This window comes from Erythrolamprus reginae, chromosome 10 (assembly GCF_031021105.1).
Source record: "Erythrolamprus reginae isolate rEryReg1 chromosome 10, rEryReg1.hap1, whole genome shotgun sequence".
NCBI lineage: Eukaryota > Metazoa > Chordata > Lepidosauria > Squamata > Dipsadidae > Erythrolamprus > Erythrolamprus reginae.
Window position 1 is genome coordinate 1,400,681 of NC_091959.1, and position 72,089 is coordinate 1,472,769.

At 44.1% G+C, this 72,089-nt stretch overlaps 1 protein-coding gene across 1 annotated transcript; it reads right to left on the reverse strand.

Moving 5' to 3' along the window:
- Positions 1 to 18,836: 18,836 nt before the first annotated feature.
- On the reverse strand, positions 18,837 to 51,879 carry KLF13 (KLF transcription factor 13). Its single transcript, XM_070761976.1, has 2 exons — positions 50,915 to 51,879; positions 18,837 to 26,188 (listed from the first exon to the last, which is right to left on the reverse strand). Exons 1-2 carry the CDS (start codon positions 51,453 to 51,455, stop codon positions 25,896 to 25,898), a joined length of 834 nt encoding a protein of 277 aa, XP_070618077.1. The 5' UTR covers positions 51,456 to 51,879; the 3' UTR covers positions 18,837 to 25,895.
- Positions 51,880 to 72,089: the final 20,210 nt, after the last annotated feature.

Sequence of the window (72,089 nt, forward strand, 5' to 3'; positions counted from 1 at the left end):
GTGTTTACAGACAAGTTGTGTTGTGTGTGTGGTAGATGTCTTTAGCACATCTACGGAAGGTTCTGCTGCAGGTCACTAGAAGCAAAAGTTGTACTAAGGCTGGTGCCCTTCCTCACCTTCACAATTATTTTTACTCATTGTTCTCCTTGCAAAACAAATAACAACAGCAACAATAATGCCCAGGCTATTGGACAGCACATCATGCTTCTCACTTTCAATGCTCCTGCAATTCCCTCTATTGTTCCTAACTAAAGCCAGGAAAAGCATATAGAGGATTTGCAAGCTGACCAATGGGAGATGATGTGTTTGGACCTCCCCATAGTATGTGTTGTGTAGCAATAGCTCTGGTAACCCTTGTGTGCAAATTCTCCTAACTCCATATGGATTCTTGTAACTCAGTGTGTTTTAACCTCAACAACTTGAAGATGTGTGAACTTCAATTGGGCAAAGTGGGGGAAACTCAGTTCTAACTCAACCTGCAATCTCATTCTCCAGATTAAATCCTGGCCTTGACCCAGGATCAGCTCGGTGTGTGAACAGTGTCCGTCTTGTTTCCTGGGAAGCGAGTGAAGGTTAAGCACTTTGGTGCTGTTGATTTGAAATAACCATACGACCCTCCTCCTATTTACAAGAGGCATGGAAGCTCCTCTATCCTTTGAAAGCAGGGCAGATAGGAGGGAGGGAGAATTCAAATTCTACAGCAAAATATTGTACAGTTACCGTACATGCACATTCCAATTAAAATGAAAGTTACTCTCTCCCTTTGGGGGAAAAACAACAACTTGATGTTAAATATAATATGAGGGATGTAGCCCCTTCCCATTTTGAAAAGCACCGTAAACAGTAATGAGTAGATTCCAGAATGTCTTATTGTATGTTAAGAAGGGAGAGAAAGTGTACATGACAGTTTGGGGAAAATGCAGAGTGAGATCTTGGCTATAAGCTCAGTTTCCAAAGAGTCTGGTTTAATTGTTGAGCTGAAAGCAAGAAGTTATGTCCCAAATGCTGTATATTGCTGGTTAAAAATCTTATGTGCAAATGCACACAGTTGCAAAATATTCAACAAGGGCCAGAATATATCGGTGGAAATAAATCTAAACGTAGTCTAAAAGGAATCCAAAATTGTATTACCGTGTTCCCTCGATTTTCGCGGGTTCGAACTTCGCGAAACGTCTATACCACAGTTTTTCAAAAATATTACTGGTAATTAAAAAATACTTCACGGTTTTCCCCCCTATACCACGGTTTTTCCCACCCGATGATGTCATATGTCATTGCCAAACTTTTGCCTGCCTTTAAAAAACATTTTTTAAAATAAACTTTAATAAATAAACATGGTGAGTAATAATCTAAATGGTTGCTAAGGGAATGGGAAATTGTAATTTAGGGGTTTAAAGTGTTAAGGGAAGGCTTGGGATACTGTTCATAGCCAAAAATAGTGTATTTACTTCCGCATCTCTACTTTGCGGAAATTCGACTTTCGCGGGCGGTCTCGGAACGCATCCCCCGTGAAAATCGAGGGAACCCTGTATTTAGAATGTCAGTTCCAAATTAGGAGTGTCGTGTCTTCATAAAAATGGCAGTGGAAGAATATGCCTCTTTTTATTTACCTGTATCCATTCTGTTGATCTCTTAAGGGTTTATTGTGAAGTTGTAAAGAAATAAGTTGTCATAGTGATGGATTGGTGATATTCTCCTTCATTCTGAGGGAAAATGCTTGATCTTGGGGTAAAGAACCAGCAATGAAAAAATTATAGTTGTCCATCATTCCAAATGGCCTTTCAACCCTGGTGATGTTTGAATCTCTGATAATTGTAGGGCCTTCTAGCTTTGAAGGTCTGGCAAAATTTACAGAGTTCTTGCAGAATAGAAGATGGCCTGGAATTCAAATCACTTTGGTCAATGGTTTGCACACTTACTTTTTCTGTACACACGGTGGTTCTATTTTTAAAAACAAAAGGAAAAAAAAGTAATGATAATATACTGTGGGTTTTTTTTAACAAGAATCCCTTAAAGGAAGGTGTTTGTAAATATTTTGTTTGTAGACGGAAAAGGCTGTATTGCGTTGGAATTTTACAAGCCAAGTTTAAATTATAATATAGAAAATTATTTTTATATTATTTTCAAAATATGCTACGAAGCAATATTTTGCGCCTTTATTATTATAGAGTCGTCGTCAATTTAGTAAGTTGGTGTGGGAGCTGTGGTAGTAATAAGCTTGTGAAGGAAGCTTTGTAAGTGTTATGAAACAACCTGAATGCGTTTTGTCTGTGTTTGCCTACCGGAGGTTGCAATACAGAACGATTTTTATTGAAAAGCTTCGCCTGGTGGTTTATATCCTTCTTTTCCATTTATCTTTTTAGAAATCTCATTTTCAAACTCTTAGCCATTCAAAGTGACGGGCAATTCTGAACATAGCTTTGGCAGGATGCAACAAAGGAAAATACAGTGGTACCTCTACCAAAATATGCCTCTACTTACGAACTTTTCTAGATAAGAACTGGATGTTCAAGATTTTTTTTTGCCTCTTCTCAAGAACCATTTTCCACTTACAAACCCGAGCTTCTGAAACTGTAATCGGAAAAGGCAGGGAGAAGCCTCTGTGGGGCCTCTCTAAGAATCTCCTGGGAGGAAACAGGGCCGGAAGAGGCAGGGAGAAGCCTCCATGGGGCCTCTCTAGGAATCTCCTGGGAGGAAACAGGGCCGGAAGAGGAGGGGAGAAGCCTCCGTGGGGCCTCTCTAGGATTCACCTGGGAGGAAACAGGGCCGGAAAAGGCAGGGAGAAGCCTCCGTGGGGCCTCTCTAAGAATCTCCTGGGAGGAAACAGGGCCGGAAGAGGCAGGGAGAAGCCTCCGTGGGGCCTCTCTAGGAATCTCCTGGGAGGAAACAGGGCCGGTAAAGGCGGGGAGAAGCCTCCATGGGGCCTCTCCAGGAATCTCCTGGGAGGAAACGGGAACGAATTAAGTTCATAAGTAGAGGAACCACTGTAGGACCTTTTTTGCGATGAGAATTATCCATGAAACCTATCACACGACGTCTTGTTCCAATATTTGAGGGAGTTAACCTGTTCTCCAAAGCACCAGAAGGCAGGCCAAAAAGCAATGGATGGAAATTAATCAAGGGGAGAAGCAACCTGGAAAGAAGGAAGAAGATAAAAGAGGATAATAGAGGGCTTTCCTCCAAAGGTTGTGGGGTCTTCATCGCTGGAGGTTTTAAAGAAAAGATTGGACAGTCCCTTGTATACAATAGGATCAGGTGTCCTGAATGATCAGGGGGTTGGACTAGATGACCTCTAAGTTCCCTTCCAACTCTATTATTGTGCTCCATTCGGTACTATTGAACAAAAAGCAGGTCTGTGGAAGAACAACAGAATTGCTTCCCCAAAGAAGCTGCTTTCTCTAGGGTGGAGGTACAATTCCAAGATAACATCTGGGGGTTTTTTTCCCCATGGGTAAAAGTCATAATTGGGACCTCTGATGGATTGGAAGATACAGGACGCCAAAATAACTCGCAGCGGCCTCGAGGCTCCTGTGCACTGACTCAGTAGTGAATCAAGGAAACCACAACTCTCTCTCTCTCACACACACACACACATTCACTATCTATACACCGAGTAACTGTGCTTGCAATATCTAGGGCAGTGTTTCCCAACCTTGGCCACTTGAACATATTTGGACTTCAACTCCCAGAATTCCCCAGCCAGCGAATGCTGGCTGGGGAATTCTGGGAGTTGAAGTCCAGGTATCTTCAAGTGGCCAAGGTTGGGAAACACTGCTCTAGGGGATCTTTCAGGGCCTTTCCTTCTGCAGCCAGGAAAGGCACATCGAATCTGGCATAACTTCCCACAGATAATGGCCCTGTGTCTCCAGTGGAATTAAAAACCTTAGATCATGTCTTCTTGGGATGTACATTTTGCAAAGAGATTTGGTGTCCTTGATGCCCTCTGAGCTTGGTTTGGCTTTCTTGCAGATGTTATATGACCGCACAAGGGAACACGATCAGTTCTAGAAGGGAGTGGAGTTTGGTTTCACTCCTTTCTGCACTGATCAGGTTCCCGAGTTTGGTGATGAAACATTTGCAAGGAAAAATTTGCAAGGGGGCCTCGGAGACAGGCAGCATACATAAGAACCTAAGAAGAGCCCTTGCTGAATTAGGCCAAAGCCCATCGAGTCCAGCATTCTGTGTCCCACAGTGGCCCACCAATTGTACATGGGGATCTTGAACAGAAAGAGAAGGCAAGACCCTCCCTTTCCCTTGACCCCCAACAAATGTGACCCAAGGGAACCCTGCCTGCCTCAACCAACATAGAGGTGGCAAATGGACATCTGTTTCAATAACCACCTATGATACACTTGGCATCCTTGAATCTGTCTCATCCTGCCTTGAAGCTATCCAGGCTGACAGCTGTCACGACCTCTTCTGGAAGGGAATTCCATAAACCAAGGACCCTCTGGGTGAAGAGGAAATATTCCCCATTATTGGTCCTCACTTTCTTACCTGTGAGCTTTAGGGAGGGCCCCCTTGTCCTAGTATTGTGTGATAGAGAAAAGAATTTTTCTCTCTCCACCTTTTCTATCCCATGCAGGATTTTATACACTTTGATCAAGCCACCCCTTAAACGCTGTTTTTCAAGGCTGAAGAGACCAAGGGCTTGCAACCTGGTTTCATAAGGGAGGTTCTCCATTTCCTTGATCATTCTTGTTGCCCTTTTTGCACCATATAAATCCAATCAATCATTCAGTCGGTCAGTCAGTCCATCCATCCATCCAAGCAACCAACCAAACAACCAACATCAAGGGTACCAAAGTTCAACCCTACACTACAAATCTTCTCTTCCGTCAGTACAAAGAATTTTGCCACTCCTACGATAACCCTTCATAGATAACAATGGCAATAGGGCTTAGACTTATACTGCTTCACAACCCTCTCTAAGCGGTTTACAAAGTCAGTAGATGACTGCCTGGCTACACCAATCAATCATTAGAATAGCTAAATTGCGCACTGGAGACCTCACAACATTAAGGCCCAGCCCTACAATTAGGTGATTTATTTAATGAGATCCGATTGTCTTCTCAAGTTGCATTTCGTTGCTATAATTTTTAAAGGTCTGGTTTTGGATCCTAATGAAATTGTTTATTTGCCGCATCCTTTGAGCTTTTAAAAACAGAGTCCCACAATTATGACACAGCCAGGAAAGGTCCCCCGGGCCGGCCGGCCTTCATCGTGGACCTCTGATGCTTTGTGAAGATGCCAGAACTTGAGAGGTTTGAAAGGATCTTAAGTAACAGAGGTCTAAGCCAGGCCTATCTCCACCTGAGAACTTGGAGAGCTGCTGACGCTTCGTGCTGAACCAGGGTTTGTGTGTTGGAAGAAGAAGAATTAGAAACTCACTCTGGTCCTTCAACAACACCAGCTCTTGGCTTGTGAAAAGGGGAAGTGGGAGGCCTTCAAATTGCTTCTGTGCTTCCGTTCCCACAGTGTTTCGTCAGGCTGGCTGCAGAGAAACAGATCCTTTCCCAATCTCTGCTCGTGCTTAAAATTAAGAAAAGGATGGTGGAGAAGAGGTTGGGGGGTGTTGCTTAGTGCTAGTTTAATCTCCCCCCGATGAAACTTGTCTTGGTCCCCTTGTGATCTATGAACTTCAACCTCCACTCTCCTTTTGTGTGGCTTCCCATCCAGAGGTGGGAAATGATCTTCGAAAGTTCCACCTGAGTCAATAAAAGTCCCAGCTGTTATGAAAGAGACTTACGGAAAAGCTGTGATGCAACGAGGGATATTTTGGATGGCTTCATTCTCTTGGCCATGTGTTGGGTTGCCATGGCTACCTTTTGGAAGCCTCCCCATCCTTCTGGAGAGAGATCCACCCAGGATCTACGCCGAGGGCCCCATGGAAGAAGCAGGTTCCCTTATGATCTGCCTTTCTGTCTCAATCTTAGGGTTGCACCGAGCCATCTCACCTCCCAACTCCGTTCAGTGGGTGGAGAAACCACTTTTCTCAAACAGAGATAGAAGCACAGGAAGAGCCAACACTCCAGAAGTAGCTGGAACATGGCTAGTTTAATGAAAAGGACCAGGGGAGACATGATAGCGGTCTTCCAACATCTCAGGGATAGCCACAAAGAAGAGGGAGTCAAGCTATTCTCCAAAGCACCTGAGGGTAGAACAAGAATTCAATTCAATTCAATCTATCAGATTTGTATGCCGCCCCTCTCTGAAGACTCGGGGCGGCTCACAACAATAATAAAAACAATATTCCAGCGAAAACAAATCCAATATTAAAAAGCACATAAAACCCTATCATATTTTAAAAAGCAAACAACATATACATACCCAAACATAAATATAAAAAAGCCTGGGGGAAAGGTGTCTCAACTCCCCCATGCCTGGCGGTATAGATGGGTCTTGAGTAATTTATGAAAGACAAGGAGTGTAGGGGCAGTTCTAATCTCCGGGGGGAGTTGATTCCAGAAGGCCGGGGCTGCCACAGAGAAGGCTCTTCCCCTGGGGCCCACCAAATGACATTGTTTGGTCGACGGGACCCGGAGAAGGCCAACTCTGTGGGACCTTATCGGTCGCTGGGATTCATGCAGTAGCAGGCGGTTCCGGAGGTACTCTAGTCTAGTCCAATGCCATGCAGGACTTTAAAGGTCATAACCAACACTTTGAATTGTGACCAGAAACTGATCAGCAGCCAATGGGTGGAAACTAAGCAAGAAGAGAAGCAATTTAGAACTTAGGAGAAATTTCCTGAGAGAGTTAGAACAATCAGTGGAAGTTTGCCTCCAGAAGTTGTGAATGCTCCAACACTGGAAGTTTTTAAGAAGAAGTTGGATAACCATCTGTCCAAAGTAATTTAGGGTTTCCTGCCTAAGCAGGGGGTTGGACTAGAAGACCTCCAAGGTCCCCCCCAACTCTGTTATTCTGTTCTACACCTTTAATAGGGTGAAGCCAGAGCTACTGGTTGAAGGAGTTAACTGCCCGCTGCCTGGAATATCCCCTCCAGGGCTCTGAGCTAAGCTGTTATTAAAATGGTGCCAGGAGACTTTCCCAGATAAAGGCACCACGAATTAGCACTAAGCCTACAATCAAATGACTCACTCCGAGTGCTGGCAGCCAGGAACCTTGACAGGACTCCAGTGTTTCTCAACTTTGGCAATTTTTAAGGAATGTGAACTTCAATTTTAAACAGGGTGGACTCCAAACTCTCATAGTTCCCCACAGTTGAAGTCCACTCCAGTCGAGAAGAGCTGCCTTACTCTTCTTTTGGGCCGAATTCCTTCAACTCCTAAGAGCCTCGGTGGTGCAGTGGTTAGAGTGCAGCACTGCAAGCCCCTTCTGGTGATTACCAGCTGCCAGCAGTTTGGCAGATCGAATCTCAGTAGGCTCCAGGTTGACTCAGCCTTCCATCCTTTCATGGTGGGTAAATTGAGGACCCAGATTGTTGGGGGCAATAAGGCTGACTCTCTGTAAACTGCTTAGAGAGGGATGTAAAAGCACAATGAAGCAGTATATAAGTTTAAGTACTATATTGCCCTTCCTTCCTTCCTTCCTTCCTTCCTTCCTTCCTTCCTTCCTTCCTTCTTTCCCTTCCTTCCTTCCTTTTCCTTCCTTCCTTCCTTCCTTTTCCTTCCTTCCTTCTTTTCTTCCCTCCCTCCCTCCCTTCCTTCCTTTTCCTTCCTTCCTCCCTCCCTCCCTTCCTTTTCCTTCCTTCCTTCCTTCTTTTCTTCCCTTCCTCCCTCCCTTCCTTTTCCTTCCTTCCTTCCTTCCTTTTCCTTCCTTCCCTCTTTTCTTCCCTCCCTCCCTCCCTTCCTTTTCCTTCCTTCCTTCCCTCTTTTCTTCCCTTCCTCCCTCCCTTCCTTTTCCTTCCTTCCTTCCTTCCTTTTCCTTCCTTCCCTCTTTTCTTCCCTCCCTCCCTCCCTTCCTCCCTCCCTTCCTTCCTTTTCCTTCCTCCCTTCCTTCCTCCCTCCCTTCCTTTTCCTTCCTTCCTTCCTTCCCTAATGATTGTTCTGAATTTCTCTTAACATGGACTGGAATTGAAATCTTAACATGGCTGGAATTGAAATCCAACAGTTGAGAGATCTCTTGGGCTGTGCTAACACAGGATCCTTCGAGCAGGGAATGACACTGAAGTTTTGAGCTGGGAATACTTGCTCAGGACACTTGTGGAAAGCCAGCAGAGAGGATGGAGACCAAGATTTAACTGGGGAGGGGGGGGTCCTCAGCAGCCGCAGTTTCTGTCTCTCTGGCACAAAGCTTCTGATCTAACTCCTCAGATCTAAATGTGGTTTGCCACAGCTGGCTGATTGCTCAAGACCAACCTCTGACTCAAACAGATCCCCTGACCTATTTGTCCCACGAGGGAAGCCCCCACCGTGCTAGAAGTCTAGCCATTCTTGAAACCGGGAGCTGTATTGAGAGAGAGAAAAGGGGCAGAGAAGAGCCACAAAGACAATTAGGAGACTAGAGGCTAAAACACAGGAAGAACGGTTGCAGGAACTGGGCATGGCTACTCTAATGAGAAGTAGGACCAGAGGAGACATGATAGCATCCTTCCAATATCTCAGGGGTTGCCACAAAAAGGAGGGAGTCAACCTATTCTCCAAAGCACCTGAGGGTAGAATAAGAAGCAACAGGTGGAAACTAAACAAGAAGAGAAGCAACTTAGGACTAAGGAGAAATTTCCTGACAGTTACAACAATTATTCAGTGGAACAGAAGTGGCCTCCAGAAGCTGTGAATGCCCCAACACTGGAAGTTTTTAAGCAGATGTTGGATGACCATCTATCTGAAGTAGTGAAGGTTTTCCTGCCCAAGCAGGGGTTGGACTAGAAGACCTCCAAGATCCCTTCCAACTTGTTATTGTTATTGCTTTGTTTAAGCAGGATTTAAGACAGGTGGGGAGACTAAATGACCACTTGGGATCCCTGGTGCACCAGAATGAAAAGCAATCTCTCAACCTGCCACTTGAAGCTTGCATAATCCCATCTTTGGCTGCAGTACAAGTTCTCCAGCCTGCCACCGTCTTTCTAGCTGGCCTATAATCCATTTTATTTATCTATCTATCTATCTATCTATCTATCTATCTATCTATCTATCTATCTATCTATCTATCTATCTATCTATTGGATTTGTATGCCGCCCCTCTCCGCAGACTCTAGTTCATCGTTCTGCTGCCCAGCCAACTTTTCCCCCATAGCCCCATATATCCCATTTTATCCACAGCTACATTCAATTTATTTCCCCCTTTGGCTGTCAGGCTAAATTAGAAGGTTGTTGGGCTCCCCAGAGGTTTCCAGGCAAGGAGTCTTTCTGAAACTCCACTTCTGAGCCTCGGGTGATGACATAGCAAGTGGGTGTGTTCCAGTTGTCTCAAAGTACACAAGTGACTCAAGGAGGCTTCCTGCAGAGTTGGGAAACTTCCCCTAGACAGAAGCTTCCTTGACTCATTGTCATCCGAAGCAGGGGCCAAAGTCAAGGCTGAAAAGAAAGAGAAGGAGTTCTAGAAGCTGCATTTAACCCATGAATTGGATCCAACCTGGCTTGGGTTGAACCTTGGCTCAAACATGACTTTCTAAATCCATAGAGAATTTAAATAATTTAATTTAATTTATTAAATGTATAGGCCACCCAGCTCCTTGCAAAAGCAGGGACCAGGTCCCTTGTATTTGTAACTGAGGACATTTGGGGTGTCTGCTGATCAGAAGTTGCAAGAATAGAATAGAATAGAATAGAATAGAATAGAATAGAATAGAAATTTATTGGCCAAGTATGATTGGACACAGAAGGAATTTGTCTTGGTGCAGATGCTCTCAGTCTACATAAAAGAAAAAGATACATTTGTCAAGAATCATGTGGTACAACACTTAATGATTGTCATAGGGGTCAAATAAGCAATGAAGAAACAATCAAAATTAATAAAAATCTTAATGATACAAGCAACAAGTTACAGTCATAAGTGGGAGGAGATGGGTGATAGGAACGATGAGAAAAAATTAGTAGTAATAGTAGTTCAGACTTAGTAAAAAGTCTGACAGTGTTGAGGGAATTATTTGTTTAGCAGAGTGATGGTGTTTGAGGAAAAACTGTTCTTGTGTCTAGTTGTCTTGGTGTGCAGTGCTCTGTAGCGATGTTTTGAGGGTGGGAGTTGAAAGAGTTTATGTCCAGGATGTGAGGGGTCCGTCAATATTTTCCCCGCCCTCTTTTTGACTCGTGCAGTATGCAGGTCCTCAATGGAAGGCAGGTTGGCAGCAATTGTTGTATAATAATAGTAATAGTAATAGTAATAGTAATAGTAATAGTAATAGAAGGAGCTAGAGAAATTAGTGAAATACGAAGATCTAAAAATCGAGCTGCAACGACTCTGGCATAAGCCCGTGAAAGTGGTCCCAGTGGTCCTTGGCACCCTGGGCGCAGGGCCAAAGGATCACAGCGGACATTTGAAAACCATCTTAATTGACAAAAGTTCCACCTGTCAATTGCAAAAGGCCGCTTTACTGGGATCGGCACACATAATTCGCCGTTACATCACACAGCCCTAGGTGCTTGGGAAGCGCCCGACTGGTGATGAAATACAAAATCCAGCATAGTGATCTCGTTTGCTGAGTTGTATTGATAATAATAATAATAATAATAATAATAATAATAATAATAATACAGCAGATATAGAAGACTGAAGAAACCACATTCAGCTCAGCACACAACACTGAAAAGTGCCATCCGTATCAAAACTCGGGCCACACTAACATTAAACTTTGATATTGAGGTGGGGGCTGCAAACTATTGACCTGCGGGCCGTGGGTTTGAGACCCCTGATTTAGAGACTGGCTGAAAAATGTCCTCTTCTCCCCAAAGGAGGCTTTGCTACTTCTAGCTCAGCAGATGGCGATCTTAAGTCTGAATGCAGAGACGGGGAAATGAAAACCAGCCCCCTGGGTGTCTTCTACCACATAAGTCTGCGGCTGTTTTTTTAAAAATAGATTTCAGCCAGAAATAACATGGAGTAACTCCTCTGGATAATTTAGGCCGATGAGACTCAGCCTTCTGGGATGGACCTTGCTACCCTGTGTCCAAGTTAATGCTTCGTAACAAGTTTTTTTCTTACCCTTCGTATAAAACAGCCTCTGCGTTTTAAACTCTGTGATTTATAGCTCCTTATTGTTCTTCCAGGACAGCCTGAGAATGATTTCACTTTTGTAGCTCTTCTATCTATCTGGAGGATCTTCTCCTCTCAAGCAGTAGCTGAGCAGCTAATGATGTTGGGTCTGTTTTATTTATTTCATCATGTCTTGCTTTTATGGTTGTTGTTTTTTTAGCTATGGCTTCTGCACCACTGACGTCTACTAAACAAACAATTCCCTAAACACTGTCAGACTTTTTACTAAATCTTCACTTCTATTCTACTAGTTTTTCTCATCATTCCTATCACCCATTTCCTCCCACTTAGGACTGTATGATGGTAACTTGTTGCTTATATCCTAAGATTTTTATTAATATTGCTTCTTCATTGCTTATTTGACCCCTATGACAATCATTAAGTGTTGTACCACATGATTCTTGACAAATGTATATTTTATTTTATGTACGCTGAGAGCATCTGCACCAAGTCAAATTCCTTGTGTGTCCAATCACACTTGGCCAATAAAAATTCTATTCTATCTACCACTGACGTTAAAGCCAGAAATTATTCGGTCTCCTCAATTGCTAAGCAGGGGGTTCATAGAGACCCCTCCTCGATCATGTTTTCCAGTAGATCGCCTACACAAACTTCCAGGTGCATTTGGGGATTCTAGAAATCTGGGATCCACCCCATGAAGATATTCTTCTCCAGCGGAGATAGAAACATAGAAGATTGACGGCAGAAAAAGACCTCATGGTCCATTTAGTCTATTTCCTGTATTTTATCTTAGGATGGGATCTATATTTATCCCAGGCATGTTTACATTCAGTTCCCGTGGATTTACCCACCATGTCCACTGGAAGTTTGTTCCAAGGATCTACTACTCTTTCAGTCAAATAATATTTTCTCACGTTGCTTCTGATCTTTCCCCCAACTGACCTCAGATTGTGCCCCCTTGTTCTCGTGTTCACTTTCCTATTAAAAACTCTTCTCTCCTGAATCTTTAACTCTTCAACATATTTAAATGTTTCGATCATGTCCCCCCTTTTCCTTCTCTCCTCCAGACTCTACAGGTGGAGTTCATGAAGTCTTTCCTGATAGGTTTTATGCTTAAGACCTTCCACCATTTTTGTAGCTTGTCTTTGGATCCATATCTTTTTGTAGGTGAGTTCTCCAGAACTGGACACAGTAGTATTCCAAATGTGGTCTCACCAGTGCTCTATATAGCGGGATCACCATCTCCCTCTTCCTGCTTGTGATACCTCTAGCTATGCAGCCAAGCCTTCTTCTTGCTTTTCCTACTGCCTGACTGCACAGTTCACCCATTTGGAGACTGTCAGAAATCACGACCCTTCAATTCTTCTCTTCTGAAATTTTTGCTAACACAGAACTGCCAGTGCAATACTCAGATTGAGTCTTGTGTTCTGGAGATGTTCTGGATTCCACACCACAACCAAGTTCCACCAAAAAACCCCGGAGCCTTTTTGTCCTGGCAAAACAGGAGCCCAGAATGGTTCTTTCCTTCCCAACTTCTGCCTCTTTTGACACATATAATTAGAACGAGAGACATTGTGAGTTTTTTGTAAACACACACACACACACACCTATCCTCTTGAAAATCACTATGATTTCAGGTCCAAAAAGGGAAAGTTAGGTTTGAAAAATTATATAAACACCTTGAGAATTTACTGTGGAAAAAGGGAAAGGGATATGAAAGGTGGAGAAGTCAAGGAAAATTCCACCGTGCCCCAACTTCGCGATGATTAAACTGAGAATAGCAACCCTCTCGTTTCAAAACAACACCCGCCCTGGTTTCCTTGTAACAGGAGGCTGGCTGAAGGCAAAGACCGAGACAGATGTGCCAAAGCCAACCTCCTCCTCCTCCTTCCTGACTGGGCAGCTTCCCCCTTTGTGTTTTCCAAGTTAGACAAGGGAGGGTGGGAGGAAGAGCAGACAACAAGCAGCCTCTTCAACCAAAACCTTTTCTCTCCGAGGTGAAGCTCCTGGGAAAGATAAAAAGGAGCCTTCGGACCTTTCGCCCAAGTAAAAGTGTGTGGCACCTGCCCATCATTTTCTCCCTTGTGTTTCTCTGCTTATCTTATAGGGTTGATATTCCTGGAGGCGTCTGTAATATGGCAAATGATTTAGCGTTACTAGATAAATGGTCAAATCAATGGAAACTGCAGTTTAATGTTTCCAAATGTAAAATAATGCACTTGGGGAAAAGGAATCCTCAATCTGAGTATTGCATTGGCAGTTCTGTGTTAGCAAAAACTTCAGAAGAGAAGGATTTAGGGGTGGTGATTTCTGACAGTCTCATAATGGGTGAACAGTGTGGTCGGGCAGTAGGAAAAGCAAGTAGAATGCTTGGCTGCATAGCTGGAGGTATAACAAGCAGGAAGAGGGAGATTGTGATCCCCTTATATAGAGCGCTGGTGAGACCCCATTTGGAATAATACTGTGTTCAGTTCTGGAGACCTCACCTACAAAAAGATATTGACAAAATTGAACGGGTCCAAAGACGGGGTACAAGAATGGTGGAAGGTCTTAAGCATAAAACCTACCAGGAAAGACTTCATGAACTCAATCTGTATAGTCTGAAGGACAGAAGGAAAAGGGGGGACATGATCGAAACATTTAAATACGTTAAAGGGTTAAATAAGGTCCAGGAGGGAAGTGTTTTTAATAGGAAAGTGAACACAAGAACAAGGGGACACAATCTGAAGTTAGCTGGGGGAAAGATCAAAAGCAACATGAGAAAATATTATTTTACTGAAAGAGTAGTAGATGCTTGGAACAAACTTCCAGCAGACGTGGTAGATAAATCCACAGTAACTGAATTGAAACATGCCTGGGATAAACATATATCCATCCTAAGATAAAACACAGAAAACAGTATAAGGGCAGACTAGATGGACCATGAGGTCTTTTTCTGCCGTCAGACTTCTATGTTTCTATCTCCCCCTCCCAGTCGTCCTTTTCTGCCCCTCCTCAAAACACAACTTTGCAAGATGGGCTCCTTCTACGTCAAGGGAAGACAGGAACTGGGGCTACGTGCAAAGGTATGCTTCGTTCATTGGAGATGTGGATTATGAGTTATAGGTTTATATAGGGTTTTTTTAGGTAGATCCTAGCCATGACTCTTCCATAAATAAACTGCTGAGAAGAGAAGGGGCCATTGCGTTCACGTGACCAAGAAGAGGATTTTGGTTGCAAAAACCTGGACAAAAATGTCAAGAGGGTAGGAATTAGTCAGTTTTTGGAGAGGGGCGGCATATAAATCCAATAAACTTGAAACTTGGTCAACACGGAGAGATTACTTTGGGACGGAGTGGTCTCCCCTTGATAGAGGGGTTGAAGCAGGGGCGAGATGGCCATCTCCCAATCATGGTGGGTCCTTGCAAGGGGGCGGACGAGAAGATATCCAGTGCCCTTGACATTCTGATATTCTTCAATTACCTTTCAATCGAAAAGATGAAGTTGAGGGATGAGACTCACCGGATACTTTCACAAGTCAACCGAGCCCCACAGGAAACACTGAAGCTCTGACTCCCAACAATGCAAGTCTCAACGACCCAATGGAAAAGTCAATTTTGGACACCTTCCCAGTTTCTACGGAGGCAGCGGGGAAGGACTAGCTCCTGTTCCTACCCCTCCTTTCCCAGGGAGCATCGTGTGAAGACCACCCCAAAGAAGGACCACCAAGTGAGCCCTTTCATCTTTGATACAAGCAAGACTCACAGCCGCCGTTCTCCACTGAGCTAAATAGGGACAGGGGAGATGAACCAAGAGGATGAGAATGGGGGAGCTTTGAGATATGGGGGAAGGGGTGGTAGGACTCTCCCTTTGACCTGTGCAATTGATTGGAGTTCACTGTCCTCATGCTGTGTGGAACTCCTGGGATGTCCATCAGGTATGTTTTATTGCATTACCTAAGTCAGTGTTTCCCAACCTTGGCAACTTGAAGATATTTGGAGTTCAACTCCCAGAATTCCCCAGCCAGCAAATGCTGGCTGGGGATTTCTGGGAGTTGAAGTCCAGGTATCTTCAAGTTCTCAAGGTTGGGGAAACACTGACCTAGGTCAATCTCTCCAACCCACCTCTTTCTCTTTCTGAGAACCTTGCCTTGAAGACAAAGCTGTTCCATCTTCTTAGGTCTTCTGCAGTGTCATAAAGGGCATAAATATCTTTATGGAAAGGAGCCGGGATGGCGCAGTGGTTAGAGGGCAGCACTGGAGGCTCCTTCAGCTAACCACTAGCTGTAGTTCAGCAGTTCAAATCTCACCACCGGCTCAAGGTTGACTCAGCTTTCCATCCTTCCGAGTTGGGTCAAATGAGGACCCAGATTGTTGGGGGGCAACAGGCTGATTCTGTAACCCGCTTAGAGAGGGCTGTAAAAGTGGTATATAAGTCTAAATGCTATTGCTATTAGGAGTATGTCATTTCAGTGGTGGCGGTTGCATTCCTGCAGAATTGTCCCTGTGTGACGGCCCCTTTCAAACCTTGCATCCTTCTGCACAAAATCTTAAGGAAACGCTACACCCAGGTTGTGTTTTTAATTCCCCAAGAAACCAGGAATTGCAAATGTTGCGGCAGGAGAAAAAAGTGGGAAGGTCAAGATGGACTGACCCTGGTTCCTTGGATGGGAGTCCAGCTAGGGGGGAAAGTCACAGAAAGAGAATGAGAGAAATGTAACTCAAGCTGGCTCCTTCACTCCGCCTCCTTCTTGTTCCTGTTCCACTTGGATTCTTTCTGTATGTTCAGAGCATTTTCGTGCAAAATATATCTGTGGCGAGAGGGAAGGGGAGGAGTTTGAGAGTTCTGGTTGCTATTGTTCTGTTTTGTTCAGTGTCTCTGCAATTATGTCTCCAGGATCACACTGGAATGACTCATTTGGTGTGCTACCCACAACACAAAGCCTGGGAAAGTGTAAAGATTTACTCCTTAAAGACACACACACACACACACACACAGAGAGAGAGAGAGAGAGAGAGAGAGAGAGAGAGAGCGCCATTTACCGTGGAATAGAGCAGTGTTTCCCAACCTTGGAAACTTGAAGATATTTGGACTTCAACTCCCAGAATTCCCCAGGCAGCATTCAATTCAATTCAATTCAATTTATTAGATTTGTATGCCGCCCCTCTCCGAAGACTCGGGGCAGCTCACAACAATAATAAAAACAATATTCCAGCGAAAACAAATCCAATATTAAAAAGCACATAAAACCCTATCATATTTAAAAAAGCAAACAACATATACATACCCAAACATAAATATTAAAAAAAAGCCTTGGGAAAGGTGTCTCAACTCCCCCATGCCTGGCGGTATAGATGGGTCTTGAGTAATTTACGAAAGACAAGGAGTGTGGGGTCAGTTCTAATCTCCAGGGGGAGTTGATTCCAGAGGGCCGGGGCTGCCACAGAGAAGGCTCTTCCCATGGGGCCCGCCAAACGACATTGTTTAGTCGACAGGACCCGGAGAAGGCCAACTCTGTGGGACCTTATCGGTCACTGGGATTCGTGCAGTAGCAGGTGGTTCCAGAGGTACTCTGGTCCAATGCCACGCAGGGCTTTAAAGGTCATAACCAACACTTTGAATTGTGACCAGAAACTGATCGGCAGCCAATGCAAGTCAAGATTTAAACATCCTTGGAAATCAAGCAACAAGAGGCTCAGATCTGTGTGTTTCCTTTGCGGCCACAGAGAAAATCCAGACCCAACTGACTGTGGTATCTTATTTTGTTTTAATTTTTTATCGTTTGTGTTGGAAAGGACCCTAGTCTAAGTTATGGTGAAAGGACGAATGCTGGCTGGGGAATTCTGGGTGTTGAAGTCCAGATACCTTCAAGTTGCCAAGGTTGGGAAACACTGCCTTAGGGTCTACAAACAAAGCTAGTGCGGTTCACGCAGATATCTCATAGCATCGGTAGGAGATGACTATTCAAAAGCCAAATTCCATGGAAGTCTCTTTTTCTGCCGAGTTGTGGGGCAAGCGGGCCCTACTCCAACCCCTCCCGAGATGTTTCTATTGTGTTTGAGCCTCCAGTTTTCTGCGCCAGCTCTCTTCCTGCTGTGTTGCAGGAGCCTTAATTGGTCTCCTGTGATCGAAGGCCACCGTACTCTGGGGTAGTTTCCTTGCAAAGCAGTGGTTAGAGTATGTTCCATTGTCAACCCCACCCTCATTATTTCTAGCGGAGATGGAGTCTCCCTAGGGTTATTGGCAGTGTTGAGCAAGGGCAGTGAAGTCACTCCCGCGGAATCACCTGCTATTCAAATCAGCCTGGCCCTGTTGTTTGAAGGCCTTTGGGAAAACCCATTCTTAACACAACTTCTCGAGAGGGAAGATATTCCGTGGCTTTGTGTGGATGTCTTTCTTGGTTTGTCTGGCCAATGCCCAGACTGACCCACTCCAATGGGCCTGGAAGATAACTTCACAAGATAAAAAAGAAGAAGAAAGGAAATGTTATATCAACAAAAAAACGCACAACCATCCCAAGGGAATTGATAATGAAAGCTTCTCCTACATCACTCCCAAACTAATATCCAGAAGGCTCAATCTTGCTGGGGTTGAGATGATCCCCCTATTCTGATCTCTGCAGCCTGTAGGTTAGGGATTTTTTTCAACCTTGACCACTTTATGATGGATGAACTTCAATTCCCAGAATTCCCCAACCAGTTCTCCCAGAATTCCTTAGAAAAACACTTTCCCACTCCCTTTCTAAGGACTCTGTGAGAGGCATAAACGCACCATTGTGCCTACCATCCCTTTCCTACTGTTCTTTTATCTTCTAACATTACTTTTTTATCATTACTTATCTAATGTTTTATTTGTAAAAACTACCAACCTATAATTGTTTTACAAAATAAATAAATAAATAAATAAAATAAAATAAAAATAAATAAATAAAACACCACCACCAGGGTCAACCAACGACATGTCAGTTCTTTATTCATGAGAGTTGGAGCTAATTAATACCTAGATTAGAGACATTCCAAGTGGCTGCAGTAGATTAATCTCGGATGTTTGTTTGTTTGTTATAACTTGTGGGTGACACTAGCAAACCATTTGGCCATCGACTACATGGTTGTTTTCAGGTAGACACCAAGAGTTGAGCTTGACCTTTGAGGATCAAGGACTCTGGAAGGACTCAACCAGTTGGCTAATCAGATTGTGACCTGAGACTTGAAACATGCTTGATCAGTGAAGAACCTTCTTGAAATTAATTCCTTTCAATATAGAAACATAGGAGACTGACGGCAGAAAAAGACCTCATGGTCCATCTAGTCTGCCCTTATACTATTTTTGTATTTTATCTTAGGATGGATCTATGTTTATTCCAGGCATGTTTAAATTCAGTTACTGTGGATTTACCAACCACGTCTGCTGGAAGTTTGTTCCAAGGATCTACTACTCTTTCAGTAAAATAATATTTTCTCATGTTGCTTTTGATCTTTCCCCCAACTAACTTCAGATTGTGTCCCCTTGTTCTTGGGTTCACTTTCCTATTAAAAACACTTCCCTCCTGAACCTTATTTAACCCTTTGACATATTTAAATGTTTTGATCATGTCCCCCCTTTCCCTTCTGTCCTCCAGACTCTACAGATTGAGTTCATTAAGTCAATATCAGTTATGAATTATGGTATGGACAGTAGAGAGGGAAGAATCATTCAGATCTGTGGTGCAAATATACTCCAAAGACGATGTAAACGTGAAATGAACATTTTCTGAATCATTCATTGGTTTTATTTAAAATGCAAACATCACTAATCATGCATATACGTTGACGCTTGACATTTGTTAGTTCTGCCTTCTGTTTGTGGTTGCATAGAGACACTGTGACAATATATAAAACTATGAAATACAAAAAACAACAACAACCTGCGAACAAACATTTAAAAAAAAAAAGATTACAGCAGAGTGAACGGGAGTCGGACAGATGGCTCTTCGACTGCAATACTTGGGTGTAGTGACCAGTACAACATGAAACCATTGAAAGAAGTGAGCCATGAAAGCACAGAGGCGACGCTGGAGACAACGGATGAGGAGAAAACCATGTAAACTTGTATAATTTGCCCTTTGTTTTTCTTCCTGTACTGACACAGAGTATATATATATATATCTAGTTATCTATAGCACTCTATACATTAATGCACAAGTAATTCCATGCAGTATTTCATAACAATTTCACGAAGGATGAGATTTGGATGTGCATTTTCCATCCAGAAATCCTTCTCACCTCTATAATTTTATAACCGGCAGCTCCCAGGTGAAATCTTGAGCAGGTTTCAGCACATCCCAAAATAAAAAAAGACGGGAAGATTCCTTACTCCAGGCCAGGAGGTGAAATCTTGAACAGAAACAACCCTTCAGGGATTGAAATCTCATCAGAATATTTTTCCAGAATCTAAATCTGGGCAGGAGTAGTAGAGATTCCAGAAAGTAGGAGAGGAAGGGACAATAAATACTGAAAGCAAAGACATGGCAAATGAGGAGACAAGACGCAACTCTTAACCATCTCAAGATGCTGTCCTGCTCCATCCTTGTGGGGTGTTCCATGCCAAGGCTTCATCATTCTGGAGGGGGCTGAGACTGTGAGGTTAGGACCTCACGGGTGGCTTGGTGGGTCATGGATCTCACCTGGTGGAGCAGTAGATGTGCAGGTGAAGGATGCTTTGCCTTGGGACAACTTTCTCTAGTAGCCAATCTTTCTACAGCACAAGTCCCAGAATTTCTAGTCAATGTGTTTGGAAGAGTTTTGGATGATCTGCAATACAACATCTTGAGACACCCATCTAGAATATCTCCTTTACTAAAAGAACACACACACACATATATATATATTAGGCACTTCTCCAGGTTACACCTAGTATGACATTCCAGATCCAAGATCTAGAGCAGTGTTTCCCAACCTTGGCAACTTGAAGATATTTGGACTTCAACTCCCAGAATTCCCCTGACTGGGGAACTCTGGGAGTTGAAGTCCAGATATCTTCAAGTTGCCAAGGTTGGGAAACCCTGATCTAGAGAAATGTTTTACATCTCAAAGTTCAACCATGCCAGGCTGAATAATGCACTCAACAGACTTTCTTCCATATTCATGGAAAACACCAGAGGGGAAAAAATAAATTCAGCTAACCTTCATTTGCCACCTCTGTAGCTGAGAGTTATTACTAATGTTCCCATTGGGCCTTTTGCTACAGTACTCTGGAAACATGGAGGGTGCTGGGAATATGCCCCATCAAAGCTGTGCTTCTCAACTTGGTCTGGCTGGGCTACTCTGAGTCTTGAAGTCCACCTGCCTTACATCTGACCAGGTTGAGAAACACAGCATTCAAGTAAAAAAGAGCCACACAAAATCTTCTTATTTCAAAGCTGCTGCTCCAGACCAGCAGCTAAGTGAGGTGGTAAACACTATTTTTTTTTGCAACCTGCCCCCCCTCACTTGCTCAGTATCCAGTTTGCATTTTTGGAAGAAGGCACAACAATCTCATCCAGATGTGGAAGCTGCCTTGAGTCCTCCTGAACCCTCTTTTACAGCCTGAAGGAGTTCAATCCAGGGAGAACTTGGGTTCTTAATTTGGTGGATAATGGAGGCCGATATATTGTGGCCCATCCCACCGTCCTCGCCACCAAATGGTTCCCAGGTTCAAATTCTGGAATTCAAATTCAGGAAAACCAAGGCACAGGTGTATGCTGACTTCTTCATTAGAAGACGCCAAGCACTGCAGTTATATACACAGCAGGCTTTCTTTAGAATTTATATACATAAAACCCATTTGCAGAAGGACACAGCTCCAAGTTCCGGATCTCCTATTCAACGAGGAGTGAACTCCAATGGCCTGCAGCCCCCAAAGGCCTTTAATGAGTGACACCCTTATTTAGAGTGGCTTCATCTGCATAATTGAGTCAGACTAAGCCCTTCAGCTGCTTAAGGTAATGAGGTTTAATGCCCTGATGGAAAGCTGCACCCCTGGAATCGAGGGTCAGTTATACGCAGCAAGGAAAGTTCTCCGTTACAATAAATATGAAACCCTGTGACCGTAACGCATGGACAGATAGTTGGTACAAGTCTTCTTCTTGTTTTTATGACACAGTTGTAAACAGCTCCCAAAGGAAAAAAAAAGGAAGAAGCAAAAAAGATTGAGGTGGAAAAATGGGACCCTAACAGCAGTTTAAAGGTCTTCTGCCTAGTACAGTGGCACCTCTACTTATGAACTTCATTCGTTCCGTCACCAGGTTCTTAAGCAGAAAAGTTTGTAAGAAGAAGCAATTTTTCTCATAGGAATTAAGGTAAAAGCAAATAATGTGTGTGATTGGGGAAACCACAGGGATGGTGGAGGCCTTGTTTCCTCCCAGGAGATTCCTAGAGAGGCCCCACGGAGGCTTCTCCCCACCTTTTCCATCCTGTTTCCTCCCAGGAGATTCCTAGAGAGGCCCCACAGAGACTTCTACCTGCCTTTTCCAGTTACAGTTTCGGAGGCTCGGGTTTGTAAGTGGAAAATGGTTCTTGAGAAGAGACAAAAAAATCTTGAACACCCGGTTCTTATCTAGAAAAGTTCATAAGTAGAGGTGTTCTTAGGTAGAGGTACCATTGTATTGCCTAATTCCTGAACTCCACCACACTTTGATTAGATGAGATGGTGAGACCTCTCCAACGGAGACCCCCTGCTGCATTTCCAGGGGGTCGTTTGCAGACAGGTAAACGGGAGATCCAGTAAAAACGCCTGACTTGAAATGGAACTTGAGACAAGAGCATGAAAGTTATGGATGAGATCAGTTGCTGTGGAAGATCATATATAAAGCATTGAGGGTCCACTCTTGGCCCCTTTAAGACCCATGGACATCACCTCCCAGAACACCTGAAGTCCAGAAGGGTTAAAGTGGCCGAGGTTGGACAGCCCTGCTCGAGAGTGCAACAAGGAAAAACCTTTGATAGGAGAGATCTAAATAACTTGAGGGTCGACCCCTAAATTGAAGCTAACAAAGACCAGGAAACCCGAAGAGCAGGAACGAGATTGATCTCTTTCTTGCCTTGCTGACCCAGGCCCCTTCCCATGAAAAACCTAAAGCAGAATTTCCATCAAATTAGGACCCAGTTTAGCCTAATCAACATTAATCAAACCGCGGCCAGCAAAGCTAAAATGAGGTCCTGTCGCCAGACAGGAGACAATTATTAGCAAACCCTGAGTGTTTTGATTGCATTTACTGTTCGATATGAAATGGTAATGAGCACAAAAAGGATTTTGAAAAGCCTCGGGAGCACATGGTTCATGTTGCCACCAAACTCTAAATGCAAAGTCTGAAATAAATAGATACTTGGATGCTTTTCCCCTCTGTTGCCCCCCAACACAAAATATCTCAGAATGAGACCCTCTGTGGAGGAGAGGGGAAAGGGCCCCTGGCTGGCTTGGTGGTCAGGACCAAGTTTTGCCCAAAGAGAGACAGCTGGATTCAGTTAATGAAATGACAGCGGTAAAGCAGAACCAACATTTTAAATCTTGGAATAAGATCACACGAAGTACCCTGCTGATCCAAAGGAATACAGTAGTGGATTTAGTGGAAGGGCCCATTCCTTCTGGGTATGATCACTCCTTCTACTCCATACAACTCCAGTCATTTCAGCAAGGTCAGGAACATCACCAAGTTGGTTTATCTTCAGACTGCACCGTGGTTGTGTGTAGCTCTTTGGCCTAATCCTTGGGTGATTCAATGCCTGTTTCTTGAGCCACCAAAGGGGGGAAAAGAGCAACCTAAACAATGGCTAGTGTCTCTTGAAGATTAAGGCTAAGATCTTAATTGGACGGTTGAGTTTCCCCACCTTCCAAGGGTGTTGGGGTGGTGCTTCCTCACACCTCTGGCTGACCCACATCTGGAACCGTTTTAAGGCATGGAAGAATTTATTTCTGCAATTCTGTGTTCGGGAAATGGAAGAGCGATCTGGTGCTCTTGGAGAGCAAAACGTATTCTGCAGATAATTTAATAAAAGAAGTTTTTCGGGGTAGATGGGCTCAAATTGTTCTCAGTAGCCATCTCTCTGTTCCTGGTCATCCTCCATCTGAATCTTGGTTGCTAGCTATATTTTCATGAGGATCTCTTGCTATAGACCAGTGTTTCCCAACCTTGGCAACTCGAAGATATTTGGACTTCAACTCCCAGAATTCCCCAGCCAGTGAACGCTGGCTGAGGAATTCTGGGAGTTGAAGTCCAAATATCTTCAAGTTGCCATGGTTGGGAAACACTGCTATAGACAATAAATATTTCTTGCTATCTGTTACGAGTGTTTCCAAGTCCTGCCTTTGATAACTCCATCCTTAGCTATCAAAGAAGGTTGGAAAGTAAAGTTCTAATTTTTGGAGAGCCTTAAATGAATAAAGACAGAGGACAATTCTTCCTCTGAGCCTTTCATGATGCCAGCAAACATGATCTTGAGAACTTATTAATGGTGGCCTGATCGGCTTATGCCTGGTGTTGAACCCCCACAGAAAGCAGGGCTAACTTCAAATTGTGTTTTGAAATCAATACTGGAATATATCTAGATGCAGAGCCGTTTTTATACAGCAGATAGTAGCACAAGGGGAAGAGGACTTGATAAATAGCACCTACCAGCTATACTTCAATGGGTGGCATATTACTTTTTTTTTTTGCAAATCTATGTACAGTGCAGTTATGTCTATGTGCACACATGTGTCTTAGGTCATCTGGCAAAACGGAATTATTGCAAAGTTGGAAGAAAAAGTCTTGGTTAGAACACCTTTGGAATGTAGAGATGATTGCATCGATCGTAAACAGTAGTTTTGAGGAATGGAGTTTGCTTTTACTGTGCTACAGTCGGCTGCATTTATATGAAGAGTATTTTTTTTTAAAGGAACATGATCACAGAGAAAGTAACTCCACACATTGAAATATAATCTTGCGACAAGTTCAACAGCAACAAGGTTTCTAGGGAAGAAACCTCTCCCCCCAACCTTAGCTTGAAAAGTAGAGATGAGTCTTATCAAAACCTTCCATATCTGTTGAGAAAGCAATCTCCAGAGCTGGAATTTTGAAAGTTACATCTAGAAAACATCCACTTCAGGAGGGCTGCAGTATCAACCTTGGACACAGTCCGTCCATCCGTCTGTCCATCCATCCATCCATCCATCCATCCATCCCAAGCAAACATGGGGCCCATGTTTTAAAAAGACTCATCTCCCCACTCTTGAAAGGGGAGTTTTATACATCCATGCATCACTTCTGCTAAGTGAAGCTGTTTTACGTAATCACAAGACCTTTGAGAAACCTAACTCTTTTAAATTGTGATCCACGGTGACACCACACACACACACACCCCACTTCGGTTTCACTTGGATGTAGGAGAGCCTTCTGCTTGGTGGGACTTCTGGAAGGATAAGTGGTCCAAACTGTTAGATAAGACAATGGGGAATCTGTTGGAAGATCCTGGAGTTTTTGCTGAGAGAAGATTTAAGTCCGTCCTTCAAGACCCTGGCTAGACTGCTACACCGACAACGAGGGAAATTGTGGACTGCTGTTGAACTAAAACACCATCTTTTTTAACACTTTCTAGATGCAAATTTAGCTTCCACTGTCCCCCAAAATGTAGTATTTCCCGATCACCGTCGATTGCTTCCATCTAATTATGAACTGACCGCTTCGCCATTATGAAGAATTCCGTAGACTCTTCAGCTTTTAAGTCAAAAAGGGCTGGGAATCAGCACAAATACCTCAACGAAGTCTGGATGACTCGGAAACACCAGTTTCCAGAGGAGTTTTTGTTTTTAATAGAGAAGGATATGGAACATTATTGAAATTCATGTCCTCTTTGTGCTCAAGGCCTAAAGAGAAACAAATTAGTTCACCTCTGGAAGCTGCCACAAGCTGTCATCCCCACGGAGCACCAATCCGTTCCTTTGATGCTTGAATAAAATGTTCCCAAGTGTAAATATATTTTCCTATATTTAGAATAAAAAATGATTAAGGCACCTACTTCAATATTTTTTTTTAAAATTCATCTTCCATCTACCCCTTGTGATTTTTTTATGAGTATAAACTTCTTCTTGCAACAGGAAGTTGGTGGTGGCAGAATCGTATCGGGATGAAACGATCCGGGGGAAAAAAAAGAGGACTGGTTGATTGACATTGTGGAGGAGACGGTCCACTCTCTCCAAGTGTTTTTACCCCAACGGTGAAATCAAAATCGTTTTGAGTGCAAAGCTTTGGCCTGACTTTCTTGCTGTGTTGCAGGAAAGGACCGAAGGCCAAGATTTCTGAGTGCAAATGTGTTTATGAAACAAGGCTGCTGCTGGAGGTGTCTTCGTGGTACATAAATAGATATATCCCTGAGTAAGAGGAGAGTTTGATGGAGGAAAAATTAGAAATCAACCTGGCTGTAGAGACATTCCTGGTTTTTGCATTTTTGCAGTTCCCTTTGACACCTGAGCAAAAAAAACCCAAAAACTATACAAAAGAGCATCTTCTTAAGGCTTAAAAACACACCCACACCCACACAGAGCAAAACGAAATGCCCAGAAAGAAGTTCCTGGAAGGACCATGGAGAAAAATATATAAAACCCAAGTTCTACTGTGTCCCCCAATTATTTTTTTGCAGGAGAAAAGTCCTGCCCGCTCTCTCTCATTCCCACCAAAACAAGGCCAATGTTTTCTCTTGCTCTGTTTAAAGACGGGGGGGGGCAAGCGAAGCACAACGAGACAAAGGAGGACCCCCAAAACTGGGCGCCAAGGCGGAGAGCAGAGCGCAGGTTGGGGTGCGTGTGTGCAGATTTTAAGGGGAGCTTCCCGGACTGTCCCGGGGGCTGGAGCCATCGGACCGGCTATAGTCACTCAGAGACCCAGTCCGGGAGCTGCAGCCGCTTCGCCTCTTCAGCATGTTGGGGTGGAAGTTGGCGTGGCGGCGGGCGTGCTTGGTGAGGTGGTCGCTCCGCATGAAGCGCTTGTCGCAGAGCGGGCACAGGAACTTCTTCTCGCCCGTGTGGGTGCGGAAGTGCCGGGCCAGCTCGTCGGAACGGGCAAACTTCTTGTTACACTCTTCCCAACGGCATTCGAAGGGCCTCTCGCCTGCAGGGAGAGACAGAAAAGAGGGAGGGGTTTTCAGGTCGCCTCCTTGATTCGATTCCACCCCCTGTCTGTCTGTCTGTCTTTCTGTCTGTCTGTCTGTCTGTCTGTCTGTCTGTCTGTCTGTCTGTCTGTCTGCCTGCCTGCCTGCCTGCCTGCCTGCCTATCCATCCATCCATCCATCCATCCATCCATCCATCCATCCATCCATCCATCCATCCATCCATCCATCCATCCATCTTGTCTGTCTGTACATCTATCATCTATCTATCTATCTATCCATCCATCTTGTCTGTCCATCTATCATCTATCTATGTATCTATCTATTCATCCATCCATCCAGAATTCAAATATTAAAATAAAATTAAAACAGGAGACAAGATCTAATAGGGTGTTACAGTTGGCTGTGCATGATGATGGATAGATGGCCAAAGGCTGCCTAATTTTATAGCTATTGTCCACAATGCTATAAAACACTTCTATTGCTTTTTCCTCATCTTGGTTAGTCAGCTTATCTTCCTGGGCAGCTTAAAATTATTATTTTTCCCTTCCTGCGGACTAAGGAATAGTAAACACCGTGCAAAGTTTGCTTGAGGTTTGGTGGGCAAGCGAGGAAGGGGCAGTGATGAAATTGTCCATCTCTTTGTCCCTTGATTTATATCTGACATGCTCTTTTTAATATAGCAAACCCATAAATTTCAAGAACAAACAACTGGGGGGGGGGGGGAGATGTCACCATGCCTTCATAAAATGCAGAAGAAAAGATTATTGGTCAAGTTACTGGCAGTTTCTACAGCAAGGAAGATGAACAAACAGGCATAAATTGCAAAAGGTTGACAAAGCAGTTTGGCTGTTCCAGCTCAGCTAAAGGACTTTCCCCCCACAGTTCCCACCTAATTAAGGGACGGAATTGCATTTGCTTTGGATGCTCAGATCAGCTCTATCTACCCAAAAGACAGAAATAATTGCTACAACCTTGAGGATCCTACAGCCCTCCCCTCCCCTGTTCCTTGTGGGGTAAGATCCTATGGCTTTGTCTTCCTGTAGTGTTGGAGGTGGGTCTATTATGTTCCACACCCTGAGCCCTTAGGGTTTCTCAATTGGGCACATCAGCTTGGCCCCAATTGGCTCCTTTAGGCAAGAAAGACCATTGGCAGTAAAAGGTACACTTTACTAAAAGGATTACAGTATAATAATAATAATTAATAATAATAATAATAACAACAACAACAACAACAATTTATATTGGTCAACAGTGCTGCACTGTCTGCCAGAGTTCTTCTTTGAGGCTGGAAGTTAAGCAGAAATAAGGAAGAAGACAATAACATCTCCAGAGCACATTGATTTATTAATCAATCCTATGAGAAATATTTATAGAATTGAGTTTTCTAACAGATAGATCCAACGATCCAGGATGTCCATTGCTTCCTTCCCAAAATGAGGGTGATATTATTTATTTATTTATTCATTCATTCATTCATTCATTCATTCATTCATTCATTCTTTATTTCATTCATTTGACTTCTATGCATAGTTCCCTCTAAGCTGAGCAGTGAGCAATCGCTCACTTAAAAATCATCATCAACTCAGAGTTTTCCAAACCTGCCCAGAAGCCGAGAGGGAAAGAGTTAGAGGGAAGGAGAGAGAGAGGAAGAGAGGAAGAGAGAGAAACAGATAGAAAAAAGAGAGGAAGGAAAAGAGAAAGAAAAAGAATGGGAGTAAGGAAGAGAGAAAGAAAATCAAAATCTAGTTTGAAACTAGCTCAACTATATAAGTGGCATTTTGATATTGATAGAGTTGCCCTATTATGAGCTCACTGTTATAGACACACAGGACAGTATTTTATTTTGAAATTCTCTGAGGCAAAACAGGGTGGGTTTTTTGTTTGTTTATTTGTTTGTTTGTTTATTTATTTATTATTTCTGTGCCGCCCAGTCCCAAAGGGACTGCCGCTCAGACACTATACTTTTCCACCACCACCCCAAAAAAAAATTAGAGGGAACACTGCTTCTATGCCGCCCAATCCCAATGGGACTCACATCATTAGATGAAGATAACCAATGATATGGTTATTAAATGACCTTATCAATAAATATTCTGTTCTGTTCTGTTCTGTTCTACTCTACTCTACTCATCTAGTCTGTTCTGCTCTGTTCTGGTCTGGTCTACACTCTACACCAGGAGTCCTCAAGCTTGGCAACTTTAAGACTTGTGGACTTTAACTCCTAGAATTCTCCAGCCAGCTGTGGCAGTTAAAGTCCAGAAGTCTTAAAGTTGCCAAGTTTGAAGACCTCTGCTCTACACGCTACACTCCACTATTCTACCCTACGCTACCCTATCTTCCAAAAGGTTTCAGAGTTCATTTTGTATGGTTACATGATTCTGTGGCCTTCAGTTGAGGAGGCGTCAGAGAGAATAAATCCTCTCTATGTTCTCCCATGACCCCCAGCAGGATGTTTGATGGCCTGCAACTGCCCATTCTCTAGGGTATAGTATGCAGAAGGCCTATGGTGATGGATAGATATGAACTTTTCCACTGGCTCAGGCTTCCTAAGGCAGCCTCGGAAGCAGCCTTCTTTCTATTTTATTTAGTTATTTATTTATTTTATTTATTTATTTTGTCCAATACATAATACACATTGAAGAGAATAGATATGTAATAATATAAATAAAGAAAAGAATAGAAGAAAAGATATAAAAGTATAGGTGAACATATTTGAAAGGAAGAAAAGATAAATGAGATAAGGAGAGACAATTGGACAGGGGATGGAAGGCACACTGGTGCACTTATGCACGCCCCTTACTGACCTCTAAGGAACCTGGAGAGGTCAATCGTGGATAATCTAAGGGAAAAATGTTTGGGGTTAGGGGTTGACACTACTGAGTTGGGTAATGAGTTCCACGCTTCGACAACTCGATTGTTGAAATCATATTTTTTACAGTCAAGTTTGGAGCGGTTAATATTAAGTTTGCATCTGTTGCGTGCTCTTGTGTTGTTGCGGTTGAAGCTGAAGTAGTCATTGACCGGTAGGACATTGCAGCATATGATCTTGTGGGCAATGCTTAGATCGTGTTTTAGGCGACGGAGTTCTAAGCTTTCTAGACCTAGGATTGATAATCTGCTTTCGTAGGGTCTTGTTTCGAGTGGAGGAGTGAAGGGCTCTTCTGGTGAAGTATCTCTGGACATTTTCAAGGGTGTTGATGTCTGAGATGTGGTATGGGTTCCATACAGATGAACTGCATTCAAGGATATTTCTCTCCCTGACTGTAATCTTGCATCTATATTTATCCCTATATCCCTGGTTGCTTTCTGGCAGAGGTTTCATTATCCAGACTAGGTTGAAGGAAAAATGCATTGTGTATAAAATAATTTAAGTTTTATTTTAAGAATATCAGTATTTGCTGTCTGTAGTTTCTGTCTTTAACAAGATTAGGATATCCTGTTTTTCCTTATCTTGTGACTGTCATTTTGGGATCTGTGTTTAACAAGATAAATGTTTGCTGTTGACCCAATAAACCATATAACGTACTACTCATCTCCGGGAGAAAGAAACAGGATGTAGACCATATTTAGGCAAGGAATTCTGTCTACCCCTGTGATAAGTTGAGGAATTCTATGTACCTTTGTGATTTGTAAAACTTATATAACCTGCTCTTTAGCTTCGGTACAAGTGTCTCTTCCCTTATGAAGAGGACCCACTTTGCAAACCGTTTTTGGTACACGCAGAGAGAATAAACATTTCTGTTCTCTTTGTCCAAACGTCTCGTGTGAACTTTTTCATAAAATTTCAGCGCACAAGGTGACCAGGTAACTAGGACTCATGAGCAACAATACCCCACCACCACTGATGATGTTACCTAGTTCAGATAATGAACTACCTGCAAGAAAGCAACCCAGCTTAGAGGGCACCAAAGACCTTCCTCCACAGCGTCTCCTGAGCTGTCCTATTGTCCGTTTCTCTGCAACCAGGATGGAGGGGTGGGGAGGATGTGGTTATAAAGCACCAAGTGCTCTATTACTGGCAGGGAAGAAAGCAACCGAGGAAGAGGCAGCATTGGAACCCGTTGCCTCATATTTCTTCAGGAACAAGCAGTGTGGCAAAATGTCTTGCATCAGCCTCGGTTCTTCACCTGTGCAAAACAGTTGCTGGGCCCCTGGAAATGGCTGTTGGCTATTAGGACATGGGCTACTGCTCTTCACACACAGGATCCTCCTGTTGGTACAGCCAACACCCGCAAATCAACAAAGGCTCCATCCTACACATTGGCACAAATACAAGCTGAACACAATACAAATAGACAAAGACTTTGCAGGAAACCCTCAGTCCGTTCAAGACCTTGGAAGACTCCTATCGAATGACCCAAGTGCCAAAGCCCACTGCAGCGACATCGATGCAGTCTGCATTGGTTGCCGATCGGTTTCCGTTCACAATTCAAAGTGTTGGTTATGACCTATAAAGCCCTTCATGGCACCGGACCAGGATATCTCCGGGACCGCCTTCTGCCGCACGAATCCCAGCGACCAGTTAGATCCCACAGAGTTGGCCTTCTCCAGGTCCCGTCGATTAAACAATGCTGTTTGGCAGGACCCAGGGGAAGAGCCTTCTCTGTGGCGGCCCCGACCCTCTGGAACCATGTCCCCCCAGATATCAGAGTTGCCCCCACCCTCCTTGCCTTTCGTAAACTCTTTAAAACCCACCTCTGTCGTCAGGCATGGGGGAATTGAGATATTCCCTTCCCTCTAGGCTTATAAAATTTATGCATGGTATGTCTGTATGTATGATTGGTTCTTTAAATTGGGTTTTTTAAAATTACTTTTAATATTAGATTTGTTTATATTGTCTTTTTACTGTTGTTAGCAACCCCGAGTCTGCGGAGAGGGGCGGCATACAAATCTAATAAATAAATAAATAAATCGCCAAAAAGGCTTCAAGAGTTGTCAACCTAATCCTATGTAGCTTCTTCTCTGGTAATCTCACACTACTAACCAGAGCATACAAAACTTTCGCCAGACCAATCCTTGAATACAGCTCATCTGTCTGGAACCCACACCGCATTTCGGACATAGATACATTAGAAAGCGTCCAGAGATACTTTACGAGAAGAGCCCTCCACTCCTCTACTCACAACAGAATACCCTATGCAACCAGACATACAATCCTAGGTTTAGAAAGCTTAGAACTACGTCACTTTCGACATAAAATCATCTGCTACAATGTCCTTCCTGCCAACGACTACTTCGGCTTCAACCGCAACAATACACGAGCACACAACAGATACAAACTCAAAGTAAACCGCTCTAAACTCGACTGTAGAAAATACGACTTCAGCAACCAAGTAGTTGATGCCTGGAACTCACTACCTGATTCTGTAGTTTCATCACCAGACCCTCAAAACTTTACCCTTGGACTGTCCACTGTTGACCTCTCCCGATTCCTAAGAGGTCAGTAAGGGGCGTGCATAAGTGCACCAGCGTGCCTTCCGTCCCCTGTCCTAATGTTTCCCTTTTATTAGTACCCATATCATGAATTTAAACAGTGTTATATCTATGTATACTACCAATATGTACTGGACAAACAAAACTAAATAAAACTAAAGCCAACTAACTAACTAACTAACTAACTAACTAAATAAATAAACAAACAAACAAACAAACAAACCCCAAACCCAGCTTGAATATTCCTTGCTGTGGCAGGAAAAAGCCCTGGGAACCCCTCCAGCGATAGGCCAATCATGCAAGATTTGGGGGCCGGAATTGTGCCAACTAAGCAAACCAAGGAGTATTTTTAAACAAAGCATCCTTAAATAAGACTTGGCATCTTTGGGCAAATATATTTCCACTTCCTCCCTTTTTTGTACAGGCACTTCAAACTGACCAAGAGGCTGAACCTCAAACCACCCTCTGGGCAAATGAGACATTTGGGGTTTTCATAAAAGGTGCTTTCTTTCCAGGGTTGCATCAAAGGAAAAAGAGAGAGAGAAAAAATAGATCTTAACCATTGGCCTCTTCCTTTGAACCGAAGGCAGGGCTATTTTAAGCCTAGCCATTTATTTATTCCCCATGGAAGGTTTTCATTTATCTTTGGGGTTTCCCAGTTTGTAAAATCCCAAAGACTTTCAGCCTATACAAACTCCCGCCTGTGTGTCATCAGGGTTTGATTTTTCAGTCTGAACTTTGGAGTCAGCAAGGGCTATTTTTTCCTTCTCAGATCTCTGCCACCCTGGAGTTGGAAAGAACCGTCGGGAAAGAGGGCTTGGTTTTTTCCATGAAAAATGTGAAAACGAAACCTCACCCTTCCTTCCCTCGAGTTTGATCCTTGCTTTGGCAACCTTCTGCCTCCACTGTCCTTCAATGGGTCTCATCCTGACCTCCGTGAGCTTCACAAAGAATTTAATTTATTATTATTATTTTATCTTTATTTATTAGATTTGTATGCCGCCTCTCTCCGAAGACTCGGGGGCGGCTCACAAGATATAATATAAAACAGTGAATACAAAACAAATCTAATTAATTTAAAAACTACGTAAGCTAAAAACCCAATGTATATTAAAATCAATCAAACAAATTCAAATTCAATTTAATTTAACTTAATTGATGAACTTTTCATGCCACCCAATCCCAAAGGATTCTTGGTGACTCTAGAATATAGCTTGGTGCACCTAGAAGTTCAATTTTCCCCTGACCGAGGCCTGAGCTCAACTCTGCTGACCCGACTTAACCAAACGGACTTGGTCTCCTGGACCTTCTGAGGAAAACAGACACAAAAGCTCTCCTTTTCTGCAACTCTACAACGGGTCCCTTCCTCCCAAAGGCTTGGTCCTTCTTTTAGATCAGGGGTAGGCAAACCCGGCTCTTCTATGACTTGTGGACTTCAACTCCCAGAATTCTAATTCATGCCAATCATGCTAGGAATTCTGGGAGTTGTTGAAGTCCACATGTGGCTACATCTATTCCCTCCTGAAAATCCCCCCTCCCAAATTCCCATAAACATCAGGCCCTCTAATCCAGTGTTTCCCAACCTTGGCAACTTGAAGATATTTGGACTTCAATTCCCAGAATTCCCCAGCCACCGAATGCTGGCTGGGGAATTCTGGGAGTTGAAGTCCAAATATCTTCAAGTTGCCAAGGTTGGGAAACACTGCTCGAATCTATAGATAGTGGGGCAAGTTGTCAATTTTCCACCCACTTCTGCGCCAGATTGACCGATCTGGGAAGCGGCATAAACGAACCTCCATCGTGGAGTCCATCCTGGGAGAACTGAGCAGGCGGGCGGGTCTCTATAAAAAATGATGCGGATATCGGTGGGGGAAAAACCGTGGGACCTTTTGGAAGGGCATTCAAAAGGCTCCGAAGCGTGTGTACTCAAGGCTTAATTGCAGAGTTAATCTGGGCCGTTTCTGAATGTGGGCCACACCTGTGCCTGACTCATCCTAAGCCCACGTGGGTGGATTAGAAAGCCTTCTCGGGGGAACAGCTGTCAGGGCCGAGGAAAGAGGCTGCCCAGGAACGGTTGCATGCGAACAGAATTGCCCTGCAAACAATTGGGAGACCCTGAGAAAGCTGCCCGGGTGCCCAGGCTGTGCGTGGCATCTGCTCTTCTGGGTTAAGGGCATCTGAACGTTTGCACGCCCGATTTGACAGGTACAAATGACTGACAATAAATGGTCCTTCAAATAACCTAGTCGCCAAGCTATGGGAGGCTTTAAAGGGGACAAAGACGGGCTACAAAAATGGTGGGAGGTCTTAAACATAAATCTTATCAGGAAAGACTTCATGAACTCTTTGAGTGTTCTCTTTATTTTTTTGAGCAGTATATAATGTATTTCTATCTATATGAATGTAAATATAAGGATGTTGACCTATAATATTCTATATTTTAAAAACCCAATTAAAATAAGTAAAAAATAAAATAAAATGCACCAATAATACAGACCCTCCCAGCCTTGAAAAAGTTTAAAAACTTTACTTTAAGTTCCCCAGACTGAGCCAGCAGTGAACTGAGAAGAAGCAACTCATGTGGTCACCATTTCTGAAAATACTAGAAGGCCAAAATGAGGAAAGTACAGTAAACGGAGCCAGAGGCTATGTCTTGTTTTGTAAACCATCTCAGTTGACTCAGCCAACCAAGATAAATGACTGGTGGAGAGAACGGCCAGGCAATTTGGTCTTGAGTAACCATTATTTAGGTCAGAGGTAGAATCTGAAGCGTCATAAGCTGGTTGCATTAACAAAGAGGTCCTCGGTCTTTTCCAACCTGAAGAACCTCAAGTTCCCAGAATGCTCAACTATGATCTGTTGTCTGGGGAATTCTGGGAATTGAAGTCCCCAGTCTTCAGGGCTTGACCTAATTTTAAAAACTAGAAACTAGTTTTCTCTCATCATTCCTATCACCCAACTCCTCCAACTTATGACTGTATGACTGTAACTTGTTGTTCGTATCTTTAAGATTTATATTAATATTGTTTCCTGATTGCTTATTTGACCCCTGTGACAATCATTAAGAGTTGTACCACATGATTCTTGACAAATGCATCTTTTCTTTTATGTACACTGAGAGCCTCTGCACCAAAGACAAATTCCTTGTGTGTCCAATCAGACTTGGCCAATCAAGAATTCTATTCTATTCTGTTCTGTTCCGTTCCGTTCTATTCACCTCTTTCTGTATTTAACCCAGCAGTTCCTAACAGTTTTCCAATGCAAATTCCACATTCTGATTTGATTTTTAAAAATCATACTACGGTAGCTCAGGAAACTAGAAATCTCACAAAGTGTTTTCCTCTGTATGAATCACGAACTACATTTTAAAAAAAACAACAGTTGTATTATTTAGGATGGCTCTTTTGACCCTACCCTATGGATACCCTCCCCCGCCCCATCTTGATGGAGAAGTAGTGCGTTTTGCAAAGTACTGTAATTCATTTGTATTTCAATCTGTAGGTCTTCCTGAATTGTGGCCTATTCTTAAATCCCTCGCCTTAATTAAAATAAGGGTGGCCCCAGGGTGTCTTTTTCTGATGTTAGGAAGGGGGGGGGGAGAAGAAGACAACAAAATCCAGCAGACAAATGATCTCCTTTGTTCTTTGAAGGAAAAGTCATTGTCCACCATTTATTTTTATTTCCCTAGGGAAAGTAACAAACCAGAAATACATTGCTTGCTATAAGGAAGAATCTGGCATGCTATTAACTAATTGAAAGAGGTACTGCCCCAATTATTCCACTAAAGACCTGCTCGCTTAATCTACCAGTTAAGTGAGCCATATCTAAAGATGACCGCAACATTGGTCATCTGAGATTCATAACTGTCTTACTACTGCTCCCTCTTATAGGGAGACTCATTTCATACCAAGACAACTAGACACAAGAACGGTTTTTTCCTGAACACCATCACTCTACTAAACAAATAATTCCCTCAACACTGTCAAAATTTTACTAAACCTGCACTTCTATTTCTACTAGTGTTTTCTCATCATTCCTATCATCCTTTTCCTCCCACTTAGGACTGTGTGACTGTAACTTGTTGTTTGCATCCTAAAGTACAAAGAACTCTGAAATGGAAGGTGGTCCTCACTTAGACATCTGCTTGATCTTCTGACTTAGATGGGTTGAAACTTGGGAAGTTGTTTTCCATTGTTGTAGAGCAAACACAAAGGAATGGAACAGCTTTAGTGAGAGAAGGTTTCTGAGGGTTGCTTCAAGGACAGTAGCCCTCTGAAATGGACTGAGCCTTCTTCTTGTCCGTTTTGTTTTCTGGTGGCTTCATGGAGAGAAGTCTTGGCCCCGATAAGGAAGTGGTTTCCCATTGTCTTCTTTTGCTGTGTGGTTGTTTATCCGAGTTTAGCTTTCAGTTCTGAGACTTCCAGATGGTCCTCTAAACCAGAACTGACTCTATCCAAATTTGGTTCTCTTTTTCAGCCAAAAGATTGATTGAAATTTTGTTGAGGGCCAAAAGGATCGACTGGCCTCTTCTATGTCCTTCTAGTCATTTCATAACCCCAATGTGGAAAACTCCAATGTAACTTACAATTTGTGACTCTAGAAAGTGGTAGATGATCTTTTTTTTGAGAGAGAGAGAGAGATGGACTGGAGGCCAAAACATATGAAGAACGGTTGCAGGAACTGGGCATGTCCAGTTTAATAAAAAGAAGGATGAAGAGAGACATGATAGCCGTGTTTCAATATCTCAGGGGTTGCCACAAAGAAGAAGGAGTCAAGCTATTCTCCAAAGCACCTGAGGGTAGAACAAGAAGCTATGGGTGGAAACTAATGAAGGAGAGAAGCAACTTAGAACTAAGGAGAAATTTCCTGACAGTTAGAACAATTAATCCGTGGAACAAATTACTTCCAGAAGTTGTGAATGCTCCAACACTGGAAGTTTTAAGGAAGATGTTGGATAACCATTTGTCTGGAATAGTGTAGGGTCTCCTGCACAAAGTTGGACTAGAAGACCTCCATATTCCCTTCCAACTCTGTTGTTGTTGTTGTTGTTGTTGTTATTGTTATTATTATTATTACATAAGATGGGTACCGATAAAAGGGAACAATTGGAGAAGGAGAGTAGGCACACTGGTGCACTTATGCACACCCCTTACTGACCTCTTAGGAATCGTGTGAGTGTTGTTAAAATTATTATTAATGGTGATTGTGTGCACTGTCATTGTCCTTCAAATGTTTTGCCTCTCTCTGACCCTCAGGCAGGAAATGTAAGGCAACCATCACCCTCCAGCAAAAGGAAGCCATACTTTGTTTCTCAAGTCAAGTGTGCGAATACAGATAAGGTTGAAAGAGGCGTCCAGGCAATTGAGGCCGGTGGTTTTAAACTCTGTTCTGAAGAAGGAGATAAAAAGAGAACACAAAGTCTCCTTGTTGCTCCACTGACTGTGTACTTCGAGGTGGGACCTATGAAATGCCTGGAGCTCCAGGGTGCAAAATCTGTTCACTCTTGCAAAAATCGCTTTCACTTCAGAGTTCGGTTGTGCAAGAGAATTGACTTCCCTGCCTTGTTGTGCCCCACAGTGTTTTCTCCAGAACGATTTGAAATTTTCTCCCCCCTTTCAAGTGTTGAAATATCTTAGAAGAGCTTCTCCCAAGTTCAGCCAGATGCTAACGTGTCCAGTTTGACCCCGAAGCGCAAGTGAATCTCCTGGATGTGGACGGCTGAAACGACAAGCTTTGCAAAACACAGGCTGGATGGATTTGTCTGGCTGCTCAAGCTTGCACTTAAATAACCCTCACTGTCTGGCTGTTGTCTCACCAGCATAGAGTAAGATCGTGATCTCACTCCACCCCACGTGAGCTGCTCTCCAGCCAAAGCCAAAAAGGACGGCCAGCAAAGAACCAAAGCAGAGCCATCCAGGGGGCCTTTAAGCGCCTGCCCTCCGTTTCAATTCACATTACAAGCCATTGCGTTCTCTTGGCTGATGAGGTCAAACTTTTCAACACCACCAATAACACAGCTACTCTCCAAAAAGACCTTGACCTTGTGTCTTGAATGGTCAAGCATCTGACCACTCCAAATCTCAACCCACAAACGCTCTTTCCTGCAGAATCAGAACACCAAATACAAGCTGAGTAGACAAGACTTTGCACGCAAATGTTTCTCTCTTACTAGTATCATGTATATACATATTATTTCTTTGTATATCACCAATATAGAAACATAGAAGACTGACGGCAGAAAAAGACCTCATGGTCCATCTAGTCTGCCCTTATACTATTTCCTGTATTTTATCTTACAATGGATATATGTTTATCCCAGGCATGTTTAAATTCAGTTACTGTGGATTTACCAACCACGTCTGCTGGAAGTTTGTTCCAAGGATCTACCACTCTTTCAGTAAAATAATATTTTCTCACGTTGTTTCTGATCTTTCCCCCAACTAACTTCAGATTGTGTCCCCTTGTTCTTGTGTTCACTTTCCTATTAAAAACACTTCCCTCCTGGACCTTATTTAACCCTTTAACATATTTAAATGTTTCGATCATGTCCCCCCTTTTCCTTCTGTCCTCCAGACTATGCAGATTGAGTTCATGAAGTCTTTCCTGATACGTTTTATGCTTAAGACCTTCCACCATTGTTGTAGCCCATCTTTGGACCTGTTCAATTTTGTCAATATGTGGTCTCACCAGCACTCTATATAAGGGGATCACAATCTTCCTCTTCCTGCTTGTTATACCTCTAGCTATGCAGCCAAGCATCCTACTTGCTTTTCCTACTGCCCAACCACACTGCTCACCCATTTTGAGACTGTCAGAAATCACTACCCCTAAATCCTTCTCTTCTGAAGTTTTTGCTAACACAGAACTGCCAATGCAATACTCAGATTGAGGATTCCTTTTCCCCAAGTGCATTATTTTACATTTGGAAACATTAAACTGCAGTTTCCATTGCTTTGACCATTTATCTAGTAAAACTAATGTACGTGACAAACAAATAAATTAAAAAAAAATTCGGCTGTGGTTTTGCCTTCCTGCTTTGGCTCCATTTCAACAACATTTCAGATCCAAACAGTTTAATCCAGGATTACTCAGAGTGAAACCGAGGGAGGGAAACACAGAGGCCCCACTTGGAGTTATAAAACAGAAAAAGGAACCACGTGGTCACCTCTGACGCATTCTAAGACGTTCCAGGTTTGGACATGCCCCGGTTGCGCACAGCCAGACAAAACAGGACTTCAACCCATGTGCGCTGAGATGTAAAACAACAACAGAAAAAGTTGCTTTTCTCAAAGGGATCTAAGTGAAATGCTTTGTGTTCAGGTTTTGTCAAGGAAGAGAGGGCTCCGTCCCACCCCGTCTTGAAATGTAGGGCAGCCAGGACTCCACTCAATTGCAGGAGAATATTTGTAGCTTTGGGTTGAAGTGGAGCATCTTTAGTGCTTTCTGAGCTCGGTTGCTTTCTCACAGGTGTTTCATGGGCCAAACGAGGGGATAACGCTGACCCTGATGGTGTTATTTTGGGTTAGTTCAAAATGTTTGTTTGTTTATTTAGTTGAACAAGTATAGGATTGTAGTTTGTATAAACATAACATACAGGTAAGTAGTAAATAATGATAAAAGGAGACCATAGGACAGTAGGACAGGGACAGTAGGTACAATGGTGCGCTTATGCACGCCCCTTGCTGACCGCTTAGAAAAGGGGAGAGGTCAACAGTAGATAATTTAAGGTTGAAGATTTTGGGGTTTGGGGAAGAAACAACAGTCTGGTAGTGAGTTCCACGCTTCAACTACTCGGTTACTAAAGTCGTATTTCCTGCAGTCGAGTTTAGAGCGGTTTACTTTCAGTTTGTATCTGTTGTGTGCTCGAGTGTTGTTGCGGTTGAAGCTGAAGTAGTCATTGACAGGAAGGACGTTTATAGCAGATGATTTTACGGGCTCTGCTTAGGTCGTGTTTAAGGCGACATAGTTAAATGTTGAGCCTGCCCAAACAATTAGGAATTTGTCACTGTTTCCCTATCCTGCCTTCCTTGATGACCTAGGGAGAGTGTCCAAGGTCATTAACCCTCTGTCGCCTCCAAGACCACCTCTTCCCAAAGTCCAGCCCTCGATAACTTCTGAAGGACCCCAAGAAGATCTCCTTTCACCATATCCTCTGTTGCGTCAACTGGATAACACAAGAGTTAAAATCCTGTCTATTAGGAGCACCCCAGGCTGAAGAAGGCGAGGCGAGAGATTATTTTGGGAAACATATTCGATCGTGTGAACTCTCCAGAGGCTGCGAAGCAGAACAAGAGAAGATTTTTTACAGGCTGGCTCAAAAGGGAGCCATTAAATACACCGTTCCCTTCTCGGAGTCAAAAGCAATTGGACCCAGCAATAGAGACGGTGGTGAAATCCTACTGGTACGGCCCAGTTTGAGTGTACCAGTAGCAGCGGCTGCTTCTGGTTTGGAGAACTGGTATTGGCAGCAACGTGAGGCTCTGCCCACCCACCCATTTTCTTATTTTTAACCCTCTGTACATGCTCAAAGTCTTAATAGGAAAGTGAACCCAAGAACAGGGGGGCACAATCTGAGGTTAGTTGGGGGAAAGATCAGAATCAACGTAAGAAAATATTATTTTACTGAAAAAGTAGTAAAACTTCCAGCAGACGTGGTTGATAAATCCACAATCACTGAATGTAAACATGCCTGGGATAAACATAGATCCATCCTAAGATAAAATACAGGAAATAGTATAAGGGCAGAGTAGATGGACCAGGAGGTCTTTTTCTGCCGTCAGTCTTCTACGTTTCTATGTTAACTGCTTGTGTGCCAGCAGATATGGTGTCACCTGCGGCACCCACGCCATTGGTTTACCATCCCTGGTCTATCGCTATTATTTTTCCTTACCTAACGTAGGATTTAGAGAGAAGCTGTTGAGATTGACCAGTACCTTCAGAGAGCTGGGCAACTCTGCTTCAACTCTGCTGGGTCAAGGTCTATTGTGTGTTTGTTTGTTTGAAAAACGGATTTCAAATCTCCACGTCCGTTGTGCCTTCTCTTCCCTTTCTCTGTTTGAAAGAGCAGGACAAAAACCTCCTGCCTCCAACATGATCTGTTAACAAGGCTAATGAGTCCCTGGACACTCCTTTGCCATTATCTCCAGCAAATGTTGCCAAGGAACTCATACTGGGGGCTGTTGGCCTCCTCATTACAGTAAAGAGAGTGGAATTGAGGGGTTGGATAAAGAGCCGGCTGAGGACGCAAAAACCTTCCCAACGCTTCGTCTTTTGTCTCCGGCCAATTCATTACAATCAGAATTATAGCTCAAAGCAATTAACAAGACCAAGATCCACACCAGAAGCACACGCTGGGTGTTCGGATTCCAGCGGAAGGGATGTTTTATAAGCGCATGCCTCAAAATATATAGTGTGACTTCTGACCAACAGGTTTTGCAAAACAAAGTCGGCGAAAGGGCACGGATTAATGGCGAGCGCCAACTTGGAAGGTTTCTGGCCACCAACAGCCGGCCTCCTCCACGGGCATCCTGTTGACCTGCCTGATTTGGAATTGTGGGAATTGAAAAGTGTTTTGGCACATTTCTGGAATTAGAGCAGGGGTGTAAAAGTCAAGGTCTGGGGGCCAGTTTCGGCCTGCAGAGTGCATAATAATAATAATAATAATAATAATAATAATAATAATAATAATACGAAGCGTTAATTCAGACTGACCAAATTCTGAAGCATAACACACCAGACATCCTGATTGTGTAGAAAAAGAAAGTATGGATCATTGACATCACAATCCCAGGAGACAGCAGAATTGAGGAGAAGCAGCTAGAGAAATTAGTGAAATACGAAGATCTAAAAATCGAGCTGCAACGACTCTGGCATAAGCCCGTGAAAGTGGTCCCAGTGGTACTTGGCACGCTGGGCGAAGGGCCAAAGGATCTCAGCGGACATTTGAAAATCATTGGAATTGACAAAATCTCCATCTGTCAATTGCAAAAGGCCGCTTTACTGGGATGGGCAAACATAATTTGCCGCTACATCCCGCAGTCCTAGGTGCTTGGGAAGCGCCCGACTGGTGATGAAATACGAAATCCAGCATAGTGATTTCGTTTGCTGTGTTATATTGACATAATAATAATAATAATAATAATAATAATAATAATAATAATAATAATAATAATAACAACAACAACAACAACACATAATCGCCGCTACATGTTCTTAGGTTCACTCTCCTATTAAAAACACTTCCCTCTTGAACCCATCATCCATAGTCAAGGTCTTTCTGTGCCCCTCAGATGTCTGTCCAGGGAAGGCAAGGATTTATTCAGTCCAGGGTCCAATCTGGGCTCCTTGGAGTTATGGAAGGAATTCCCAAAATTATGGGATCCTTGGTATGCTCTGAGCTTACAGAAGTTTCGTTACCATATCTGGTAACACAATCTATGTCAAGCCGGTGCAGAGGTTGGTGATAAATTAATGGCTTGCCACACTATCTATAGGAGGCCTGGTGTTTATGTGAATTTGGGAGCACAAAGCATTCTTTCAAGTGGTTCAAGGTCATCCTAGGCCAACCCACCTGGGCGGAAGTGGAAGGAGGACTGGCCACGCTGGCACAATCGGAGTGGGCAACGTAACAAGGCTGTGGGTGGGGTGGGGGACAAGGGATGTGAACTTTCACCTGGGTGGGGAACTCAGATCCAGGTTCCCCAGTGTGGGTGCTAGAATGTCTCCAGCAATAAATTGGAACTTTGAGGAGCACTTGGACTCTGGTTGAGTTCAGATGCTGCCTGGAACCTTGACCATCGTGGGTAACGAAACGTCTGCAAACACCAAGGACTCCATGCAATTCAACCCTAAATTGGGGCAACATGTGGGCTCCCAACAGCACGAATGGCGTTACCTAGAGAGGTAACGAAACATTTGCAAGCCAGCAACCAAGCCAGAGCTACAAGTGGCACTCACCAGCATTGATGTTGTTACCTAGTTGAGTCATGAATTGTCTCTAAAACAGTGATTTTCAACCTTTTTTGAGCCGCGGCACATTTTTTACATTTACAAAACCATAGGGCACATTGAGGGCGTGGGCGGCTAAAAAAAGTTTGGACAAAAAAATTCTCTCTCTCTCTCTTCTTCCCTTTCACTCTATTTCCCTCTCCCTCCCTCTTTCTCTCCCTTTCTCTTTTCTCTCTCTCTCTCAATCCCTCTTTCTTTCTCTCTTCCTTCCTCTTCTTTTTTGCTCTCTTTCTCTCTCCCTCCCTACCTCACTCTGTCTTTCTCTCTCCCACCTTCCCTCCTTCTTTCTCTCTCTCTCTTTCTTTCTTTTTCTTTCTTTCTCTCTCTTGCTCTCTCTCTCTCTTGCTCTCTCTCTTGCTTGCTTTCTCTTTCTTTCTTTCTTTCTTTCTCTCTCTCTCATTCTCTTTCTTGCTTTCTTTCTCTCTCTCTTTCTCTCTCTCTCTTTCTTTCTTTCTCTCTCTTGTTTTTTCTCTCTCTCTTCTTTGCTTGCTTTCTCTCTCTCTCTCTCTTTCTTTCTTTCTCTCTCTCTTGTTTTCTTTCTCTCTCTGAGCTTCGAGGCACACCTGACCACGGCACACTGGTTGAAAAACACTGCTCTAAAAAAAAAACAACCCCTCAGCATGAAGGATCCCACAATCCTCCTCCTCCTCCCTCTCTACTAACCCCATCGTCCTCTAGTACTGAAGGCGTTCCCTAGTTAGGTAATGAAACGCCTGAAAGAAAACCACCAATCTTTCTCTCCTCCCAAATCCCACTCCTCATAGCATGGATGTTGTTCCCAAGCTGGGTCATGAGAAAACCACAAAGTTCAGAGAGCCAAATGGACGCCCACAGTTCACCCCTGAGCTACAGATCCTCTCTCGGTTGGATTCTCAAAACACCTGTTGCTCAGGCCTCCATTCCAGCTGGTTGCAACCCCCTGGAACTGCCTTCCGGAAAGCAGGTGGGATTCCTGCTTTTTCCCCTCACTCCCACTCACTGCTCGGTTTCTCCAACTCCCATTGAATGGCTTCCAGGGAGCCCTTTGCAGCCTCTCTGCCCGTGTAGGCAGAGGAGCCGATGAGAGCTTACTGCTTGTGGGTGGACCGAAAGGCCACTGATCAAATGCCCTTAATTCCTGCCAGCTCTGGTGGCTTATAATGTTCCAGGATGGAATCACATTTCAGTTCTCCTGTATGTCCACCTGCAAAAGAACATGTTGAAGAGGGTGGAGCAAGCAATTCTTTTCATGGGCAGTTTGGTTACTGCCTTAGACCAACTAAGTTAGCTGCCCCGAGTCTAGGGAGAGGGGCGGCATACAAATCCGATAAATAAATAAATAAAATAAACTTTCTTTTTTATTTTCTTTCTTTCTTCCTTCCCTTCCTTCCTTTCTTCCTTCTTTCCTTCTCTCCCTTCTTTCCTTCCTTCTTAGCTATCCTTCCTTCCCTCCCTTCTTTCCTTCCTTCTCTTTTTATCTTCTCTTTCTTTCTGTTCTTCTTCCCTCCTTTCTCCCTTTCCCATCTTCTTCCATTTCTTCCTCTTTCGACTTCCCTTTTCCCTTTTCCCTGCCCTCCCTTTCCTTCCTTCCTTCCTTCCTCCGTCCCTCCCTCTCCTTCCTTCCTTCTTTCCTTCCTCCCTCCCTCCCTCCTTTCTTTCCTTCCTTCCTTCCTTCCTCCCTCCCTCCCTTTCCTCCCTCCCTCCCTCTCTCCCTTTCCTTCCTCCCTCCCTCCCTCCCTCCCTCTCCTTCCTTCCTCCCTCCCTCTCCTCCCTTTCCTTCCTTCCTTCCTTCCTCCCTCCCTCCCTCCCTTCCTTCTTTCCTTCCTTCCTTCCTTCCTTTCGAAATACCAGGCCTGTACAAGTATACATTTTGATCTAGATCAACACTAAAAAGGTTGGAAGATCAGAGATGTTGAACCGTAGCACCTTGAAGATTTCTGGACTTCATCTCCCAAAGTTCTTCAGCTGAATTTGCCCAGTTGAAGTCCACAAACCTTCAAGTTGCCAAGCTTGGACACCCACTGTCTTAAATATTCCATGGACACGTCAAGGGCATCTTTGCAACAGGATGCTGGACAGGATTAACACCAAAATCTGCTAAAAATAATAACAGCCATTGTACGCCCAGTAAGTCTGCTTTGAATGTGCATACACGATTGAGAAGAAACACAATCAGCACAGCCACGGGAGGGAAAAAGCTCTTGAAAGCCCTTTTCGAAGTTGTTATCAAGAACCCCAGATCTACAGTGTGACGTATCAATCTCTCCGTAAAACGAGAACCGTGTTCCTTTCTTGCAAATGAAAGCAGAACTTGTGCACGCTTTATGATTTCAATTTTAATTCTGTTTGCTCTCTGTTACCTTTGATGCTTTCAAGAGGGTTTCAGTTTCATTCTTCCTGTGATCTATTTTTTTCTGCTTTTCGTATGTGGTTTGCATTTCTTTGTTCTTCTTTGCAACAAAATCATTTCATGAGCCCCGAATAGGAGAGGAACGAAAAGAGGGTGGAGCGGATGTAGACGTGTCTAGCAAGTAGAAGGTCTGTTTTCCAGGTCTGTCTGGCCATCATTAAACGTTACGTGAGACCTCTTGCTAAGCCTGGAGAGACCTCTTAACTTTCTACTGTCTGTTAAAATATGATCCACTCTGTGGTCGATCTTGTACTTTCTACACATGTGGATAGAAATACAATAGAGAATACTTAATCCTCCATATTATAACGGTGGCAAGATTACTATAGGCGCAAAATTGGAAAACAGAAACAGCCCCCAACTTTAAGCTTCATAATTAAGGTCCTCGGATGTGCAGAAATGACCAAAATGACTTTGGAAATACAAGAAAAAAGACAAATCTGAATTCTACAAAATATGGCAAAGTTGGTGCAAATGGCTCAAATGGAAAAAAATACATTAAAAAACATAAAGGAAAAGTAAATGGTCCCTCAAATAACCCAGTCGCCAAGCTATGGAAGGCTTTAAAGGGGACAAAGACGGGCTACAAAAATGGTGGAAGGTCTTAAGCATAAAACCTATCAGGAAAGACTTCATGAACTCCATCTGTATAGTCTGGAGGACAGAAGGGAAAGGGGGGACATGATGGAAACATTTAAATATGTTAAAGGGTTAAATAAGTCTCAGGAGGGAAGTGTTTTTAATAGGAAAGTGAACACAAGAACAAGGGGACACAATCTGAGGTCAGTTGGGGGAAAGATCAAAAGCAACGTGAGAAAATATTATTTGACTGAAAGAGGAATAGATGCTTGGAACAAACTTCCAGCAGACGTGCTTGGTCAATCCACAGTGACTGAATTTAAACATGCCTGGGATAAACATAGATCCATCCTAAGATAAAACACAGGGAATAGTATAAGGGCAGACTAGATGGACCATGAGGTCTTTTTCTGCCGTCAGTCTTCTATGTTTCTATGTTTCTATTTCAAGAAGCCTAGAACAAATGGTCAATATGTGTGCCTTTATGACTTCATTACTAAGTGCATTGGTGGGAGACCTCCAGCCCGTGGCCTGGATTCACGTAAATCCATACAACGAAACTCAGACTGATAGAAACATAGAAGACTGACGGCAGAAAAAGACTTCCTGGTCCATCTACTCTGCCCTTATACTATTTCCTGTATTTTATCTTAGGATGGATCTATGTTTATCCCAGGCATGTTTACATTCAGTTCCTGTGGATTTACCAACCACGTCTGCTGGAAGTTTGTTCCAAGCATCTACGACTCTTTCAGTAAAATAATATTTTCTCACGTTGCTCTTGATCTTTCCCCCAACTAACTTCAGATTGTGTCCCCTTATTCTTGTGTTCACTTTCCTACTAAAAACACTTGATGTGTGAACCGAGCCTACAAATGTTCTCAAAACATGCCATCCTCAAAGAGGAATTCAGCCAGAATCCAGCTGGTTCTAGACAGGCCGTCGCCTCTCCGGGTTTAGGAGAAAAGTTGTCATTTTGTGTTTTCATTTTGCATAGTGTCAGTCTGTTTGCAATCGCACTGATTCTGTATTTACTACAGCAGAAAGTTGCTTAGGAAACAGCAGGCTCCACTCACGATAGACCACACTGACACGTCATAAAAGGAAGGAAAGAAAGAAAGAAAAAAAGAAAGAAAGACAAGGAGGAGGAGGAGAAAAAGAGGAAGTAGTAGTAGTAGTAGTAGTAGTAATATGGTGCTAGTAGTAGTAGAAGTGGAGGGGGAGGAGGGGGGAGGGAAATGTTGATTGATAGAATTAAAGAATTAATTTCCCTATTTCTCCTCCTCCGATTGTATCCATCTCTTTACTTACATGGTAATAGATTTTCTGTACTTTCTATATTTGGTTTTTTTCCCCTTTATGCCTCTTGTATATATGACAATCCATATCCAAAACCTGATATTGTTTGTTAATCATAATTCCATTTTAAAAAACCAACAACCCAGGGATTTTAAAGATCTCTTCTTCAAACTTGTGAAGCATGATTAAGTTTCAAACAGGTCAAATGAACGAAACCCCCCACCCCACCCTACTTAAATAAATAGCAGCATTCTTTTATATTTATATATTTACATTTAATTGGATTTATATTTAACCCTCTCCAAGGACTCGGGGCAGCTCACAGTGTATATAATAGACATAACAATACAATAAATCCAATTCATACAATTAAAAAATTATAAAAAAATTTAAAACATTTTTAAAAAACATTCATTGACATTTTGGCGAAGTCTCTGCTCTCATAGGAAGAGCTCAATTTGGAAGGTGATATGCCATGAATTGTAGGATAGTGGACTACACCTGTGAAGGTGAGGGTGCCTTTTCCTTTGCCATTTATCTCTCTCTCTCTCTCTCTTTATCTATCTATCTATCTATCTATCTATCTATCTATCTATCTATCTATCTATCTATCTATCTATCTATCTCTTTGTGCCTATTATTTATCTTTCTTTCTTTCTTTCTATCTATCTATCTATCATCTATCTACCTATCCATCTATGCCTCCCTTCTCCTGAGACTCAGGCCTTACAACAAAAATAATATGAACATGTTAGAAATCTAAGTAAAATTACAACCTAAAACTTCCCATAGTTAAAAGTTAAACAAATAGATTCATGCATCATACATTCACTCATTGGGCAGGGCAACTTATTTAAAATGTCCACTTTGCCCCAGTCTTGCTCCTTCTTTGCACTTACTTGGGCTGCAAAGGCAACCCCCCCCCCCACCCCCACCCCCTCTGGCTGAGCTTCTGGCCAAGGAGCCAAGCCGGCCTCTTCCAGCCACAGAGAGAAGAAGGTGGCTAGAAGCCAGTGACCCCGTTTGACTTCCGTGTCTCCAACTGGCTCCTGAACGAAGGGAACTGGTTGGGCCTGACCCTCCATCTCCCCTCCCTCTCTCCCCCCCCCCGTCCCTGAGGGCACCAGCTGCCAAGACCTCCTCTTTCCCCCCCACCCCTCCCTTTGATTGTCTCTCTATCCAGCCCGGTTTACGAGCTTCAGCCCCCTTTGTCCGCTTGGGTCCAAACTGAGAAGCCGAGGTTCAGTCCAGGGGGGGGGCAGAGGAGGAGGAGGAGGAGGCGTGGTGTGAGGACAGCCTGCCAAGTCGGGTGGCAAAGGGAGGGGCAGGCAGAACTTCCCTCCACATGAAAGCTACGGTTAGGGAGGGTGATGAAAACACAAGGCAAGCGAAGAGAAACAGCCCTTCCTGGGAAAGGGGCACCAAGTCCTCAGACCGGTCAGCCAGCCTCACTGGGCAGCTGCCCCGGCTGGAAAGAGGAAGGGTCAGCTTTTGGACAGGGGTGGGGGGGGAGGGTTCTTTTTTAAAAAATTGCATATTTCGCCTAGGAGCCTCCATGCAAGGAAACATCCCCAAACGTGGCCTTGATTTACAGGGATGGGTCAGGCTCTGCAGGATATCACTGCAGGATGCAGTAAATCAAGAAGGGGCTACAGAACGTGGACCTATTTTGAGAGAGTGGTTTCTTTGAGCAAGGGAAGGGAGAGAGGGAGGGAGGTAGGAAGGAAGGAAGGAAAAAGAAATAGAGAAAGAAAGAAAGAAAGAAAGAAAGAGAAAGAAAGAAAGAAAGAAAGAAGGAAAGAAAGAAAGAAAGAAAGAAAGAGGAGGGAGGGAGGGAGGGCAGGGAGGAAGGGAAGATGAAAGAAGAAGAAATGAAAAAATGAGAAAGGGAGAAAGGAGGGAAGAAGGACAGAAAGAGAAGATATAAAGAGAAGGAAGAGAGGAAGGAAGGAAGGAAGAAAAAGAGAGGAAGAAAGAAAGAAAGAAAGAAAGACAGACAGAAAGAAAGAAGAGGGAGGACAGGGAGGGAGGGAAGATGAAAGAGGAAGAAATGAAAAAAATGAGAAAGTGAGAAAGGAGGGAAGAAGGACAGAAAGAAAAGATATAAAGAGAAGGAAGGAAGGAAGAAAAAGAGAGAAAGAAAGAAAGAAAGAAAGGGAAGGCAAGGGAAGAGGAAAGAGGAAAAATGAAAGAAGATGAGAAAAGGTGAAAGGAGGGACAGCAAGAGAAGATATAAAGAGAAGGAAGGAAGGAAGAAAAAGAGAGGAAGAAAGGAAGAAAGAAAGAAAGGGAAGGGAAGGGAGGGCAGGGGCAAGAGAAGAAAAAAAGGAAAAAATGAAAGAAGATGAGAAAAGGGGAAAGGAGGGAAGAAGGACAGAAAGAGAAAATACAAAGAGCAGGAGGGAAGGAAAGAAAGAAAGAAAGAAAAGCTATAAAGAGAAGGAAGGAAGAGAGGAAGGAAGGAAGGAAGAAAAAGAGAGGAAGAAAGGAAGAAAGAAAGAAAGAAAGAGAGAGAGAAAGAAAGAAAGAAAGAAAGAAAGAAAGAAAGAAAGAAAGAAAGGGAAGGAAGGGCCGGGGCAAGAGAAGGAAAAAGGAAAGAAGGAAAGAAGATGAGAAAAGGGGAAAGGAGGGAAGAAGGACAGAAAGAGAAAATACAAAGAGCAGGAGGGAAGGAAAGAAGGAAAGAAAGAGAAGATATAAAGAGAAGGAAGGAAGAGAGGAAGGAAAGAAAGAAAGAAAGAAAGAAAGAAAAGATATAAAGAGAAGGAAGGAAGAGACCCAGGCAACCAGGCACAATTGAGCAGAGCAGAGGAGGCAGAAACACACACACACAATTCTTATCCACCTCGGAATATCTCAGCTAAACCCACAGGTATCCCAGAGGCCGACTCTCCAACTGGGTGGAGTTCCATACTAGGTGAAGGAGGCCTTTTCCCTGCTCCTCCTTTACTCAACGCCTTGGGTATGTCCCGCCCCCCCTGAATTATGCAAAGTTATTCCACCAAATAACCAACAGGAACCAAACCGAGGCTTCGCTCACGGGAGGCCCAGATTGAAAACCAGCAACAAGTTTTAGCGAGTGTGTGTGTGGGTGTGGGTGTAATACAGACCCTCTAAACCTTTCTGATTTGAACCCAAGAGAGAAGTCCCCCATCCTGGTTGAACCATGAACTGGAGTTGGCCATTTCCTAGCATTGAAATGGAGTCAATTAGCAGTCGTATTTCCCAACCTTGGCCACTTGAAGGTATCTGGACTTCAACTCCCAGAATTCTGGCAGTTGAAGTCCATATCTCTTCAAGTGGCCAAGGTTGGGAAACCCTGAATTAGAGGGCTCTGGAAGGCCTCCCCTCCCACCTGTGTATCCAACCAGCAGAAATGGAGAAGACGGTGGACTTCTGCCCATCCTGGGTACAACCAGGAACTTCAGGAGCAAGCTACTCAGAGTTAGGTGGGCCATACCCGATGCCCAGAGCCCTCCAATCCCCCAGCCCACCTGGCCACCTCCCAGAGAGCCTGGCGCTGGGAGCTGCAGGTCTGCTGGGCCAGAGGTCAGAAGAAGGCCTTGAACTGGCCACCAGGTGAGAACCAGGCCAGAGGAGGGAGGAGGGGGGAGAAGAGCCGGACAGGTGGCAGTTCCCCATTTCGGCATTCATTAACAAGGGGGTTAATAAGTGGCAACCCCAGCGGTGGGCTCTACCCAAGCCTGGAGTTTTGAAGGGTTCTCCTCAACCTCTCTTGGACTTGAGTTTTGAAAGTTCTAAGGTCTACCGGTTCCTCCTCCTCCTCCTCCCATTTGCCTTCTTCCTCCACCTCTTCCTCCTCCTCCTCCTGTTCCCCTTCCCCTTCTCTTCCTCCCATTCTTCTTCTTCCTCCTCCTCTTCCCCTTCTTTTTCTTTTCCCCCCTCTCCTCCTCCACTTCTCCTTCTTTCCCCCTCTCCTCCTCTTCCTCTTCCTCCTCTTCCCCTTCTTCTTTTTCTCCTCCCCCTCCCCACCCCACCCACCAGGCAGAGAGCTCACCTGTGTGGGTCCTCAGGTGCGCTTTCAGGTGCGAAGACTTGCCGTAAACCTTCTCGCAGCCCGCGTAGTTGCACTTGTGTCTCTTCGGGGGTAATTCGGGGTCAAGCGGGCACCGTCCCCTCCGGCTCCTTTGTTTCGGGCCGGGCTGGGTGTCTGCCGCCAAGGCGGTAGGTGCGGCCGCTCGTTCTCCTCCCCCCTTGCCGGCTGGCAAGCTCGGGTCTCGGCCGCGCGCACCCTGCGGGAGGGGCGCTTCGGGTCCCTCCGTTCGCTCCGTCCTGGGCACCTTCTCCGGCGGGGGCGAGGAGGAAGGCTCCGTGGGGAGGTGCTGGTTTAAGTCGGCCAAAATGCTGGCCACGGCGTAGACGGAGGAGCCCCCGCGGGGATCCCTGCCCGCCTCCTTCTCCTTGGGGGTCGAGTACGCGAGGGGAGAAGCCGCCCCCACAGGTGAAGGAGCTCTCGGTCCTTCAGGGGCACCGTGGACGATGGCCCGGTTGGACATGGAGACCAAGCACTGGGCAGCGAAGTAGGCGGCGGTGGCCATGGTCCGCGCCTCTTTCGGGGCGCCCAAATCCCCTCGGCGCGCAAGCGAAGGAAAAACACACCTCCGGAGCCCGGGCGGGGGTCCCGAGAAAAGAAGCCGGCTTCAGAAGAAGGGGGACCCGCTGGGCCAGAGACTCAACCCGTTGCCCGCTTGACCAGGAGGGAACATCAAGACGGAACGGCTGGCCACTGGAAGCCGCGCGTCTCCATCGCCAGCGCGCTGCGCCTCCGGCAGCTCGCCTCCCCTCGCATGCTGGCGGCAGAAGTGAGCCCAGCCTAGCCGAGCGCCTCCGAAGCCTCCCGGGGGTGGGGCTCTGCCCAACATCTGGCCGTGAGGTCACCAAGGCAGCGGTGGCGGCTGCCTGCCGGGCTGGGCAGGTTAGCAGCCGGGGCGGAGAGTGAGACGCAGGAGTTGGGCGCAGCCACCGAGGGGGCGGCGTGGATTTTGACTTGGGCAGGAGACGGAGAGCGAGCCAAACGAAAGGAAGGAGCCGGTTGGTTCGGGCCAAGCCAATGGCAGCTGCAGGATCCCCGCTTGGCACATTGCCCCAGATGTGATGGGCACGGCTTTTTTCCCCCCTGCGGGACTCGAAATTCAAGATTCAAGGCTTTGACTAGGCTTAGTTGCATCAACAGAGGGATGCAATCTAGGACTAGGGAGGAACTTATATCATTCAATAATAATAATAATAATAATAATAATAATAATAATAATAATAATAATAATAATAATAATAATAATAATTATTATTATTATTATTATTATTTACCAGTGGCAAAGAACTGGTGGGATCATAAACCCGAAAAAGTGGTCAAAATGAGCAAGCAAAAATACTGTGGGACTTCCGACTTCAGACTGACCGAATTCTGAAGCATAACACACCAGACATTGTGATCGTGGAGAAAAAGAACGTATGGATCATCGACATCGCAATCCCAGGAGACAGCAGAATTGAGGAGAAGCAGCTGGAGAAATTAGTGAAATACGAAGATCTAAAAGTCGAGCTGCAACGACTCTGGCATAAGCCCGTGAAAGTGGTCCCAGTGGTACTTGGCACGCTGGGCGCAGGGCCAAAGGATCTCAGCGGACACTTGAAAACCATTGGAATTGACAAAATCTCCATCTGTCAATTGCAAAAGGCCGCTTCACTGGGATCGGCAAACATAATTCGCCGCTACATCACGCAGTCCTAAGTGCTTGGGAAGCGCCCGACTGGTGATGAAATACGAAATCCAGCATAGTGATCTCGTTTGCTGTATTGTACTGACATAATAATAATAATAATAATAATAATAATAATAATAATAATAATAATAATAATAATAATAATAATAATAATAATAATAATAATAATAATAATAATAATAATAATTATTATTATTATTATTATTATTATTATTATTATTATTATTTATTAGATTTGTATGCCATCCCTCTCCGAAAACTCAGGGCGGCTCACAACGATCACAAACAATGTACAACTCCAACATGCATAGCTGGCTGGAGAATTCTAGGAGTTAAAGTCTGCATGCCTTAAAAGTTGCCAAGTTTGAAGACCTCTGCCCTATGCCATTTCAGACAAGTGGTTGTCCAGTCTGTTCCAGCCACTCCTGGGATGAACTCCTGAAGCCATGAAATGAAATGGAAGGAATTTCTGGAACTAACCCCTGACCTCCTGGAAGGGTCATCACCAGGCAGCAACCTTTCCAAAACACGATTTGGTCCTGCGCTCTTCCCACTTCGAGGCCAGCGGTTTATTCTGCTCCCAGGTGTGATGCCTGGTCTGGAGCATCGTCCTAAACTCACCCCTTTCCTCCCCTTCGGCTGAGCGTGATTTCAGGGCCGTTGGCTCGCCGGGCGTGGGGTTGGTAAACATGGTGCAGCAGATGCCAGTTAATTGCCGGCGCACATTCTGCAGCTGCCATGGGGCTGAGTGGGCCAGCTGGGGCAGGGCCTGGACATGCATCTGGACTCTGGCATTGGCCGAGACAGCCCCCCAGAAACAATGCTCCCATTGTCTGGGGCCAGAGACGGCAAGCACCCTTGCGCTGTGCTCAAAGGTTAATACTTTGGAAATTATCCCTGGCGGTGCCCAGGTCAGACCAAGCCCCAGAAATGTGCAATAATATCACGGCTCTTATCGTCTCTCCCCCCTCCTCTTAAAACACTTCCCCTCCACCTTCTCTTTTCTTTTTTTAAAATTTTACTTTTAATCTTGATTGAGTTTTAGTTCTAAACAAACCACGTATAAACGAGATATACAAAAATGCATGGAATATAAACAAAGTAAATAGTAATAATAATAATAATAATTAATAATAATAATTATAATTTATTGGACTTGTATGCCGCCCCTCTCCGTAACCACTTTTGCAACTATTTCATTTCCAGATATATTTATACTTAGAAACAGAAACATAGAAGATTGACGGCAGAGAAAGACCTCATGGTCCATCTAGTCTGCCCTTATACCAGGGGTGGGCTGCTGTCCAGATTGGGGGGCGCAGTGGGGTAGCGAAAATGGAGCTCCACCCCACAGCACCCAATTTGCACTGAAAGAAAACGCAGGGTGTCCAGCATAAGCCACGCCCACAGTGTGGTAGTAAAAATTTGGGTAGCCCTTCACTGCCTTATACTATTTCCTGTATTTTATCTTAGGATGGATCTATGTTTATCCCAGGCATGTTTACATTCAGTTACTGTGGATTTACCAACCATGTCTGCTGGAAGTTTGTTCCAAGCATCTATGCTCTTTTAGTCAAATAATATTTTCTCATGTTGCTTCTGATCTTTCCCCCAACTAACCTCAGATTGTGCCCCCTTGATCTTGGGTTCACTTTCCTATTAAAAACACTTCCCTCCTGGACCTTATTTAACCCTTTAACATATTTAAATGTTTCGATCATGTCCCCCCCTTTCCCTTCTGTCCTCCAGACTATACAGATTGAGTTCATGAAGTCTTTCCTGATCAGTTTGATGCTTAAGAATTTCACAATATTACTTCTTCTAGCTTTACATATATGTGTGTGTGTGTGTGTACACATCTATATCCATATTTCTCTATCCTATATCTATATTATTTACTATTTTCATTACATTTGTTGATCACATTTTAACAATTTTCTCCTGTTTATTTAACTTGTCCGTATTACCTCTTATAATTTCTAGCCACTTGTAAAAGTTTTCCCATACGGTAAAAAAAAAAATCTCTTTCTTGTTTATTTTGCAATTCATAGGTAAGGCTGGACCTTTCAGCACAATCCATTATTTTATTAATTATCATGTTATCTGATGGGAGGTTTTGATCTTTCCAGTTTTGAGCGTGTGCCGATCTCGCACTAGTTAATAGATGGACAATAAAGTCATCTTTTGGTTTAATATAATGTTCTCTAATTATTCCTAATAAGTATATCCCTCCTCCTTTTCTTCATGTTGAAAAACTGCTTTGCAGAGTAAATGGGATTCTGCCCCCTCCTCGTTGCAACTCAATGGCCAATCCTATTATTTCACCGAGGGCTACATGAAAATGAGGAATTAAAATTGCAGCTGTAGGGAAAGTGACCAGACACGCTCCATTTATTCATCTCAGTTACAGTTTTTCACCCATTCCCTCCCCCACCCCCCACCAACACAAGCCCCCTTTGCTTCATGTCGTAACCTGATCAAACGTGAGAATTGCAATTGATGTCAACGTGAGGATGGCAGCTTGGCACCCAGAGACAGGTGTGTGTTGAAGCACTTGTTGCATTTGGGATCCGCCTGTTCAGCTGCCCGTGGAATTTGTGGACCTGATGCCTTAAGCCCCTATTTCAACCTCTGGTTGAATTTGGAGAAATGAGAGGAAACAATCAATATTAATTAAAATCTTAAGGATAGAAGCAATAAGTTACAGTCATAAGTGGAAGGGGATGGGTGATGGGAATGATGAGAAAAAACTACTAGTAATAGTAGTATAGACTTAGTAAATAGTTTGACAGCATTGAGGGAATTATTTGCTTAGCAGAGTGATGGCGTTCGGGGGAAAACTGTGCTTGTGTCTAGTTGAATTTGGAGAAATAAGAGGAAATAATCAATATTAATTAAAATCGTAAGGATAGAAGCAATAAGTTACAGTCATAAGTGGGAGGAGGTGGGTGATGGGAATGATGAGAAAAAAACTACTAGTAATAGTAGTGCAGACTTAGCAAATAGTTTGACAGTGTTGAGGGAATTATTTGCTTAGCAGAGTGATGGCGTTCGGGGGAAAAACTGTCCTTGTGTCTAGTTGTCTTGGTGTGCAGTGCTCTGTAGCGACGTTTTGAGGGTAGGAGTTGAAACAGTTTGTGTCCAGGATGCGAGGGGTCAGTCAATATTTTCCCAGCCCTCTTTTTGATTTGTGTAGTCTACTGGTCCTCAGTGAAAGGCAGGTTGGCAGGAGTTTTATTTCTGATTCTCCTCTGAAGTCTGTGTCGGTCTTGATGGGTTGCAGAACCAAAACAGACAGTTATCGAGACGTGGTCTTGAGTCAGTCTGGCTAAATCTTCCCCCAAGCAGCAGTGCTGGAAACAAATGCAAAGAAATACCCAGCATACCCAGGAATAATGGGAGGCAGGAGAGACGCGGGCAGGGATGGCGTCAGAAAATCATAGCATTTGGCACCAGCTCCGCCTCCTATAATTTGCAGGCCCGGGTAGGAGACGTCGCCTTGAAAGGGAGCGAACGGGGCAGGTTTTCTGCAAGGCAGCTGAGGGCTTGGAGCACAAAGCCTCCTCCGTCACCTCCTCCCGTGCCACCTAAACAGCCCCAGGACCATCTGCACAGCTCTTGGCCAAAGCCCCCAAGGAACAAGGTGTCCATTGTGCTCCTACGCGAGGAATACCTGTGTAGATTTCAATAGAGGGAAGGTTTCTGTGGTCAGGGGCAATTACAGGCAGCGTGCGCAGCGCGGATCAAAGGGGACGATTAGGTTTCCCGGAGGCTACAAGAGCTGGAGTTCGCCCATTTAGAATCGTTTCAGGGGCCCCCTGTTCAATTTCACTCTTCTGAGCTGCAGCTGACGGCCCCCCAAACTGTTTATTTCTTCAGCAGATTACAGTAGGAGGGAAACCCACTGTGCGTTAAGGGGCGTACATAAGTGCACCAGAGAGTGCCTACCGCCCCCTGTCCTATAGTCTCTCCTATATCTCCTATGTCTTCTCTTCTATCTCTTCTCTCTCTTCTATCCATCATCTATCTCAGTGTTTCCCAACCTTGGCAACTTGAAGATATCTGGACTTCAACTCCCAGAATTCCACAGACAGCATTCGCTGGAAAGCCTAGAACTACGGCGCCTAAAACACGATTTGAGTATTGCCCACAAGATCATATGCTGCAACGTCCTACCGGTCAATGACTACTTCAGCTTCAACCGCAACAACACAAGAGCACGCAACAGATTCAAACTTAATACGAACCGCTCCAAACTCGACTATAAAAAATATGATTTCAACAATCGAGTTGTCGAAGCGTGGAACTCATTGCCGGACTCAATTGTGTCAACCCCTAACCCTCAACATTTCTCCCTTAGACTCTCCACGATTGACCTCTCCAGGTTCCTAAGAGGCCAGTAAGGGGCGTACATAAGAGCACTGGTGTGCCTTTCGTCCCCTGTCCAATTGTCTTTCCTTTCTCTCACTTATTATATATATTTTCTTTCTTTCATATATCCTCTCCTCTAAGTTCACTTTACCCCTATATACATGTCTATTTTTCTTCCTATGTATTTGTGTATTGGACAAATGAATAAATAAATAAAAATAAAATAAATAAATTCTACTCGTATGTATCCTCTATAACCTTCATTGTGTATTCTTGTGTATTGGACAAAACACAGGCAGTGAGTGAGCAAGTGAAAGAGAGAAAGAGAGAGAGAGAGCAAGGGGGGGCAGGTTCTTGGCCTTGTGTGGTTATCCACAGGATGAAGCAACATTTCATTTCCCAGCACAAATGCTCAACTTTTCCTTTCTCTATTAATGCCGAAAGAGGCGGTGTTCCATCCGCAGTCTCACTTCTCCAACTTCTGATCATCCAAAGTTTTCACAAGGACATTCAGGCTGGACACTTGACTGACAGCTGCTCCAAATAAAAGCCTGGAAAAAAATCACGAGGGAGTCCTGATTCAGAGCGTAGTCACGACCCCCACTCAACATCTACCCCACCAGTGAAGGGCTGCGGTCTTTTTTAATACCACTCTGGGCTTGGCTTGTTTTGTGGGTGTGGCTTGCCAGCCGTGTGACCAGGTGGGAGTGGCGTAACAATCATGTGACTGGGGTTGGCTTAAAGGTCATGTGACTGGCCTAAAGGTGGCCAACTTAACGTCACTCATGTCAAGAGTTATGGTTAGGGTGCCTGGCCTCTCTTTGTCTCAAAGAGATATAAATTCCCTATCTATTTACTATTAAATATCACCCAAAATATGCTATTTAATTCTATGTATATAGGCCATAGGTGTACATACATATTACACACAGGCACACAAAAATATACATTATCTAATATAAAAACATATACAGTGTTCCCTCGATTTTTGCGGGTTTGAACTTCGAGAAAAGTCTATACCACGGTTTTTCAAAAATATTAATTAAAAAATACTTCACGGGTTTTTTCCCTATACCACGGTTTTTCCCGCCCGATGACGTCATATGTCATCGCCAAACTTTCGTCCGCCTTTAATAAATATATATTTTTAATAAACTTTAATAAATAAACATGGTGAGTAATAATGTAAATGGTTGCTAAGGGAATGGGAAATTGTAATTTAGGGGTTTAAAGTGTTAAGGGAAGGCTTGGGATACTGTTCATAGCCAAAAATAGTATATTTACTTCCGCATCTCAACTTTGCGGAAATTTGACTTTCGCGGGCGGTCTCGAAATGCATCCCCCGCGAAAATCGAGGGAACACTCTACACACGCACAGCTTTCTAGAGCCAGGGTGGCGCAGCAGGTAGAGTGCTGTACTGCAGGCCACTGAAGCTGACTGTAGATCTGTAGGTCAGCGGTTCAAATCTTATCACCGGCTCAAGGTTGACTCAGCCTTCCATCCTTTCGAGGTGGGTCAAATGAGGACCCAGATTGTGGGGGGCATAGGCTGGCTCTGGAGAAGCCAAAGCAGCCATGTAAAAGCCATTCGGTGAGATTCTCTCCTCCATCCGTCTTGAGACGAGCCATTAATTAACAGGGTTAACATGTCGGTGACCCCGTTCGGGCTGGTGGTGAACTGTGAAATTCTTTTCTATGCTCCCAGGATGCCGGTCAACAATTCCTGCCTCCCTCCCATTTAATCACCTGCTGGACCGTGAAGGTCTCCCCCAGGAGGGGTCTGCTTCAAAGGGGCTGAGAAAAGGGAGCTGTGACCAGGACATATATACACATACACACAATCACACACTTACACACTTACACACACACCCATTGGGTCTTCTTGCCGGTGGCAGAGGACTGTGAATCCCTGCACCCAAACCATCCAGCTTTGAGGGTGATGGTGTGCTAGTGATGTTAGCACTGATAATACCTCTTAGTATGGTAATGAAAGGTCTCCGAGGAAAGACCTCAGCTTAGAGAGTATCAAGGACCCTACAGTCCTCCTCCTCCCTCCCCTCCCCTCTCCTTCCTTCTTCCTCCTCCCTCCTCCCTCCCTCCTTCCTCCTCCTTTTTTTCTTCCTCCTCTATCCTCCTTCTTCCTCCCTCCTCCTCCTTTCCTCCTCTTCCTCCCACTCATTTCTCCTCCTCCTCCTCCCTCCTTCTTCCTCCTCCTTCTTCCCCCTCCTCCTCCCTCCTCCTCCTCCCTCCTCCTCCTCCTCCTTCCTCCCCTGCAAACCCTTGTATCCTTGTAACACTAAGCCAAGCTCAGGGAGCACCAAAGACAAGCCTACAACTACGGCGTCTAAAACACGATTTGAGTATTGCCCACAAGATCATATGCTGCAACGTCCTACCGGTCAATGACTACTTCAGCTTCAACCGCAACAACACAAGAGCACGCAACAGATTCAAACTTAATATGAACCGCTCCAAACTTGACTGTAAAAAATATGATTTCAACAATCGAGTTATCGAAGCGTGGAACTCAATTGTGTCAACCCCTAACCCCCAACATTTCTCCCTTAGACTCTCCACGATTGACCTCTCCAGGTTCCTAAGAGGTCAGTAAGGGGCGTACATAAGAGCACTGGTGTGCCTTTCGTCCCCTGTCCAATTGTCTCTCCTTTCTTCCAACTATCTTATATATTCTCTTCCTCTCATATATCCTCTCCTCTAAGTTCACTTTCACCCTTATATATATTACCACATGTCTATTTTTCTTCCTATGTATTTGTGTATTGGACAAATGAATAAATAAATAAAATAAATAAACGTTTCAGTCCTGAGCTACAAATATCCTCCTCTACCCACACTACTACAGGATGGCTTCCTTATTGCAGCTCAGGGAGGGAGTTGCAGCTCAGCCCCCCACAACCCTCTATCACAACCGGAAGTGCGGTTGGCACCACCCAGCCTCTCCCGCCGGAGACAGCAGCTGGGCTCTGCCCAAGGTTGGGGCTGAAAAAGCAACGAAGGGGAAACTGTGCCGATGAGAGGATCTGGGAAGATTGAGGTGCAGGGTCCGTGTCAATGGGGAAGCTTTAGGGAACCACAACTCCCTTCCTCAGGGGCGAGTGTTATGAAAAAGCCAAACTCTGTATGCTTTGGGGAGCAACCATCAGAGAACAAAAACCATCGGGTCCCACTGATTTTTGCAAAATGCTTTCAGTCCCTTCTTTCTTTCCCTAACATGGAGGTCTTCAAACTGGGCAACTTTATAAGGCTTGTGGACTTCAACTCCAGCACTGGAGAATTCTGGGAGATGAAGTCCACAAATCTTACAGTTGCCACGTTTAGGGACCCCTGCCCTGCCCTAACAGGGATCTCTCTGTATGCCCTAGAGTGGGGAAAACGTGTCCACTTCCTTCTCAGCGTCAAGCTGAGTGGACTTCAGCTTCCAGATTCTCGGCTGGGGATTTTTTGGAAGTTGTCGAATTGGGAGAGTTGAGAATCCCTGGCCCAGCTGACACACAAGTGGCACAGTGCGACAAGACACACGGAGGCATTGTTGCCTCTCTGGTGTGTCGTGTAGCAATGAGAATTTAACAAAAACAACAACAGAGTTGGAAGGGACCTTGGAGGTCTTCTAGTCCAACCCCCTGCTTAGGCAGGAAACCCTACACTACTTCAGACAGATGGTTATCCAACATCTGCTTAAAAACTTCCAATGTTGGGGCATTCACAACTTCTGGTGGCAAGTCGTTCCACTGGTTAATTGTTCTCAACTATCAGGAACTTTCTCCTTAGTTCTAAGTTGCTTCTCTCCTTGTTTAGTTTCCACCCATTGTTCTACCTTCAGGTACTTTGCAGAATAGCTTGACTCCTTCTTCTTTGTGGCAACATCTGAGATACTGGAAGACTGTTCTCGTGTCTCCCCTGGTCCTTCTCTTCATTAAACTAGCCATGTCCAATTCCTGCAATTGTTCTTCGTGTGTTTTAGCCTCCAGTCCCCTAATCATCTTTGTTGCTCTTCTCTGCACTGTTTCTAGAGTCTCCACATCCTTTTTGCATCGTGGCAACCAAAACTGAATGTCATATTCCGAGTGTGGCCTTACCAAGGCCTTATAAAGTGGTATTAACACGTGATCTGGATTCTGTCCCTCTGTTCATGCAGCCTAGAACTGTGTTGGCTTTTTTGGCAGCTGCTGCACACGGCTGGCTCCTCTTTAAATGGTTGTCCACTCGGACTCCAAGGTCCCTTTCACAGTCACTACGGTTGAGCAATGCACCACATAAACTGTACCTGTGTGTTTTGTTTTTCTTGCCTAAATGTACAACCTGACTTTCCCCCCCAATGAATTTCATTTGTGAAAAAAGTCAGGTTCTGCATAAACAACAAAGCAGGCTATAATATTGATAAAATAGAAGAGGTCGGGTATCGATCTGTGTCAATTACTGGGCTGTTTTTAAAAATGGAAAAAAAAGGAATGAAGCATTAAAAAGAAAGAAAGGAAAAGGCTGCAGCTCCTGCTGAGAGATCTGGAGGGGCTGGGCCCCATAAGAACCCCCGGAGAAGCAGACGTGGGCCTCTTCAAGGGAGAGAAGTTTGCACGGGGAGGGGAGCAGCTGGGTGGAGGAGCCCTGGCCCTTTTAAGCAGTGTTTGTGTGTGTGTACACACAGCTTCGGCTGTCCTCGATTGACCTTGGCTCTCTGCAGCGCTATTAATACACCCCATGGGAAGGGCTGGAGGAGTGCGGAGACGAAGCACGCCATGGGGCAGGCACCCCGCCCCGAAAGGAAGTCGGCTGCTTTGCCCGAAGCCCCAGCCTTTCTGGGCCAGCCCTCCCCCCTCCGCTCTGCTTTCTCTGAGTGGGGGAAAAAAAAACCTCTGTGCATGCCCAGAGGCCCAATTTTGGACTCCTTGAGTAAGTCCTGCTTTGCAAGATCTTTTTTTTTTTCAATATTTTTATTAATTTTCTTTAAAATAACACACAGACTTACAAACATTTAACATATAGTATAGGGATGTATCATCCCTGCTTTTCTCAAAAGTATAAATGCAGATACAGAAAAAGGAATACATGATTAAATACCTAATTCAATGCTACTAATACAAAAAATATCTAATAATAAAAAAGAAATTGATATCATAAAAAAAAATTCTAACTAGTTTCAAGTCAAAAAATCCTAAAAAACAGAAACTTTCTATTCTATCTATATAAACTAAATCTAATATAAATCTCAATGAGAAAAAATTATCTAAAGTACTCTTCTTTCTTTATTTTTTGTTCTTATCTATCCATTCATAAACATTGTTCCATGTTTCATAAAATTTGGTTTCTTCCTGATCATTCAAGCGTCTTGTCATCATGTCCATTTCCGCGCAGTCTAATATTTTTGCAATGACTGCCTCTTCTTTGGGGATATCTTCCCCTTTCCAATTTTGCGCGTAGATGATCCTTCTGCTTTGCAAGATCTAAAGAAGAGACTTTAGTGACTGAGGGTCTTGATCCAAAGCCACAGCAGGATAAGGTTCAGCCCTGAGGTTTGAGGAGAGGGTCTGCTCTGCACCTGGTTTAATTGCTGCCTTTTTAAAATTTAAATTTATTTCTCAAAATGTATAATTTAATAGCAGTTATACTGTTGATGGACAAAATATAACAAAATGTACACCTTTATTTAAATACAAACACAGAAACACAAAAAATTGAATAACTGAACATGGCTAATCTAATGAAAAGAAGTGACCAGGGGAGACTTGATAGCAGTGTTCCAATATCACACAGAAGAAGGAGTCAACCTTTTCTCCAAAGAAACTGAAGGTGGAACAAGAAGCAATGGGTGAATATTAAACAAGGAGAGATTCAAGCTGGAAATAAGGAGAATTTTCCCAACAGTTAGAACAATTAACCAGTGGAACAGCTTCCCTGCAGAAGGTGTCAATGCCCCAACACTGGAAGATTTCAAGAAGACATTGCATAACTCTTCCCCCTAGGCCTTTACAATTTTATGCATGGTATGTCTGTCTGTATGTTTGGTTTTTTATAACAATGGGTTTTTAATTGTTTTTAGTATTGGATTATTATTATATGCTGTTTTATTATTGCTGTTAGCCGCCCCGAGTCTCCGGAGAGGGGCGGCATACCAATCCAATAAATAAATAAAATAAATAAATAAATAAACCATTTGTCTGAAGTAGTGCAGGGTTTCCTGCCTAAGCAGGGGGTTGGACTAGAAGACCTCCAAGGTCCCTTCCAACTCTGTTGTTGTTGTTGTTGTTGTTGTTGTTAATTATTAGACAATGTGTGATTTACCTGCTTTACATTTCTTACCTTATTATCTTTACATTTCTTATTATCCTCAGTCTCTGCTACCACCATAACTATCATTATAAATATATACAATATATGTACATTGATCTTATTTCGGTATCCCTCATCCTTTTTTTAACCTTTAATCCGAACTCCTAGTCTCTTTTGACTCTCTCTCTTTATATCTCCCTTTGCCTCAACCGACAATAAAACCTATTCCAGCATTCATAACATTCTGAGTCACCTTTATTTTTCAACTCCAGAAATAGTTTGTCTATTTCCGCTTTTTTATTTTAAAAAAAGGTTCAGGTGGCCATAGAGAAGGGGAAATTCTGGCCCCTTCCCCCAAATCAGCTGAGGCCGGTGGGGACAAGCTTCTCTCTCCCCCATTTGGAGAAGGGCGGGTGGGTCCAAAGAAGGCAAATTCTTTGCCGGGCTCTAAACCAGCTTCCTCAATGCTCTGTGCACCTCCTGGAGCGCTGAGATTTCCCCTGACATTCCTGGCCCCCTCTGCGCATTAAAGTGCGTGCCTCCTCCTCCGACCCAGACATGCTGAGTTGCTCATTCCTCTGCTGCGGAGGCAGCCCGGAGGGTGAGGCTACAGCCACCCTGCCAGGAAGGAGAGGGCAGGAGTCTTCTCCGCTCCACTGTGTTGAGGCTCTCCTGGGCTTGGGGGGGTCTCACAGCCTGAGGGCATCAAAGGGTTTCAGACACAGCAGCTGCCTGGGTCATCCAGCCCCCTGAATGCCTTGGTTAACTGGCCCTTCCTTTCATAGAAACATAGAAGGATGTTGGTTGGCGGGCCCCAGGGGAAGAGCCTTCTCTGTGGCGGCCCCGACTCTCTGGAACCAGCTCCCTCCAGAGATTAGAAGTGCCCCTACCCTCCTTGCCTTTCGTAAACTCCTCAAACCCCACCTTTGTCATCAGGCATGGGGGAACTGAGATATCTCCCCCGGGCCTATACAATTTATGTATGGTATGTTTGTACGTATGTCTGCTTAATAATGGGGTTTTTAAAATATTTTAAATTGTAAATTATTAGATTTGTTATGAACTGTTTTATTGTGTTGTGAGCCGCCCCGAGTCTACGGAAAGGGGCGGCATACAAATCTAATTAATAATAATAATAATAATAATAATAATAATAATAATAATAATAATAATAATATGTTTAGCCCAGGCATGTTTAAATTCAGTTCCTGTGGATTGACCAACCATGTTTGCTGGAAGTTTGTTCCAAGCATCTACGACTCCTTCAGTCAAATAATATTTTCTCACTTTGCTTCTGATTTTCCCCCCAACTAACCTCAGATTGTGCCCCCATTCATTTCCTGCAGTGGGCATTTCTAGGAGAAACCTCTAGGCCAAATCCAAGGCATCCTCTTCTCTACTCGTGGAGCTTCCCAAGAGGGTCTTCAGTGGGTCTATTCCCATCTGTCCATCCATCAAGGAAGCTCAAACTGCCCAAGGAGCTGCTGATCCAATTCTACAGAGGAATCGTTCAGTCTGTCATCTGCACCTCTATCACTGTCTGGTTCGGTGCTGCAACCCAACAAGACCGACACGGACTTCAGAGGAGAATCAGAACTGCAGAAAAAACAATGGTTGCCACCCTGCCTTCCTGAGGACCTGTAGACTGCACAAGTCAAAAAGAGGGCGGGGAAAATATTTACTGACCCCTCGTATCCTGGACACAAACTGTTTCAACTCTGACCCTAAAAACATTGCTACAGAGCACTGCACACCAAGACAATGAGACACAAGAACAGTTTTTTCCTGAACGCCATCACTCTGCTAAACTAATAATTCCCTCAACTCTGTCAAACTATTTCTGCACCAAAGACAAATTCCTTCCTGTTCTGTTCTGTTCTGTTCTGTTCTGTTGTATTCTATTCTATTCCATTCCATTCCATTCTATTGTCTGTCTGTCTGTCTGTCTATCTATGTATCTATCATTATTATTATTATTATTTATTGGATTTGTATGCCGCCCCTCTCCGCAGACTCAGGGCGGCTAACAACAATGATAAAAACAACATGTAACAATCCAATTAATAAAACAACTAAAAACCCTTATTATAAAAACCAAACATACACACAAACATACCATACATAACTTGTAATGGCCTAGGGGAAGGAATATCCTAACTCCCCCATGCCTGGCAATAAAGGTGGGTCTTGAGTAATTTGCGAAAGACAAGGAGGGTGGGGGCCGTTCTTATCTCTGGGGGGAGTTGATTCCAGAGGGCCGGGGCCGCCACAGAGAAGGCTCTTCCCTGGGGCCCGCCAAACAAATCTGTCTGTCTGTCTGTCTGTCTGTCTGTCTGTCTGTCTGTCTGTCTGTCTGTCTATCTATCTATCTATCTATCTATCTATCTATCTATCTATCTATCTACAGTATCTATCTATCTACAGCAATGGTCTCCAAACTCGTCCACTTTAAGACTTGGGGACTTCAACTCCCAGAATTCCCCAGGCAGCAAAGCTGGCTGAGGAATTCTGGGAGTTGAAGTCCCCAAGTCTTAAAGTGGGCGAGTTTGGAGACTTCTGATCTACAGTATCTATCTATCTACAGTATCTATCTATCTATCTATCTATCTATCTATCTATCTATCTATCTATCTATCTATCTATCTATCTATCTATATATCTATCTATCTATCTATCTATCCATCCATCCATCCATCCATCCATCCATCTGCATTAAAATAAGACCAGGTTGATTTCCCAAGATTTCCATCTTGTTGTTAAACGACACAATCGTCGGGTGCCGAGTTGACGCTGTTTGTTTGCACAGCAATTACATTCTTGGGAGATTATCTCTGCAGCGATGGCAGCTCGGCTTTGGTGCCAGGCTCTGGGGTTGCTTGCTTGCTTCCTCATCACTGGATGCCAGCCGAGGAGCTTAATAATTAAAGGCAGGGCGGGTCTACACAGAACCCCCTGGCAGGTGAGTCAAGGGGGAAAGTTTTCCCCGAAACTCTGGGGTGGGGGGAAAAGGGAAACTCCTGTTTTCAAAACTGTGCCTGCTTCCCGCAGGGGGTCAAACCTCCTAATGTGCTTTTTGGACCATGGCCTTCCTTTTTATGGGGCGGTTCCACTCCACTGACTGCCCCTCTCCCCCACCACAAGTAGGCTCTCTATTAACCTCTTGGGACCCTCTCCCCCTTCCCTGATCAGGTGAGCTCAACAGGTGCTCTGCAGCAGGAGATCCGCAAGCCATTTTGTTGTGTGCTTGCAGGGCACACAAGAGAATGTTTAGTATATGGAAAGAACAACACAACATCCCCCCCCTCCTTCTTGTTTAGGCCCTTAAAGCTGTATTCTTGCACAAGTGTGAGTCACTGAGAGCTAGGTGTGTGTTCTTTTTCGGGCATGCCTCTTTTCTGGTTCAACACCGTTTGGTTTCTCTGGCAGAAACAACAAACAAACCCACACCTCATTTCAGACATAAACACTCTAGGAAATGTCCAGAGATACTTTACCAGAAGAGCCCCCCACTCCTCCATTCGCAACAGAATCCCCTACGCAAGTAGACTTACAACCCTAGGGTTAGAAAGCTTAGAACTGCGTTGCCTTAAACACGACCTAAGCACAACCCATAAAATCATCTGCTACAATGTTCTTCCTGCCAACAACTACTCCAGCTTCAACCACAACAACACATGAGCACACAACAGATACAAACTTAAAGTAAACCGCTCCAAACTCGACTGCAGGAAATACGACTTTAGTAACTGAGTACTTGATGCATGGAATTCACTACCTGACTCTGTAGTATCATCACCAACCCTCCAAAACTTTACCCTTAAACTATCCACTGTTGACCTCTCCCGATTCCTAAGAGGTCAGTGAGGGGTGTCCATTAATCCCCAGAGTCTTCCGTCTCAAGGTTACCACTCCAAAAAGTCAACCAGCATTTTCCCTGTGGAAGGTAAACCGAAGTAGTGCAGGATCTCCTGCCCAAGCAGGGGGTTGGACTAGAAGACCTCCAAGGTCCCTTCCAACTCTGTTGTTATTATTATTATAAACATCTCGTCAACATCTCTTCCATCCATCAAAGACCTCTTGGCCAAGCAAAACTTTATCAGCTCTTGAAGCAGGGAGGAAGGAAGCCATAGGAACCCCCCTCCCCAAGAATGGGACGAAAGGAAGGTCAAGGGTTAAGGTGGCCAAGAGTCAAGAGCCAGCAATCCATCATGGCCTTAAGCATCCCGGGAGTTGAGTCCATGGGTCATTGGAGGAGGAGGAAGAGGAGGAGGAGGAGGGCTGTGGCACAAGGAATGCAGGACGTATTAGTTTAACCTGTTGAGCTACATACTCTAAATCCTGAAGTTGGAGGCATGTTGGACTCGGCTCAGAAAGTGGAGACATGTGAACATTTTGTCTGGGCGAAGTGGAGGAGAAAGTGTTGAACCGGCCTTGATTTTTATCTCTTTCCCTCCAATCCAGGGACAATTTTTCAGAACCTAAAAGGGGGTGGAAGGGATGGTGGCATTGAGGCTCAGCACCATCTTCCTGGGCTGATGGAACCTTAATTTGGGTGAATAGCTTTTGTGTTATTTTTGTGTTCAAATATATTTCGGATATTTCCTTTTCATTTAATGGCTATTCATTTCTCATAGCAATAGCACTTACCCTGTTTCCCCGGAAGTAACACAGTGTCTTACTTTCTTTTTATCCCCAAAAGCCCCACTATGTCTTACTTTCGGGGTATGTCTTATATTGGAAAAAAATTGTCGAATTTTTTGTTTTAACCATAAAATTAACATTTAGACGCAGTGACGTATGGAGGGGGGGCGGCGCGGAAGTGGGCAGGAGGCGGCGCTCATTTGGATCAGATGGAGGCGGCAGACGTGGTGACGTATGGAGGGGGGGACGGCGCAGGCGTGGGCAGGAGGCGGCGCTCATTAAGATCAGAGGGAGGTGGCAGACGCGGCGACGTATGGAGGGGGGCGGCGCAGGCGTGGGCAGGAGGCGGCGCTCATTTGGATCAGACGGAGGCGGCAGACACGGTGACGTATGGAGAGGGGGACGGTGCGGACGTGGGCAGGAGGCGGCGCGCAGCTAGATGAGAGGGAGGCGGCAATACCCCCGTGTTTCCCCGAAAGTAAGACATATGTCTTGCTTTCGGGGTACGGCTTATATTAGCCGACCCCCCTGAAACCCCCGATACGTCTTACAATCGGGGGTGTCTTACTATCGGGGAAACAGGGTATATACTGCTTCATGGTGCTTTTTTTACAGCCCTCTCTAAGCGCTTTACAGAATCAGCCTCTTGCGCCCAACAATCTGGATCCAAAGCCCTTTTGGACAGTTCAGCTTTGCAATCTATGGTATGATTGAGTAGTATTGATTGTTTTTTAATGTTAAGGGGTTTTAACTTCAGTTTTTACTAATATTAGATTTGTACCAGTTATTGTATTTTATTATTGTTGTGAGCCGCCCCGAGTCCTTGGAGAGGGGCGGCATACAAATCTAATAAATTATTGTTATTGTTGTTGTTGTTATTATTGTCATTATTATTATTATTTTCCTTCTCATCATCTGCAAGACCCAGGCATTCTTGGCCCATTCTTTTTCTGAAGGTTTCAGGCCAGGGCTGAGGACAGATTCTTCCTGGGACAAGTGGAAAACCGTCGGACAGTAGTGGGTTGGACTAGAAGACCTCCAGGGTCCCTTCCAGCTCTGTTATTGTGTTATTCTGAACAACAACGAGCTTCAAAAATGGATTTTTTCCCCCAGCCACTCGCTCCATAAGGTGCCTCCGAAATACAATCTGGAGCAGAAGTCACCTGCTCTAAGTTAACATCTTTGAAGTGTGTGTGTGTGTTTGTGTGTGTGTGTGAATGCGCATGTGTGCATGTTCTCTCCTGCTAGCACCCTCCCACCTAAGCCACACTTTTCTTCTGCAGAAGGGCACAGGCTGTGAGTCATGCCCGGCGCTGAACAAAACACAACCACACCCACCCTTACAGGAAGAGAGATTGAGATCTGTACAGCACCTGTTGTACAGTGTGTTTGTGTGTGTGTGTGTGTGAGATAGAGAGAGAGTTGGAGGGCTCCTGTTTTGAAGGCAGATAGAGAAAGGAGGTCGGCCCTTCAGTTTTGCATGGAAGAAATGTCGGTTTTGGGGCCGTGCGTGAAATCTGGAGAGAGAATTCGGGCAAGTCTTTCCTCCCATCAGGATTGCGACACAAAGAACAAATGAAGGGAGGCTTTTGAAGAACAGGGTAGAGTTTGCTGGGCTGGTTTTATTTTATTTTCTATTTTTAATAATAATAATTTCATAATAATTTATTAGACTTGTATGCCAAAGACTCGGAGCGGCTCACGACAAAATACAAAGCACAAATCTAATCTTAAAAACAATGATAAAAACCCATTATAAAAACAGCCATACCATCCAATTAAACCACACATAAAATGAAACAGCTAAGGGTCAGTTATGTCCTCCCAACCCTGGTGGCATAGGTGGGTTTTCAGTAGTTTGCGAAAGGCAAGGAGGGTGGAGGGTAGTCCTGATCTCCGGGGGGGGGGGGGGGGGGGAGTTGATTCCAGAGGGCCAGGGCCACCACAGAGAAGGCTCTTATTTATTTATTTATTTTATTTTTTATTATTTGGGTCCCGCCAGATGGCATTGTTTTCTCAACGGGACCCGGAGAAAGCCAACTCTGTGGGACCTAATCGGTCACTGGGATTTGTGCGGCAGAAGGCCTTCCCGAAGATGTAGCCACAATGTTCCCTTAATGTTCCTGTTGTATTTGGGGCCAAAGAAAAGGAGACTGTACCAGTGCAGCTACGAAAAGTGGCCATGGATTTAGAGTAAAATTTACAGCCTGCTAGAAGCACCTTAGAGCATAATTTGGAAATATTTATTATAAAAATAAAACAAAAATAAAGAACAATTTCTGGATGGATGGCTTTGCAAGTCCACCGGATGGGCCCCTTTGTTTTTCTTTTGTTCCGTCTCAGAAGAAAGGAAGACAAATATCTTAATAAACTGAGTCAGCTAAAAAGTTATTTGTGTTTCAGCAGAAAACCACCTGCCAGATTCCTGGGCAAAAGGAAAAACACAGCAAGATTGAGCCTCCCGTCCAAATATTAATCGAGGCTTAACGTAATGTTCCCTTCATGCAAGAAGTTGGGTTCCTAGTAGCTGCTTCCACCTCCCCCAAATTTTCCAAAAGGGACCAACATGCAGAACAGAGGTGATTCCTTTGAAAGTAAGGAGTGTGTATTTACTAGGCTCATCTACTAGGTGTCAAAGTTCGAGGGTAGCATTCAAATTAAATCAGAGTCCGTGTCAAAGTGCTCCTCAAAGTTCCAGTTTATTGCCAGAGCCATCCTGGCAACCACACTGAGAAACCTGAATCTGAGCTTCCCACCCAGTTGAAAGTTCACATCCCAGAAATGTCTACAGTTTATGCATGGTATGTTTGTGTGTATGTTTTGCTTTTTAATAAGGGGTTTTTAGTGGCTTTTAATTATTAGATTTGTTATGCATTGTTTTTATCATTGCTGTGAGCCGCCCCGAGTCTGCGGAGAGGGGCGGCATACAAATCTAATAAATAATAATAATAAATAATAATAATCATGTTGCCTGCTCAGGTTGTGCCAGCGTGGCCAGTCCTCCCTCTGCTTCCGCCCAGGTGGGTGGTAATAGGATGGCCTTGAACCCCTCGAAAGGATGCTTTGTGGCTGCATCTGCTCCCTCCTAAAAATCCCCCCTCCCAAGTTCCCATAAACATTAGGTCTTCCATAGATCAGTGTTTCCCAACCTTGGCAACTTGAAGATATCTGGACTTCAACTTCCAGAATTCCCCAGCCAGCATTCGCTGGCTGGAGAATTCTGGGAGTTGAAGTCCAAATATCTTCAAGTTGCTAAGGTTGGGAAACACTGCTATAGATAATGTGGCTAGCCCTTAATTGATCACCAACTTCTTCACCAGCTTGACACTATATTTCACACCACCACCAACACAACTCTGTGAAGTTGGCAGGGTTGAAAGCAAAGGACCAGCCCAAGGTCACCCTTCAGGCCGAAGGTGAAACCATAATCTTTCTGTTTCTTCTCCAGCACCTTCACAACTACACCAAGCTCACTTCACTTGATTCTATACACAAAAATACTTTCAGGATCTGCTTAAGCTTTGACACAAACACACAAAATGGCTTTTGGCGCCATCCTCTGTTCCGAGGAGGTTCTGCAGCCTTATAAAAGCAGAATTAAAATTTGCAATGGGGTCACATTTTTTCTTAGAAGATTTTATCCCCTCCCTTTCCTTTATTCTTCCTTTCAAAGAGATGTGGTTGAAAAAACACACTCCCCAAAATGCTGAGCTTTTTTGGGGAAAAAGTTACTAAGTTCCGAAAGTGCTCAATGGAACAAAAATCTATTTTTAGGATAAATACCTTGGGATTTTTTTTTAGCAAGATTGCATGAGTGTGAATCTTCCTTTAAAAAAACAAACAAAACCCAGCCCCTGTTTTATTTTTATTTTTAAGCTCTCTCTTATGAATATTTGTGTCTGGATTCCAGCCAAGCTATAAAACTTAAGATTGAAGAAGATTTTTTTTTCCCCAGATGCATAAAAGGGGCCATTAACCACATTCGCTATCCATGAATGACAAAGTAGCACTTGGGGAAGTTTGTAATTTGGCAGAAGAAAAGTCTGTAATGATATGAAATAGTGTGTGGGTTTTTTGGAACCCAAGACCTCAGCAATTAAGAGGTAGGAGCAAAGCCATGAAAAAAAAAATGGAGTTGTAAAAATAGTTTCA

Bases quoted from the DNA above. Each gene is read 5' to 3' on its own strand.
- KLF13 (XM_070761976.1), bottom strand. From the start codon at position 51,455: ATGGCCACCGCCGCCTACTTCGCTGCCCAGTGCTTGGTCTCCATGTCC. The intron at 26,189-50,914 runs GTGAGCTCTCTG...CTCTCCCTGCAG, and splicing joins GCACCTGAGGACCCACACAG to GCGAGAGGCCCTTCGAATGC.